The following is a 61,738-nucleotide window of genomic DNA, read 5'->3' on the forward strand; positions in this document are numbered from 1 at the left end:
GTGTATTCACTCTTGTTGCCAGCTATTTTGACAATAATGGCTGTATGTTGAGTATGTAGTTTAAATTGTTAGATTTACACAACAGGCCTAAACTGTGAGAAGACCATAAAGAAAAAGTTAAAAGCACTTGCATGTTACATCTTCCTCACAGGTTCCCACCAACACGGACAGTGTGATGTGTTTTGGACCGCTGGTTCCAGATGGCTATGCGGTCTGTTACAATCCACAGCACGATCATGTCCACTTCTCCGTAACGGCCTTCAACTGCTGTGAGGAAACCAATGCAGAGAAACTGGCTCTCACATTGCAGCGATCGCTTTCTGATCTCCAGGAGTTGTTTCAGCCCACTGTTTAGCACCGTCTAGACATTCAGAGATGATTTTAAAACTCTGATTCAGCATTGAGGCACGGCCTTTAAAATATGCTGTGAAATATAGTGCCAGGCTTCATACACAGGTGGTCTTCATGCAAATTTGCGTGAAGTACAGCGCATTTAAGCACCTGAGGTGCAGGTATACTATACATGCGTGATGGGCCATTTGCTAATAAGAAATACATTGCTATTTTTGGTATTTTAAGAACAGCCATGAAAGCTTATAACAGTAATCTAATGTAATGCCAAAGTTAAAGGCGTTTGGAATATGAAATTGTCTCATGTTGTGTATTTGGGTCTCTCTTCAGCTTTTTTTAAAGAGCACAAAGTTTCAAGTCAGTCTGATTTTGTGTGAAATGTTACATACCAGCAATTCAGTTGTATACATACTCTTCCTCATAAAATGTGCTTTGTCAGGAAGTGACCAAATATAAAAGTAATACAATTATTTTTGTGTGAAATCACTGATTATGTTACAGAATTGGTTATTGTTAATATTTAAAAGTACAGGAGATGTCTGTTGCTCATTCTGTCATTTTTTTTCTGGTAATAAATGGAGTACACTGGTAACGAATGAGTTTTTATTTAGAAACTTTTGCCAGAGTTCTCCAAATGCCCACTCATTTAAATGATCTCTGTTTGTCTACATAAAGTGGTTGTTTTGTTCTCAAGAAAGTCGCAAACATTTTCATATGGAAGCAATTAGTGTTTTCTCACGAGCTATATCTTTCTATTCATAAACATAGCTCTAACCATATCCTAATACAATTATTAAAGACTTCTGAAATTGTGTGCTAACTAGTTTTGGTTCATTTATGTCATGGTTCACATTGAAGTGGTACCTATAGTGTGATACAGTATAGTCACACCAAAGCAATGCTGTCTCACATATTTAGCTTTTTTTTTTAACTGTGCTTATTGCCATCATTTGTAAAAGTAGCAGTGGATAGACAATATTCGTATAGTTTTCTTTCAATAATTTTGCGCTCAGTGTTCAGTACAGCTTAGCTGATGCTATGGGGAAATGCCTTTCTTCCAGAAAAAAACAGAATCCTGATTTGCTTAATAGTTTCAGCTGGCTCTGGAATATTTTTTATATTCGGAGGGAGGATTGCCCTCTTCTTGTGCTAGCAATAACCCTGTTGATGTGGGCACACCAACAACTTCTATGTATTGGAGCTGTCCATCTTCCCAGTCATCTCAACTGTGGGGCAGATGAGATGTCAAGGCACAAGGTTGCTCAAGGAGAATGGAGGGTACACTCTCCGACAGTGAATATAATATGAAGCATATTTGGTGGACTTCTTTGCATCAGTAGAGAACAGTTTTTCCAGTGCTTTTCTCTCACTGCTGGCTGGAAATGCACAGCGCATAATGATAAGCCAGCTGATAAACTTCCGCTGAAACTCATTTTAGAATAATAATTGCAACATCGTAAATAATGATAGCGGCATGAATGTTTAGTCATATTATTTAACAACATATAATTTAAAGGTGGAGCCTGGTAATCCCAGGAGAGTTCCTGCTTAGTTGTACATTTAAATGCTGACAGCTATAACACTATCATAACATGTTTAGGCTAACGTTAGCTAGCTAGCTATACTTCTCTTCAATGACATCTTAATCGTATTCTTGGTAATCAATATTTGCTTTCACAGTCATGAACACATTTTTTAAAATATGTATTTTTTTTAACTCTACAGCTGTGCAATAAAATTCACTTCAAAGTTTCACTTTTCATTCATAAAGATGACATGGAAAAAAATGTCTTTTCACAGAAAACAATGACTTTTTAAGATGAAAATGAGATGAAATGACCCATATAAGCAGAAGATGGCAGCAGAGGATCAATCATGGGCTGCAGCTGCCATTTCAAGTCCCTAGTTTTTTCAAGACGTCTTGCTTTTCGATTTATTATAAAATTACTAGTATAATAAATTATAGTACTTTTACCGCACTGAAGTATATAGTATAGCAAATGCAGAAAGTCATCAAAATAAATAAGCTCAGACACAAACAGCCTATAAGGGTGAATTATTTAAATACTTATAGTTCACTACAAATTAAAAAGTTAAATACTAATGGTATGAGAATTAAATAATGCAGTCGATATGAATTTGAAATATTTGATATAATTGAATAACTACATCTTTTAAGCTTTATCTTGAATTGTGAAAGCTAAATTAAATTAATTAAATAGCCTATATTTAACTAGTCTCAGCCGTCACGCCCACGGAACGTTGGCTAAACATCTGATGCATATGGCAACTGGAAACACTTCAGGAATGTCGAAGTCGTCGTCTGATTAGTTGAATTTGACCGGATTTCCGGAAGACGCGAGTGTCGCATTTATTTTCGGTCCGCCGGGAAACAAAGCGCAGACTGATTTACTGGGCGTTTTGCTAAAATGTGCTCATGCAGACGCCATTGTTGTTATACACATTTGCGACGTTCGCGAACAAATTACTGACTTACTGCTTGTTCTCCCTCTTCTTCGTTATCTTTCAATGCTGGTTATTTCAATGACTGACTTGTTGCATGCCAGTCTGTTGTTGTGGGGGCATTTCCACGCACAGAAACTTGACGCTGAACGAAACGAACTGTGATTGGTTGTTTGACATGTTGATCAAACGGTCTTATGGGCTGGACTTGGCCAATGAAACCTGCCATGAGTTCCAGACCTTCAACCGTCAGTCTGAAGGTCTGGCTACGCGAGACTAATATTTAACCAACACAAACGTGTTCCTGCTGTAGTTTAGTCTTCATTTAATGCACAGCTCTGTTTTTGACATCAGCTTGTCAGATGTTTCGTCCAGGTATTACTGTCAATCATAGCAATGAGTTGCACATATTTAGCCCATTTACTCACATATTTTTTTTTAGCTTGCGTTTGTCATTCTTGAAACAGTATACATGGAGGTTTGGTCCTCTTAGACAAAAAAAAAATGTCTTCAGTTGTGAATGGATTATGCAGAGAAAACGAGCAAAGTACCCTCCTATTACGGCACAGTACAGTTGACCGGAAATGACCGGAGCTGGCTTGTCTAAAACAAGGAAGAAATCTGTGCATATGGTCAATTGCAAAATGAAGGAGGACAAGAAGTAAATGCTGCTAGTTGCAACGAAATGGTTTCCAGATCTATTAGAGATGCTGTCAGGTCCTCCATGGCCTACTCCGTTGAGGAAAGACCTCCTCTCTCAAGACAACTGCTCATTCTGGCATCCCAAACCAGACTTATGGAACTTGCACATACGGCAACTCAGCAGAGCTAGCCAGCTTCAGTGTCACTGCCACAGCAAGTGCTGAAAGCTAGATCTACTAAACCAGTGGTTCTCATTTCCAGTCCTTGCACATGCTGTATGTGTCTCTTTTCACCTCAGACGTTTGTTCGAAGCTAAGTGCCTTTTCCACCATGATTCCAGTTCTAAGGGAGCGTATATGTTCCATTTAAAGTGCATTAAAGTCTACGAGACGTGAAATTGTATTTATTTACAGAGGTATATTATGTTACACCTAAAGGGCACCTATTACTCTGTTTACTCTTATCTGATTGGTTTAATAAACACATTATATGCAAAGATGCCAGAATGTACACAGATTAAAAAGTAAATAAATAAATAACAATGTGTTCATATGGAATTGCCAGCTTGACAGAGATCCAGTTAACCCCTAGCTTATGTCTCTGCATATTCCGAGGACCCTTCGCTGTAACACTGCGTGAATTTACATCTTCCCCATAGTGCAGACTAAGCTGTACATAATGTCGAGAGACCATCTCAAAAAGGAACGTCTCTGAATACTGACATAACCTTAGTTCCCTGAGAGGAGTGCCACAATCAATTTTACGAGCTGGAGCATAATTTGCCATTACATCAGGCTTCAGTATTCTTGGGAGAAATGAGTTTCCTAATAGCATTAGCTAAGCTGTGCGCAACATTTAGATGTATATTGTGGCATCTTGGAATCATCATTTTGGAGCACTTTATGCTTGCATCTACTGACAAACTTTATGGAGATGCTGATTTCCTTTTCCAGCAGGACTTTAGCACCTGCCCACAGTGCCAAAACCACTTCCAAGTGGTTTGCTGACCATGTTATTACTGTGCTTGTTTGGCCAGCCAACATGCCTGACCTGGACCCCATATGGAATCTATGGGATATTTTCAAGAGAAAGATGAGAAACAGTCGATCCAACAATACAGACGAGATGAAGGCTCAATAATGCATCACTGAGGCTGTAATTCATGCTAAAGGATATATGAAAGTTTCAGTTTTTGAAATAAACATCTCCAAATAATAAGACAATCACTATGAGCAGGAAACGGGAACTACAGTGATTATTTTTTTACTGACAGTGCTCTCTGGCTGCTTGGTGCATGGTCCATTGTCTGGTATGTTACACTGTGTGATTTCAGCAACCATTAGTTATAAAGATGAAGAAATTAGGTTAAACTAAACTTAATATAAAATGAATGTAATATATCTGATTATCCAGATTACATGTAATTAGTTACTTGCCAGCTCTGTAAAATAGTCTAACAACAGAGCATTCAACATCATGCAGGCAGAGCGCCTTTAAATGGATGCAAATAACTATTATAAAATCTCTTAGAACTCCTTGGTTTTACAGAATCAGACTCAGATATTGAGAAACTCAAAGCAGCAGGGGAAGTAGAAGGCCAGTGTACACTCCTCCAGTGTACACCGATAGATGGTGAGGAGCAAGAATCCATTCCATCCACTGGCTGCTGCAAGGCTCTGAGAGCCTGGCAAATCTGTGCCATTTGGATTTTATCTACTTCATTTTCCATGTTCATTTGAAACAATAATATATTACATCATTTCTTGTGATTTTTATTCCTGCATGTAGGAAAGCTTTTAAACAAAATATTCCTTATATCCCAAAATATTTTAAACAAAATTCCTGCCACTCCATCTCTACAGCATGACTTCTCCATCCAGTTAGGTTCATCAACAATTACCCCATCAACTTCAGCCAGAAATCTGGGTGTTATCTTTGACAACCAACTGACTTTCAAAGATCACATTGCTAAGACCGCTCGATCTTGCAGGTTTGCATTGTACAACATCAGAAAGATCAGGCCCTTCCTAACAGAGCATGCTACACAACTCCTCGTCCAGGCCCTGGTCATTTCCAGGCTGGACTACTGCAATGCTCTTTTAGCTGGTCTTCCAGCATGTACAACCAAGCCTCTACAAATGATTCAGAATGCAGCAGCACGACTGGTCTTCAACGAGCCCAAAAAGGCCCATGTCACACCTCTCTTCATATCCCTGCACTGGCTACCGGTTACAGCACGCATCAAATTCAAGACACTGATGCTGGCCTATAGGACAGCCACCGGATCATCACCTGCCTACCTCCATTCACTACTACACATCTACACTCCTTCCAGAAGACTGAGATCCTCTAGTGAAAGACGCCTCATTGTACCACCACAGAGAGGTATTAAATCACTGTCCAGAACATTCTCGTTCAACGTTCCTGCCTGGTGGAATGATCTTCCCACCCCTATCCGGAATGCAGACTCCTTAACAGCTTTCAAACGACTGCTGAAAACCCATCTTTTTCGACACTATCTGACTCAATAAAAAAAAAAAAAAAATCCTCCCTTCTAGCCTGTTTTTCCTCTCTTTCTTGATCTTCTCCTTCTAGCCTGCACTCTTCTAACAACGCCTGATATATGGTATTTTTGAACACTTCCTATGTTGATCTGCCTCCTTAGGATGAATCACTTGTTGTATTCCCAATTGTAAGTCGCTTTGGATAAAAGCGTCGGCTAAATGAATAAATGTAAATGTAAAATGTAACAAAACAAGCACGTGGTTTGAAACCAACTAACAATTTTTGGTTCCCAGAACTTTCTGTGAACATTCCCTATTGGTTAGCCAGGAAAGTTTTCTACACGTAAATAGAACATTCCCATTAGATTAGGGGAATGTTCCGGGGACTTCAACAAAATATTGGGTTTTACAATTTTATTTTTACAGACATTAAAAAATGAATAACATTTATTTGGCTTTAACTAGGATAACATTACATTTGTTTCTTATCACTGAATTAACGATGATGTGCTTCTCTCTTTTGGTCAGTAAACAAAAACGCTCCGGTTACTCACGTAACCTCGGTTCCCTGAGATAAGGGAACGAGCATTGCGTCGTCATTTTTGATGACTGCTAATGGGGAAACTCCTGTTTACTCCAATACTGAAGCCTGATTTGTTAACGTTTGTGAAGTTGCACAAACCAATGGCGCTTTCACCCGCCAGAAAGGGCGGAGCTGACTGCTATATAAGTCGGTGAAAAGCGCCATATCATCAGAATTAAACGACTGAAGCGACAGTCATTGACTCATGTGCAACTTTAGCATGACAGCTTACGCAACTCTCCTTCCCTTATCTCAGGGAACCGAGGTTACGTGAGTAACCGGAGCGTTCCCCTTCGAAAGGTAACTCTCGTTGCGTCGTCATTTTTGACGACTGCTAATGGGGAACGTATCCAGTCACGCCGTGCTAAAAGCAAGAACAGAACTAGCCTGCTCAGAAGCCCAGTCTAAAGGCACTTCTTGAGGGCCCAAAAAGACCTAAAGAGCTAATAAGAGACCCAAGGCCAACCTGAGTTCTGCTTTAACCTAACTCCACCCACTAAATAAGGGGGTGAGAGAGAACTTAAGCAGATAACACCCGCATCTGCAAGGCGGGCATGTCCAGATTGTAAAATCTAATAAAGGTAGATGGCGACGCAGTAACCAATCGTCGAGGTAGTTTAAAACGCGGATTCCCATCTGTCTCAGAGGGGAAAGAGCCGCGTCCACACATTTTGTAAATGTGCGAGGGGCCAGGGACAGTCCAAAAGGAAGGACTGTGTACTGGTAAGCCACTCCATTGAAAGCGAACCTCAAGAACAGTCTGTGACGGGGAGCTACTTGGATGTGAAAGTACGTGTCTTTCAGATCCACAGACAGAAACCAGTCCTCGGGGCGAATTTGCACGAGGATCTGTTTCAAAGTTAACATTCTGAACGGCCATCGCATGAGAGCTTGATTCAGATGTCTGAGATCGAGAATTGGTCTGAGCCTGCCGTACCCTGGAAATCCAGAGGTCTCACGAGAGCACAATTTGAATTGTCTCTGCAAGACACTCTGGCATCGAGCAATGATGCACGTTACTGCATTACGTAAGCAGTTCTGGGAACCAGTCAAATCGGTGTATCTGATGTAGGCGGGCCAGATCAAGCTAAGCTGATGACGACAGAGCTGTGACGTCGGAATCATTTAGTAAACATGACTACGGAGGAACACCAGTTGTTTGAAACGGCTTTGACCGCTACAATGAACGAGTTAGACTTGGCTTTTCATATAAAAGAGGAACAGAAAACAGCGCTCGAATCGTTCCTTTGCAAGAAGGACGTTTTTGCTGTTTTGTCGACTGGATACAGCAAGAGTTTAATCTATCAGTTAGCTCCGCTGGTAGCTAAGCGAATGGGGTGTATTGTTGTGATTGGTCGTAGCGTTATCCAATTGCGTGCAGTGAGAGTTTCAAATGCACGCTTGCTGCCGCCCCTCGAGTTAGGCACTTTTCATTGCTCGATGCCAGACCCTTAATCTTAATAGATTAAGGTCTGGATTTTTTCCAGGCTAAACCCGCCATCTTTCTTTGGTACGAGGAAATACCGGCTGTAAAAACCTGACTCTCTGTTCGCTATGGGGACTGTTTCTATGGCGCCCTTCGCAAGCATTGTTTGTACTTCGGTTCAAAGAACATGCAACTCGTTGTCCGCAACCAAAGTCTGAACGACACCTCTGAATACAGGTGGCCTGCGAGCGAACTGAAGTGAGTAGCCTCGCTCCACTGTCTTTAGAACCCAATCTGACACGCCGGGGATGGGTTTCCAAGCCGACAGCCGAGCGGAAAGGGGTTCTAATTTTATTAATGCTAACTCGCCGCCTATAGAGGGAGCAGTGGCATTCTTGAGTATTTTTGATAATGTCAGCGCATCGCCGGGCGGGGGTGTACTGATGTGTGTGAGTGTAGGGAGAGGAAAATTGCTCTTTATAGTAAGTGGGTCCGCTATCACGGCGGTAGTTTGAGGCGCACACTGCCTTAGCGGGACGCAGGGAATATTTGTGAGCTTTCTTTAAGGGAATTCTGGCACCTGCGAGAATCCTCCTTTTACTCTTCCTCTCCGCATGCACATCAGGACAGCTTCTACGGTTCAGGTTCCAGCACTACGTGGGGGCGGGGACCTTGGTGCTTTGGAAACGGATATTTCCTTGCCGTTCAGGGGCGCTGCTGCAGGCCAGGCTCCGGCTTTTGCGAGAGCTGAGGCTGCACGGGCTTTGCAGACTGCGGTGTGGACACTGTCTTCGAGCGGCTTGAAACAGTCACCGATGCACTGGGGTGTTTAGGCAGGAAGTGACGCAGCGCTTGCGACGTCTTCTGCGCCTCCGTGAAACGCTCTGTGAAACCGTCCACAGCGGGGCCGAACAGACCTATCTGAGAGATTGGAGAATCCAGGAAAGCCATCTTCTCAGCGTCCCTGATCTCAGTTCAGTTCAGCCACAGGTGGCGCTCCAGCACCACTAGGTTGGGCTGGGTTGGCCTTCCCGACCGCTTGGGCTGTTGCCTTGGTTGCACACAAGACGAGGTCCGTTGCGGTGCGCAGCTCGCTGAAAGCACTCAGTTCACGGCCAGACTCGTCCATGTCACAGAGAAGTTTAGCTTGAAAAAATTGAAGTACTGACATAGTATGCAGGGCGGAGCCAACCTGGCCGGCCGCTGCATACGCTCTGTTCGCAAGCCCTGACGTCACCTGCAGGGCTTGGATGGCAGCACTGCAGCCTTCAGTCCTCTGCTCGCTGGCAGGAGGAGATGCGCCGCTACCGCTTCTTCCAGAGGGGGGAGCTTGCAATACGCTTTTTCCTTCGCGCCGTCAACAATGGTAAGAGCCGCGGCAGTGGAAGGGTTAACTCGCGCTGAATACGGCGCCCGCCAGGTTTTAGTGAGCTCTTCATGGACAGCAGGCATAAATGGAGCTGGCCGCTGACGAGCGGGAGGCTGACGTTTTTCCTGTAGGAAACATTTGTCAAGGAGGCCGGGGGCGGGCTCTTCAGGTGCCAACCAATCCAGACCGAGCTCCTCCACATCTCGTTTCAGCACTCGGATCAGCTCTGTATCGACGCTTGGCCGCGTCGGCTGAGAAGGAGGCGGGGCTTCAGGCTCTTCGCCGGAACATGCCCACTCGTCCGCATCAGAGGCCGTCAAGGACATGGAGTCGTCAACGACCATTTCTTCCACGGAAACGGCGAAGGAAATCAAGCCGCTCACATCAGGGGAGTGTGAAACACACCGGCGGGAGGAAGCGCGAAGGGGAGAGTGAAGGGTGCGGGCGCCGCGCAGACGTCACATCACTCGCGCCGTGAAGAGAAGATCCGCTGTTCCGCTGCTTCTTCCTCCGTGGAGAGAGAGGCGGGAGAACATGGCGAGGGGGATCGCCCTTTTGGAAAAAGGTGATCCGCGAGTGAAGACGGGAGAGGTTCATGTCCTCGCAATGAGAACATGAAGCCTCAATGAGCGCAGCCTCCGCATGGGAAATCCCCAGACAGGCAACGCACTCGCTGTGACCGTCCGTTTCATGTAAAGGCTCTTCATTGCAACAACGCGCTTGGAAATTTGCTCAAATTTGCTCTTTCAATCCTGGCCGGATTGCCGCAGGGGAGGCGGAGTCCATTGCAGGTGGCGAGTTCCACGGCGGGATGGCAGAGCGCTGAGCGGGGCAGCAGGTAAGCTTCTTAGCTTCTTCCTCTGCTTCGGCTTCTTGCAGCAGAGTCAGCGAAGAGATGTCTCGTCGCTGAAGGAGAAGATTCAGATGATATGGCGCTTTTCGCAGACTTATATAGCAGTCAGCTCCGCCCTTTCTGGCGGGTGAAAGCGCCATTGGTTTGTGCAACTTCACAAACGTTAACAAATCAGGCTTCAGTATCGAAGTAAACAGGAGTTTCCCCATTAGCAGTCATCAAAAATGACGACGCAACGACGCTTTCGAAGGGTAACATCTCAGTTAACATCTTGTTCTCTTCATAAGACGTGTCAAATCTCTCTAAAATCACAATATTTACTCTTGTATATATATTAATTATACGTAATTATTAATTAAAGAGATTAATAAACGAATGTTAGTCAGTCATTAAAGGTGCTTAAAAAGAAAGATACAAACAAACTTACTGTTTATGATATGCTTTTCAGACTACGCTTAACCTTGGCTTAATTTCAGATATGAAATTGGAATTATATAATTATAATGTGATTTGACCACTTTCCTGATAGCACACGTACATCTCAGAGATGTCTATTTGACGTCTGCATTTACATCTGCAATACGTAGTTTGCTCATCTGCAATATGTAGTTTGTTCACTGCAATAGGTCATTTGGACGTTTCCTGCCGAATGTCAAATAGACGTCTATTAGATGTCTTTAAGATGTTTATGAATTAGAATGTATGTAAAACTGATGTCTGCCAGATGTTTGTACACCGCAGATGCTTTCCAGATTAAGAGATCTTTAACAGACATCTTGCAGACATGCGTGTGCTATTTGGGTTTGATGTCTACACTTTATTAAAAGCTTATTCAGACATGAAATTCTGCAAAAATAGCGGTTTACGATAAAAAAAAAAAGTTAAAAATTTCAGCATTAGAATAATCAGTAACATCTGCAAAGCAGGAAACGTTTTGGGAATATTCTCTTGTTACAAAAGTGAAACGTAAAAATAACATGGGTTATGAAAATAAAGCCTGAAAATAACCTGCAGGGAACGTTCTGGGAACGTTCTCTTTAGGTTAATAAAAAAAGAACCATCAATAAATAACCATATGGGAACATTAGGGGAACGTTCTGTGTTTGCTGGTAACTTAATGACATTTTTTATTAATATTATTATGTCAATTTGTTAGTCTACAGTTAGTGCGGCTGTCGGATAACGGACATCACATGAAAACAACTTCTTCCTTTGTCGACATCATGAGAAAACAGTAAGCTTAAAGCAAAGTGTCACGGAGCACAAGAAGGAAGTGAATATTTGTCATGATAATTTGTTGATTTTCAACAAAAGTTAATCACTTTACACAAATGTTACAAAACATACAATGAGTTTTTGCACATAATAATGTCACGTGATAATGCAGCTTACTGCTGTTTTAAATGATTTTGCATATTGGATAGCGGTTTTTATGTTGATGTTTTTCTTTTCTCAAAAAATTACGAAGTAAGCCGTACTCTTATTTTCTATGGAAACAGGCAGAATTTAACTCATGTCTGGGAGGGCAGCTGAGCACGGATATGACGTAGCAAACGCTTGTGTTGATATACTAACCGGAAGCAACACAAACAGATACATATAGGCCGAAAGATGACAGAGAGAGCCGCACGCAGAGCGCAGCTGTGTTATTTACAGTAACTCAGAGACTGGCGCTTCCTATGGACTACTTCTGAGCTGATTGTTTTGATTTTATTTTAGACGTTTATTTATAAAAGACTTGTTTTATTGTTGTTTTATTGATTATTGTTATGATGATGAAGGCTGTGTGTGTGTGGTCGCTGCTTGCTGTGTGTGTGTTGTGTTTGTCTGTCGCGTATAAACCAGTGATCATTATTCATGGGCTCTTCGACAGCCCTGCTGACTTTATCAACCTACAGCGATTCATCAACCTGGTAAACCATTAATCTGATCTGTGTGTTTCCTATCGTTTACTCTACTTTACCTGTTTCGAGCTGCTGAAGAGTATCAGATCTGTGCATTTGCACAGGGTCAATATATAGACAATAACTCCAAAATATTTAGGACAAAAGCTTGCACAATGCTACAGTGAGAGTATAAAATGGTATAATTGTCTTTTTCATAGTCTTATCTAACAGAATAATTGACATATTAAACGTACAATACATGCCAAAGAACATGTGGTCTATCAATTGTCAAGTTATTTTATTATTCAAAATGATTAAATCTATAAATTTGATAATTGATAGACCACATATTCTCACATTATTTCCTACATTATTATTCAAAATGATTAAGTAAACAGGCTATTTACCGAAATAAAATAATATAGGTCATTTATTGCTATAGAAGGATGTTTTGTTGTTGTAATTCCAAACAAAAACACTTGCTGCATGTGTTTGTTACAGAAGACAGTTTGCTGATCTGTAATTGATTTGAGTGTTTGTGTGTGACAGTCGCACCCAGGCACTAATGTGACCGTCCTAGACCTGTTTGACCGCAGCGCCAGCTTGCAGCCGCTCTGGAAGCAGGTGGAGGGCTTTGCAGAGGCCATATATCCCATCATGCAGAATGCAGCCAATGGTGTCCACCTCATCTGCTACTCACAAGGTTTGTGTGAACGCAATAGTGTGTATATTCATCTCATCAATATATCAGCACGGCTGGTAGTCGTTGTTCGTCTCGATGTGCACCACGCAACATAATTACATTAAGCCATGGTTTACTGTGCAGCGATGATAAATTACTTTTTGACCTATTTTATTTGTTGCCGTGCTGGGATTTAAGCTTGGGTGGAGGAGCTGTATTTAATGCTAGGCAGGACCAAAACTGGGTCATAGATGTCAGAAAACCAAAGGTCCCTGGCTAATCCTCTATTTTGTAGAATAGGGTCAAAATGACCACTTTCACTTGAGCTTTTGTAGCCAAATTACAAATGACCTTAGAGAGATGGCAGCATCATTAATTTATTTTTACACAGAGATTGGTCTTCTAGCTTTTAGTTGAATTACAAGACAATGGTGGCAAATTAAAAAAAAAAACAGGTTTTTCGCCTTCTTGAGTCTACATGCCTGTTACTCAGGAAGTATTTAAGATATCCTAGTGTCCATTTTTATTTTAGTTTTTAACAATCTTTTCTTTTGTCGAGGCCCTTTATGCTTCATTCTCAGAGATATAGGGATTTGAATGTGTCTCCTTGAGTGAACTGTTCAGTGGTCAAAGACCAAATAACGGGTCACTTTGCATACAGCTGATATAGAACAAATAATGTGGAAAGTAGAAATCTATCTTGTTTCGCATGCATGTAACTTAAGAAGTATTAAATATATCTCGGTGTGATTTTAGATTCTGGTTCCTAAGGAACTTTTCTTTTGCAATCTTGATTTTAAATCTTGATTTTTCTAATTTTGACATCCAAGTGGATTACTCAGTAAATATACATCATATGCTTTCATTTATGTTTGTCTTTCCTCTAAAGAAATAAATACATGAATAGGATAACAAAATAAAAGAACCAGTTTTTCACCCTCAAATAGGAAGGAACAATGATGTGGCGATTACATATGCATATCAGTTTTTTCTGGCCAGATAGGGCTTTGTATTGGATTTGATAGGCCCTTTCTGTGTTTTAATCTTAAATACTGCATTAATGGGGGGAATACATATTCAAATATTGGAAGAAATAAATCACGTGTAATTATTACATGAGTGTTATTTAGTAAAATTCCCTCCAAATACAAAATGTTAATATTATTTCATTGAAAACGTTACAATTAATGTGATTGGTCGCATATGAGTATGAATGTGATCTGTAAATTAGGAGCATCAGAGGGTTAGGCAAAATCTAACTTTGCATTGGAATTTTGAGTGAAATTTAACATATTTTTGAGTTTTCTTTTTATACGAATGTTTGACTACTATACATTTTAACATCTTTTGTGTTTTATCTATAAAGTAAAAAAAATGCAGACTCAACTTCTGCTTTTTCTTTATTTTTTGATGAACACTGTGTTTGTTCTTACACTTGAGGTTTTATGCTTCACCCTGGCTTATATCAACATTAAAGTCAGGGCATGTCTGAATCTGTTGCAGGTGGACTGGTGTGTCGAGGAATCCTGTCCACTCTTTCAGACCATAATGTGCACTCTTTCATATCTCTATCTTCTCCGCAGGCAGGGCAATACGGAGGTAACAAACTTTCTTTAGTTTTGCTGAGAAACGTGTAAACATTAAATTAAAATGCTTTGACTCATTGAGGGTTGTGTGAAACAGTTACATATTTGAAATGTTTCTGGTTTTGCTTATGTCTTATAAGTTTCATATTTGCTCTTCTTTTGTAGACACAGACTATCTGAAGTACCTGTTCCCTCAGTTTGTCAAATCCAACCTGTATCATGTATGCTATACTGCAGTGGGACAGAAAATATCAATCTGTAACTACTGGAACGGTGAGTGGATGAATGGGCCAGAAAAAGAAGATATTATGAAGAATGTTAAAACCCAAACCATTAACGGGGTCTTCTGGCAAAATGCCACCAAAAAAGTCCCTGTGCAGTTAAACTAAATCGATTGCCATTTTCACGATTATTTTTAGTGAAAAGTCCTGATTGTAGCATTGCATTTAGATCTGCTCGTGTTGCATCTAAGATTTTTGATGCATAGTTTTTTTGCAGTGTTGAGCATTACGACACATGATTCATATTCATGAGTGTATGAATGCATTGAACAATCTGAGATTAGTTTCAGGTGAAAAATATGTCAGAGTTTGGTGTAATGAATTTACTGACTGAATTCTGGGGAGGTTTAAAACCAAACATTATTTGCCATTACATTAAGGAGAGACACTGCAGGTAAAAACACTTTTTTTTTCATGCACTTGTCAAATTTAAGATTTTGTTTTTTTTAGTGGAAAGAAAACACCCAAAAAACACTGTTAAGTGTCTCTTTTATAGCTCTTTATCTATTTGTGTCAATAGATTTCAATTACAATACATGGTTTTAAAGGCCATGAGTTTTTCCTCCTACACTGAGCCATAAATCTCCACTTCAGTAGCACTTACACACACCACACTTTACATTTGTATCCCTGTCTATATTCTGAATGTTTTTACAGAGGGATTTGTTCAGATAGAATTAGCTTGATTTTATACAACATTTTATTCCCCCCAAAATGGTAAAAAAAAAAAAAACTGTTTTTTTTTTCCGAATTATGGAGTGACAGAGATACCTAAAATCACCTCTGTAAAAACATTTGACTCTAATATGTCCTTTTTTAATGAACTAGGGACCAGAGGCATATTTAGAAACCAAAATATCACAGAGCCACATAGGGAGCTTTTAAACTGAACCAAGCTCAAGTTGAAATACAACTTTAATCGTTTCTGGAAGTGGAAAAGTGGCAATAGAAGCAATAGAGAGAACACCAAAAACAACGCGCTGAAACACTGATCATTGACTGAGTGGTTATATTTTGTCTTACAATAATGGTATCATTAAGATGTCAAATATTTCTGTATGGTATAATGACACATGCAGTGATGTTTCAGTGTTTTTTTTTTCTTCAGACCCTCATCACAAAGACATGTACGTCAACAGCAGTGACTATCTGGCCTTACTGAACAATGAAAGAGCAAATCCCAATTCCACTGGTGAGTTTTAAGAGGATGATGATTGTGATTTCTTTGCTTTTGAGTGCTTCCTTTTTCAGAGGGAAAGTATGTAGTACTGGTTTGTGATGTAATATCGTCTTTGCACAGCTTGGAAACAAAACTTCCTGCGCATTAAGAAGCTGGTGCTGATTGGTGGGGCTGATGATGGAGTCATCACACCGTGGCAGTCAAGGTTGGTTAAATCACTTGTCAGTTTTGTCATCTTTAATTCAGCTTCATAGAAACTTGAAACATAATGGCTGTTTTTGTACTTTTTTTTTTTTTTTTTTGCTTTTCAGTCAGTTTGGTTTCTACGATGAGAATGAGACAGTCGTTGAGATGAAAAACCAGAAAGTAAGCATCATTTTATTTAGGATTCTTTGTGTCCTCTGACTCTGACATCAAATACAATGTGTGTGTCTGAGTGTGTGAATGCGTTTAGAATTCTTGATGTTTAGTGAGCTCTTAACAACTCAAGAGTGATACTGATGTTGAGTAGGACTGTCTGATATTGTTCTGTTCCTGAATGTAGACAAGCTGCACCTCCAAACACTGTGCATACTTTTTTTTCCTCCATAAATGTTATATACAAGTCTGAAAATGCCTTTCATGATCCCTTAAATCTTAGTTAAAACCTGTAGTGCAGTCACAAAGTATTCAGATCCCTTCGTTTTTGGATCATTTTATGCTGAAATGCTTTAAGTAATTCTGTCTACATCAGTCTACACTTAGACATCATTGATGTGTCATTGTCCTGTTGGAAAGTGGACCCTGACTAGTCCTCTAGTCCATGCCAATGCACAGCATGATTCTAAGTCAAGTCGTTTTCTTTTTAATATAGCGCTTTTTGCAGTGCATTGTTTCAAAACAGCTTTACAGGAAACAAATGTTAATGTTTACAATATCTTAATATCTTAATGTCATAAGCCTCTGATATAATACTGGTGAAATTGAACAATGAACTGGTGTGTCATCATTTTGAACAAAATTATACCAAAACGAAGTTCATTGTAGAAGTTAAGGCTCATTTTTCGCTTAAGTTGACCAACAATGCCATCCATCCATCCATCCATCCATTCATCCATCCATCCTCATCCGCTTATCCAGAACCGGGTCGCGGGGGCAGCAGTCTAAGCAGAGACGCCCAGACTTCCCTCTCCCCAGACACTTCCTCCAGCTCTTCCGGCGGGACACCAAGGCGTTCCCAGGCCAGTCGAGAGACGTAGTCCCTCCAGCGTGTCCTGGGTCTTCCCCGGGGCCTCCTCCCGGTGGGACATGCCCGGAACACCTCCCCAGGGAGGCATCCAAGAGGCATCTGGAACAGATGCCCGAGCCACCTCAACTGGCCTCTCTCGATGTGAAGGAGCAGCGGGTCTACTCCGGGCTCCTCCCGAGTGACCGAGCTCCTCACCCTGTCTCTAAGGGAGCGCCCAGCCACCCTACGGAGGAAACTCATTTCGGCCGCCTGTATCCGGGATCTCATCCTTTCGGTCATGACCATAGGTGAGAGTAGGAACGTGGATCAACCGGTAAATTGAGAGCTTCGCCTTACAGCTCAGCTCTTTCTTCACCACGATAGACCGGTACATCGACCGCATCACTGCAGAAGCTGCACCGATCCGTCTGTCGATCTCCCGCTCCATCCTTCCCTCACTTGTGAACAAGACCCCCCCAGATACTTAAACTCCTCCACCTGGGGCAGGGACTCCCCAACAACCTGAAGAGGACAAGCCACCCTTTTCCGACTGAGAACCATTGCCTCAGATTTAGAGGTGCTGATTCCCATCCCAGCCGCTTCACACTGGGCTGCAAACCGCCCCAGTGCCCGCTGTAGGTCCTGGTTCGAGGAAGCCAACAGGACAACATTGTCCACAAAAAGCAGAGATGAGATCCTATGGTCCCCAAACCAGACCCCCTCCAGCCCCTGGCTGCGCCAAGAAATCCTGTCCATTAAAATAATGAACAGGACCGGTGACAAAGGGCAGCCCTGCCGGAGTCCAACACGCACCGGGAACAGGTCTGACTTACTGCCAGCAATGCGAACCAGACTCCTGCTCCGGTCATACAGGGACCGGACAGCCCTTAGCAAAGGACCCCAGACCCCATACTCCCGGAGCACCCCCCACAGGACACCGCAAGGGACACGGTCGAATGCCTTCTCCAGATCCACAAAACACATGTGGACTGGTTGAGCAAACTCCCATGAACCCTCCAGCACCCTGAAGAGGGTATAGAGCTGGTCCATTGTTCCACGACCAGAACGTAAACCGCATTGTTCCTCTTGGATCCGAGGTTCGACTATTGGACGAATTCTTCTCTCCAGTACCCTGGCATAGACCTTCCCGGGGAGGCTGAGAAGTGTGATCCCCCTATAGTTGGAACACACTCTCCGGTCCCCCTTCTTAAAAAGAGGGACCACCACCCCGGTTTGTCAGTCCAGAGGCACTGTCCCCAGCCTCCACGCGATGTCGCAAAGGCGTGTCAACCAAGACAGCCCTACAACATCCAGAGACTTTAGGTACTCAGGGCGGATCTCATCCACCCCCGGTGCCTTGCCACCGGGCAGCTTTTCAACTACCTCGGCGACTTCAGCCCGGGAGATGGCTGAGTCCACCTCTGAACCCCTGGCATCTGCTTCGTCAATGGAAGACGTATTATTGTCTTCCTCAATGGAAGACGTGTTGACGGGATTGAGGAGATCCTCGAAGTATTCCTTCCACCGCCCGACAATGTCCCCAGTTGAAGTCAGCAGATTCCCACCCCCACTGTACACAGTGTTGGCAGGGCACTGCTTCCCCCTCCCGAGGCGCCGGACAGTTTGCCAAAATCTCTTCGAGGCCGACCGATAGTCCTTCTCCATGGCCTCACCGAACTCCTCTCAGACCCGAGTTTTTGCCTCCACAACCACCCGGGCTGCCGTCTGCTTGGCCCGCCGGTACCCCTCAGCTGCTTCAGGAGTCCCACGAGCCAACCAGGCTCGATAGGACTCCTTCTTCAGCCTGACGGCATCCCTTACTTCCGATGTCCACCACCGGGTTCGGGGGTTGCCGCCATGAGAGGCACCAGAGACCCTACGGCCACAGCTCTGAACAGCCGCGTTGACAATGGAGGCCGAGAACATAGTCCACTCGGACTCAATGTCTCCAACCTCCCTTGGAATCCAGTTAAAGCTCTGCCGGAGATGAGAGTTGAAGGCCTCTCTGACGGGGCTCTGCCAAGCTTTCCCAACAGACCCTCATAATACTTTTGGGCCTGCCGAGTCTGTCCAGCTTCCTCCCCCGCCAACGGATCCAACTCACCACCAGATGGTGATCAGTTGACAGCTCCGCCCCTCTCTTCACCCGAGTGTCCCAAGACATGCGGCCCCAGGGTGTCCTGGTACCACGTGTACTGATGGACACCCTTATGCTCGAACATGGTGTTCGTCATGGACAAACTGTGACTAGCACAGAAGTCCAACAACAGAACACCACTCGGGTTCAGATCAGGGGGACCGTTCCTCCCGATCACGCCCCTCCAGGTATCACTAGAATTGCCCACGTGGTCGTTGAAGTCCCCCAGTAGAACAACAGAGTCGGAGAGCTTTCCAGCACCCCTCCCAGTGACTCCAAAAAGGCCGGGTACTCTACACTGCCATTCGGCCCGTAGGCACAAACGACCGTGAGAGACTTATCTCCAACCCGAAGGCGCAGGGAAACGACCCTCTCGTCCACCGGGGTAAACTCCAACACATGGCGGCTAAGCTGGGGGGCTATAAGCAAGCCCACACCAGCTCGCCTCCTCTCACCGCAGGCGACTCCAGAGTAGTGAAGAGTCCATCCCCTTTCGAGGAGTTGGGTTCCAGAGCCCAAGATGTGCGTGGAGGTGAGCCCAACTATCTCTAGTCGGTACCTCTCAACTTCCCGCACCAGCTCAGGCTCCTTTCCCCCCAGTGAGGTAACATTCCATGTTCCTATAGCCAGATTCTGCGTCCGAGGATTGGGTCGCCGAGGTCCCCGCCTTCGACCGCCACCCATTCCACGGGAGGGCGGCCCCACGTCGTTATCGGGCGACATCACAGACCTATGTTGTTTTTCAGCCATATGGGTTTTTTGGACCGCTCTTTGTCTGGCCTGTCACCTAGGACCTGTTTGCCTTGGGAGACCCTACCAGGGGCGTTATAGTTCCTAGGATCATGCAGACACTCAAACCCCTCCACCACGATAAGGTGGCGATCCCCGGAGGAGACCAACAATGCATTTTTCCTCAAATTTGTATCTTGTAAATGGATTGAACATCGTTCACTGCTCAATATATAGCATTAACTAAAAAAGTTAAAGATAAAAAAGTTTGGTTCCATGCCAGAAACACAAACTATATATAATGCTTACAAGAAAACATCTTAAAAGTCAAATTAGCATCATGCCACATTTGAAAAATTATATAATTATTAATGTATTTGCTTAAAACCCTCTTTAAACCATAATATTAAGAACATGTGAGAATAACTATCTGTTCTCAGATACAATGATAACAAGAATGCATCCTCTTCTCTCTCAGAATACTCTTCTTCTGTGTTTGTTTACATTGTTTTTTTGCTGTGGCCACGTAATGTAATGCTCAGATCTTATTGGATGCCCCATGTTTTCACTTTCTGAAACTGAAAAGATTTGTCAGACTGGTTGAGAAAAAAACATTTGCATTTTTCAGTGCGCGAATGTTTGCAGTCTGTTGTTGTTTTATTCCAGTGCGTCATTGCATCCGATATTTGTTTCACTTTTTCACTCTCAGTGTGGAAAGGCCCTAATTAACTGTGTTTTCATTACCCTTTAAATTGCACAAATTGAAATTGTGAATTAAAAAAAAATGCCTAATAGAAATGCATCAATTGCGCAAAAACTCCCATATAGCGCTTGACGCATGAGGTGGTTTTTTAGGCAATTCGAAAAAAGAATGTTTCGCAAAACAACATTTACAGGTCACATTCGATAAAATATAGCCAAAATTCCACAAAAATACGTTGCCATGACTTATCGCCAGAGAAAAAAATTACTTTTCAGTCGCATAACATTGGTTAATGGAAACACCGTCATTTCGCAATACTTTTTAATCGATATTTATGAATTAGCAGCAAAGTTTTGCACAAATCTGTAATGGAAACACAGCTACTGTTAGATAACAAGACGAGGCTTATTGACCAAATTTGAATTAGTCGGTTGGTCGCAGAAAAAAACAAAAAACTTTTGGAAAACTTTCTGTGATATTTTTTGGAACCTTCCTGGGATTTTTGGAAGGTTTCCGGAAATTTACCAAAAATTTTCCACCCCTTTGCAACCCTATATATAGCACATGTTGTGTTTTACAATCGGTTCAGCCTTGTCTGTATTCACAGATGACTACAAATTTCACTGATGATACTTAAAAACTGGATAACATTAGCTTTGAATCTTTCACTGAGCAGTAGCGTAAATTATTTGTCAAGCAGTCAATATTCTGCAATTATTTCACGACTTGTATTTGCATACCTCCGACAGAGGCATTCACACAGCCCTGGCGATGGTTCTTCATGTATGTATAGCTTAGGTTTACAGTTGAGTGTGCTTTGCTCATATTCATGATTCCGGCTTGTTTTCCAGGTGTTTCTGATGGACTTATTCGGGCTGAAGACGCTGTATGCGCGAGGAGATCTGTTTCTGTGTTCGATGGCAGGTGTTGCACATGTCTTCTGGCACTCCAATGAAACCGTTTATAAAACCTGCATTGAACAATGGCTTACATAGACACTGACAGAGGCCCACACTTGTCTTCAGATCTCTCTCTATTTTCTATTCATCGATACAGTTTTGCATATTTTGTTACGGTATACTAATGCATTGCATCAGAACACACATTTCCGTTACTGTGTCCACCAGATGCCTCTACAACAGAGACACTAATTCAGTCAAATATACATGTAGAAAGGTGAACACTAAATATAAGAAATAACCATCAGTGCCTGAGGGATACATTTCTCATTTTGCAGAAGGGTTTGGATCCTAACCACTATTTTCCAATGTGTGTTTTTGTGTGTATATATTTTTTTTCTAATTCCTCTTTTGGTTTATGTCATGTGTTTGACGTGGACTGTGCTGCTGCAGTAACATTCATGCCTTACGTTTGATTTGTCTGGACAAGACTTTGCACATGGTACCAGTGCAATGAGAAAGGAGAAATTGAGGGAGAAAGGAAAAAAAGGGATGAAAGAACTAGGAAAGGGAATGCATGGAATTTCATTTGTTGTATATAACATTACCTCTCACCTCTCGTCCTTCAAACCTCAGGCCGACGGTTGCATGTTCGACTTTATAGGGATTTGAGACTGAACAGCTCGTTCATATTAAATACTTGTGTTAGGGTATTTTTACTGTTATTTTATGCTTTTAGAAACCTGGTGTTTTATGCTTGAAGATCATCTTGCTCTAACAAGGTGTTCAGTTCACATAGTGTTAACTTTCATGTTTTTAGATTGATTTACAGAAGGGATTAATAAAAGCACAATTTGAAAGATTGATAAAAGGAAATCGTTTCCCCTCTCTGAGGTGAACAGATGAGTACTGTACAAAACCTATTTTGCCATATTTATTTATATCATAGCAGTGTTATGTGTTTAATGTTTTAGCTTGCTTTAACTTTTTTAATAAAATGAAATGCTTGGCATTGGGGGGTTAACGGATAGTTTGACATACTGCCTGAATATAGTGTCTGAAGTAAAAAAATCCTTCAAAACTGAAGTAAAGCTAAAACTGGTTTTGTTCAATATTTCAACATCATGAAAGGATGTAGATTTTGTAAATGACTTCAGCTGCATACCAGTGTGCATTACTGTTTTTACTTAAGCAAGCTTTCTGAATAAAATTTCCATTTTATGTTACCAGTGATGTTTTTTGTTCTTTTTATTTTTTAGGAAATGGAAACATTTTAGAAGATATTTGTGATGCTAAATCACGCAGAAGTCTAGCCAGATGTAGCGTTACAATGTAAATGTAGTATTACATAATAATCTGCTCTCTTGTTTATATACATTAAGTAGTGAGTGTGGCACATTAATATGCCTGCTTTAGTCAAGAAATGTCCAATTCAATGGAAAAGCCATCTGAATGACTTAAAGCACTCAATCACAGTTTGTCACACATGCCATTGATCTGAGCTGGTGTCACATTTAGTTTGTGTTTTCGTGAAGAAATCGGGTTATGCAACATAACGGGGAAGTTTACAGCAACCGCAGCAATGGCTTTTAACACGGACATATATAATGATGTTGTACTTTCCAAAATCATCATGAATGAGGAAATTCCATTCTCCCAGACTTTCAGTTTGTATTTTGTTCCTTTGTTGTTATTTCCTTTCCATGTGGTTTTATTTCCCTTGGTTACATATCATCAGCATCATCACCTGTTTCCAGTTTAATTGCTTATTATTTCTTGTGTATATATGATATATTTTGATATGATGTATATGTGATATTGTGTAAATAATATGATAAAGAACTAATGAACTGTGGTTTGGCCTGTTAAGCCAGTCTGGTTGCTGATAACAAGTGAACACTATCGATATCAGGACAGGAAATGGACAATACTCAGACTTTCACAGATGGATAAAAAGATCTTCAAACAGCTGCTTTTCTTGTGCCTTGTTACTGAGTGGATTTCAGAAAAAACACATCTGCTTTATAAAAACCTTGCTTACTAAATAGAGAAAAAAACATTAATGGAAATGTGAAAGCAGACAAACTTGCAAAGGAAGCAGTCAAATTATTATAGGGATGCACCGATCATGATTTTTCATGGCCGATTCCGATACCGATTTTTTTACAAGCAAGCTGGCCGATTCCGATACCGATTTCTGATTTTTTCAAAAACAAGAAGTTATGCAAGTAAACAACATAAACAACATGTTTATTTAGTATTTAACAGGCCAAACTGGCTTTGGCTATTGAATCGATAGCATCTGACATCTGAAATTAAATAAATAAAAAAATATTAAATTAAATACAGTTTAATAAGTAAAACATGCTTTTAGTAAAGTAAAACAGTAATCCAACAGGCATTTTATTGTAAAATAATAATAATCATTCTTAACAGAACAGACTTTATTTTTGGCTTTTCAAAAGTAAAGTAATGCTTGTTGTTTTGTTTTTTTTTTTTGTTTTTTTTTTACAAAAAGAAGCATCTCAGCTTTGTCACAAGCGAGTCTGTTTCTTTTTTCATCTATCATGTGAGAAGCTGGTTCCCTCCACAGAACGTCTGGACACGTCATTCAGATGTTCATTGGCCAACTTCAGACGGCTGTACATGTGCTTTCTTGAGCAGCGCTGCAGGATTTCAGTCCTTCACGGCGTAGTGTGTTACCAATTGTTTTCTTGGTGACTACGGTCCCAGCTGCCTTGAGATCATTGATGAGATCCTCTTGTGTAGTTCTGGGCTGATTCCTCACCTTTCTCATGATCATTGAAACTCCACGAGGTGAGATCTCGCATGGAGCCCCAGACCGAGGGAGACTGACAGTTATTTTGTGTTTCTTCTATTTGCGAATTATCGCACCAACCATTGTCCTCTTCTCACCAAGCTGCTTGACAATGGTCTTGTAGCCCATTCTAGCCTTGTGTAGGTCTACAATTGATAAAAAGCACAAAAGTGTTTTATTCAGCGTACTGAAATCTGACCTGAAATTGATCTATATAATGACTCTATAGTGCCTCCTTCCCAGTGTAGCCTACTTTTAAAAGTGTCAAGGTCAAGGGTGACTGAAAGTGGGTTGCTAGGTTTTTTTATTAACAGTATCAGAAATATACAGATGAACACGTGGGGGATACAATAAAAATGAAAAGGTAATTAGTAGATAAATAAGTAGAAAAAAATAAACAAATAAAACAAACAAATCTTACAGTCTATACAATTTTACAGACATTTTGCAATCATAAAACTTATTTATGATTTTTTTTATATATGAGATTGAATGTTTTTATTGCTTTTCTATTAGAGGAGAATCTTTGAAGTGATGTATAAAGTAAAAAGTTCATTAAAAATTTTACAATTAGGTTTAAAGTTAAGGCATCCTGCTTTGTGAATGTGGAATTTTCCCATCATACAAATAAAGTTCAGGGCATCTTCTAGCTCAGCTGCAGAAATGTGACAGACGGGTTGCTAGGTTAATCAAGAGAATGTACAGTCGTGGCCAAAAGTTGAGAATGACACAAATATTAGTTTTCACAAAGTTTGCTGCTAAACTGCTTTTAGATCTTTGTTTCAGTTGTTTCTGTGATGTACTGAAATATAATTACAAGCACTTCATACGTTTCAAAGGCTTTTATTCACAATAACATGACATTTATGCAAAGAGTCAGTATTTGCAGTGTTGGCCCTTCTTTTTCAGGACATCTGCAATTCGACTGGGCATGCTCTCAATCAACTTCTGGGCCAAATCCTGACTGATAGCAACCCATTCTTTCATAATCACTTCTTGGAGTTTGTCAGAATTAGTGGGTGTTTGTTTGTCCACCCACCTCTTGAGGATTGACCACAAGTTCTCAATGGGATTAAGATCTGGGGAGTTTCCAGGCCATGGACCCAAAATTTCAACGTTTTGGTCCCCGAGCCACTTAGTTATCACTTTTGCCTTATTATTGTGCCGGTGCTCCATCGTGCTGGAAAATGCATTGTTCTTCACCAAACTGTTGTTGGATTGTTGGAAGAAGTTGCTGTTGGAGGGTGTTTTGGTACCATTCTTTATTCATGGCTGTGTTTTTGGGCAAAATTGTGAGTGAGCCCACTCCCTTGGATGAGAAGCAACCCCACACATGAATGGTCTCAGGATGCTTTACTGTTGGCATGACACAGGACTGATGGTAGCGCTCACCTTTTCTTCTCCGGACAAGCCTTTTTCCAGATGCCCCAAACAATCAGAAAGAGGCTTCATCGGAGAATATGACTTTGCCCCAGTCCTCAGCGGTCCATGCGCCATACTTTTTGCAGAAGATCAATCTGTCCCTGATGTTTTTTTGGAGAGAAGTGGCTTCTTTGCTGCCCTTCTTGACACCAGGCCATCTTCCAAAAGTCTTGGCCTCACTGTGTGTTCAGATGCGCTCACACCTGCCTGCTGCCATTCCTGAGCAAGCTCTGCACTGGTGGCACTCCGATCCCGCAGCTCAATCCTCTTTAGGAGACCATCCTGGCGCTTGCTGGACTTTCTTGGACGCCCTGAAGCCTTCTTAACAAGAATTGAACCTCTTTCCTTGAAGTTCTTGATGATCCTATAAATTGTTGATTTAGGTGCTATCTTAGTAGCCACAATATCCTTGCCCGTGAAGCCATTTTTATGCAACGCAATGATGGCTGCACGCGTTTCTTTGCAGGTCACCATGGTTAAAAATGGAAGAACAATGATTTCAAGCATCACCCTCCTTTGAACATGTCAAGTCTGCCATTCTAACCCAATCAGCCTGACATAATGACCTCCAGCCTTGTGCTCATCAACATTCTCACCTGAGTTAACAAGACGATTACTGAAATGATCTCAGCAGGTCCTTTAATGACAGCAATGAAATGCAGTGGAAAGGTTTTTTTGGGGATTAAGTTAATTTTCTTGGCAAAGAAGGACTATGCAATTCATCTGATCACTCTTCATAACATTCTGGAGTATATGCAAATTGCTATTATGAAAAAAGCAGCAACTTTTCCAATTTCCAATATTTATGTAATTCTCAAAACTTTTGGCCACGACTGTAGTTAGAGTGTCAATGGTCCATTTCAGAGTAAGGTGGCGGCAAAGAGTATAGAAGCCCAACAGGTGAAACTCTAATGCTTCTAGGGTAACAGCCACTAGATGGCCGCCATTTTGGAGTGAAAATTCCAGATGGAGCATAGATAAAGAGAAACAACGCGGAATGAAGACGAAAGATAAGTCAAAGTGAAATAAAAGGACGCAATGTTCAGCAATCCACTGCAAAAACTATCAATGTGACAGGACAGATCTTGCCTTTCATCGCTTTCCCAAAGACCCTGACAGGTAATTATTCACAAAAGTGGAAGAATGTTGTGTGTTTTGAAGTGGGACCTATGCTACCCTTGGGCTGGTCTTAGCTGGTTTTAGCTGGTGGTTTCCCAGTCTGACCAGCTAAGACCAAAAGTGGCAAAACCCCTCTAAAACCAGCCTGCTGACCAGCTAAAAACAGCCAACCAGCCTAGGCTGGTTTTAGCTGGATTTTTCACCAGGGACCTTATGCACCTGCTAACATTTAACTGTTTTTAATCTAGTAGAAGACTTAATTCCTTTATGGAACTGAAGGTCCTAGCCATAGAAACCATATTGAATATTTATATAGACACTATATGTACGCTACATTAGAATGTGCCTATTAAATTAAAATAAATTAATTTGTACCTGAAACGGTCTAGCGGTAGGCTATTATAACGTTAGATGAACTTTTCGTCCTTACCTGTCATACTTCATTTAGAGAGAAATCTAACCTTATGAAATTCTTGAACTTCTGTCTTAAGTTCTGTGGGGGGAAAAACAGTTTTTTATTTGTCCTCAGTTGTTAATTTTTTTAGTGTTGAAATTGTCATGTTAACCATACAAGTTAAATGAATAATAGGGCTGTGCGATATTGAAGAAAAATGTGTCAGTTCTGTGAACTTCTATAAACATTTTGTCATTATATATATATATATATATATATATATATATATATATATATATATATATGTATATGTATACTACACTACCGTTCAAAAGTTTGGGGTCAGTAAGACTTGTAATAGTCTTTAAAGAAGTATTTTATACTCATCAAGGCTGCATTTATTTAATTAAAAATACAGGAAAAGCAGTAATATTGCAAAATGTTTTTACAATATAAAATAATTTATATATAATACATTTTATTTGAACATACTTTAAAATAGAATTTATTCCTGTGATGAAAAGCAGAATTTTTATCGGCTGTTACTCCAGTCTTAAGTGTCACATGATCCTTCAGAAATCATTCTAATATGCTGATTTATTATTAGAATTATCAATGTTGGATAATATCAACAGTTGTGCTGCCAAATATTTTTTGGAACCTGTGATTTTTTTTTTTTTTTTCAGGATTCTTTCATGAATAACAAGGTTAAAAAGTACAGTGTTTATTCAAAATATAATAGCAATGTAAATTATTTATTATTAACTTTTAATAAACTTTTAATTATTAACGTAATACATCCTTGGTGAATTACTGACCCCAAACTTTTGAACGGTAGTGTATATGGTTATTTATAGTATGTGTATCAAGAGCTCCTGTAAAACCATAACAAATGTCTTGTGTTTGCACACACTTGACGGATAAAGCTTATTCTGATTCTAATATAACTAGCGTACTTGATCAAATTAATAAAAAATACACTGCTTAGTCTTCACTCTATGAATTCAATATGTGCTGTTTTTTTATTTAAGCTACAAAAGTTTAGGCATTTAGGCAAGAGCAGTGACTAATTTTCTCTTTCCCTGCTGAAAAAAAGAAACAGCTAAAACCAGCCTTGGCCGGCCAACCAGCTGGTTTTAGCTGTTTGTTTTTTTTTTTTTTTTGTTTCAGCAGGGTTGTCTTTTGTTCATGGCCCTAAATATTGCAAGCTGATATGAATATTGCGGTACATTTGCGATATTTTGATATATTGCACAGCCCTAATAAATAAATCCAATACTGTCTTTTACAGGTGTGCCAGGTGGGTGCAGCATCTCAGGAATGCATCTTTGATGGGGATCAGCTCTCAGAGGCTCAATCACAGCTATAGGGTGTGCAGTGCGCATTTTCATGCTAGCCAGTTTAAGAGACCATCTAATGTGTATGTATATACTGAAAAAAAAATCACAATAAAAATGAAAAATCATAAAGATGCTTAACATTTGGGACAATAAAGACACGTCAGGAGTTACCACTAGTGATGGGAAGTTCGGATCATTTTACCGACTCGGATCTTTGAGTCTCGTTCAGCAAAATGAACAAATCTTTTTTCGAGTCATTTCGTTCATTTTACCAAAATATAATTAAAAAGCTACGTGTTACTTTCATAACAAACGTACTGCTTGTACAAACGTTGATTACACTACAATCAAGACAAAACTATAATACTATTAGAAAAAGAAAAGGTTCATTCATTGTTTACCTGGGTTTTCAGTCTATGATTAGCTCCCCTCACCTCTATCTGTACAGGTTTGAGTCGTTCGTTCATCACGTGACAGCCCCATACGCTTTACCTATGCTGCCTGAGCCGGAAACAGAATTGATTAGTTCATCTCTCGAGTCTTCGGGTTTGAGTCGTTCGTTCATCATGTGACAGCCCCATACGCTTTACCTATGCTGCCTGAGCCGGAAACAGAATTGATTAGTTCATCTCTCGAGTCTTCGGGTTTGAGTCGTTCGTTCATCATGTGACAGCCCCATACGCTTTACCTATGCTGCCTGAGCCGGAACAGAATTGATTAGTTCATTTCTCGAGTCATCGGATTTGAGTCGTTCGTTCATCACGTGACAGCCCCTTACACTTTACCTATGCTGCCTGAGCCGGAAACAGAATTGATTAGTTAATTTCTCGAGTCATCGGGTTTGAGTCGTTCGTTCATCACGTGACAGCCCATACGCTTTACCTATGCTGCCTGAGCCGGAAACAGAATTGATTAGTTCATCTCTCGAGTCTTCGAGTTTGAGTCGTTCGTTCATCACGTGACAGCCCCATAAGCTTTACCTATGCTGCCTGAGCCGGAAACAGAATTGATTAGTTCATTTCTCGAGTCTTCGGGTTTGAGTCGTTCGTCATCACGTGACAGCCCCATACGCTTTACCTATGCTGCCTGAGCCGGAAACAGAATTGATTAGTTAATTTCTCGAGTCATCGGGTTTGAGTCGTTCGTTCATCACGTGACAGCCCCATACGCTTTACCTATGCTGCCTGAGCCGGAAACAGAATTGATTAGTTAATTTCTCGAGTCATCGGGTTTGAGTCGTTCGTTCATCACGTGACAGCCCATACGCTTTACCTATGCTGCCTGAGCCGGAAACAGAATTGATTAGTTCATCTCTCGAGTCTTCGAGTTTGAGTCGTTCGTTCATCACGTGACAGCCCCATAAGCTTTACCTATGCTGCCTGAGCCGGAAACAGAATTGATTAGTTCATTTCTCGAGTCTTCGGGTTTGAGTCGTTCGTTCATCACGTGACAGCCCCATACGCTTTACCTATGCTGCCTGAGCCGGAAACAGAATTGATTAGTTCATCTCTCGAGTCTTCGAGTTTGAGTCGTTCGTTCATCACGTGACAGCCCCATAAGCTTTACCTATGCTGCCTGAGCCGGAAACAGAATTGATTAGTTCATTTCTCGAGTCTTCGGGTTTGAGTCGTTCGTTCATCACGTGACAGCCCATACGCTTTACCTATGCTGCCTGAGCCGGAAACAGAATTGATTAGTTCATCTCTCGAGTCTTCGAGTTTGAGTCGTTCGTTCATCACGTGACAGCCCCATACGCTTTACCTATGCTGCCTGAGCCGGAAACAGAATTGATTAGTTCATTTCTCGAGTCTTCGGGTTTGAGTCGTTCGTTCATCACGTGACAGCTCCATACGCTTTACCTATGCTGCCTGAGCCGGAAACAGAATTGATTAGTTCATCTCTCGAGTCATCGGGTTTGAGTCGTTCGTTCATCACGTGACAGCCCCATACGCTTTACCTATGCTGCCTGAGCCGGAAACAGAATTGATTAGTTCATCTCTCGAGTCATCGGGTTTGAGTCGTTCGTTCATCACGTGACAGCCCCATACGCTTTACCTATGCTGCCTGAGCCGGAAACAGAATTGATTAGTTCATTTCTCGAGTCTTCGGGTTTGATTCGTTCGTTCATCACGTGACAGCCCATACGCTTTACCTATGCTGCCTGAGCAGAAACAGAATTGATTAGTTCATTTCTCGAGTCTTCGGGTTTGAGTCGTTCGTTCATCACGTGACAGCTCCATACGCTTTACCTATGCTGCCTGAGCTGGAAACAGAATTGATTAGTTCATCTCTCGAGTCATCGGGTTTGAGTCGTTCGTTCATCACGTGACAGCCCCATACGCTTTACCTATGCTGCCTGAGCCGGAAACAGAATTGATTAGTTCATCTCTCGAGTCATCGGGTTTGAGTCGTTCGTTCATCACGTGACAGCCCCATACGCTTTACCTATGCTGCCTGAGCCGGAAACAGAATTGATTAGTTCATTTCTCGAGTCTTCGGGTTTGATTCGTTCGTTCATCACGTGACAGCCCCATACGCTTTACCTATGCTGCCTGAGCCAGGAAACAGAATTGATTAGTTCATTTCTCGAGTCTTCGGGTTTGAGTCGTTCGTTCATCACGTGACAGCTCCATACGCTTTACCTATGCTGCCTGAGCCGGAAACAGAATTGATTAGTTAATTTCTCGAGTCTTCGGGTTTGAGTCGTTCGTTTATCACGTGACAGCCCCATACGCTTTACCTATGCTGCCTGAGCCGGAAACAGAATTGATTAGTTAATTTCTTCGAGTCTTTCGGGTTTGAGTCGTTCGTTCATCACGTGACAGCCCCATACGCTTTACCTATGCTGCCTGAGCCGGAAACAGAATTGATTAGTTAATTTCTTCGAGTCTTCGGGTTTGAGTCGTTCGTTCATCACGTGACAGCCCATACGCTTTACCTATGCTGCCTGAGCCGGAAACAGAATTGATTAGTTAATTTCTTGAGTCTTCGGGTTTGAGTCGTTCGTTCATCACGTGACAGCCCCATACGCTTTACCTATGCTGCCTGAGCCGGAAACAGAATTGATTAGTTAATCTCTCGAGTCTAATTTCTTCAGTCTTCGGGTTTGAGTCGTTCGTTCATCACGTGACAGCCCCATACGCTTTACCTATGCTGCCTGAGCCGGAAACAGAATTGATTAGTTAATTTCTCGAGTCTAATTTCTTCAGTCTTCGGTTTGAGTCGTTCGTTCATCACGTGACAGCCCCATACGCTTTACCTATGCTGCCTGAGCCGGAAACAGAATAGTACTCTAGTATCAGCCTTACTAATTTCTTCAGTCTTCGGGTTTGAGTCGTTCGTTCATCACGTGACAGCCCCATACGCTTTACCTATGCTGCCTGAGCCGGAAACAGAATTGATTAGTTAATTTCTCGAGTCTTCGGGTTTGAGTCGTTCGTTCATCACGTGACAGCCCCGTACGCTTTACCTATGCTGCCTGAGCCGGAAACAGAATTGATTAGTTAATTTCTCGAGTCTTCGGGTTTGAGTCGTTCGTTCATCACGTGACAGCCCCGTACGCTTTACCTATGCTGCCTGAGCCGGAAACAGAATTGATTAGTAATTTCTCGAGTCTTCGGGTTTGAGTCGTTCGTTCATCACGTGACAGCTCCATACGCTTTACCTATGCTGCCTGAGCCGGAAACAGAATTGATTAGTTAATTTCTCGAGTCTTCGGGTTTGAGTCGTTCGTTTATCACGTGACAGCCCCATACGCTTTACCTATGCTGCCTGAGCCGGAAACAGAATTGATTAGTTAATTTCTCGAGTCTTCGGGTTTGAGTCGTTCGTTCATCACGTGACAGCTCCATACGCTTTACCTATGCTGCCTGAGCCGGAAACAGAATTGATTAGTTAATTTCTCGAGTCTTCGGGTTTGAGTCGTTCGTTTATCACGTGACAGCCCCATACGCTTTACCTATGCTGCCTGAGCCGGAAACAGAATTGATTAGTTAATTTCTCGAGTCTTCGGGTTTGAGTCGTTCGTTCATCACGTGACAGCTCCATACGCTTTACCTATGCTGCCTGAGCCGGAAACAGAATTGATTAATTAATTTCTCGAGTCTTCGGGTTTGAGTCGTTCGTTTATCACGTGACAGCCCCATACGCTTTACCTATGCTGCCTGAGCCGGAAACAGAATTGATTAGTTAATTTCTCGAGTCTTCGGGTTTGAGTCGTTCGTTCATCACGTGACAGCCCCATACGCTTTACCTATGCTGCCTGAGCCGGAAACAGAATTGATTAGTTAATTTCTCGAGTCTTCGGGTTTGAGTCGTTCGTTCATCACGTGACAGCCCCATACGCTTTACCTATGCTGCCTGAGCCGGAAACAGAATTGATTAGTTAATTTCTCGAGTCTTCGGGTTTGAGTTGTTCGTTCATCACGTGACAGCCCCATACGCTTTACCTATGCTGCCTGAGCCGGAAACAGAATTGATTAGTTCATTTCTTGAGGCTAATTTCTCGAGTCTTCGGGTTTGAGTGGTTCGTTCATCACGTGACAGCCCCATACGCTTTACCTATGCTGCCTGAGCCGGAAACAGAATTGATTAGTTAATTTCTTGAGGCTAATTTCTCGAGTCTTCGGGTTTGAGTCGTTCGTTCATCACGTGACAGCCCCATACGCTTTACCTATGCTGCCTGAGCCGGAAACAGAATTGATTAGTTCATCTTTCGAGTCTTCGGGTTTGAGTCGTTCGTTCATCACGTGACAGCCCCATACGCTTTACCTATGCTGCCTGAGCCGGAAACAGAATTGATTAGTTAATTTCTCGAGTCTAATTTCTTCAGTCTTCGGGTTTGAGTCGTTCGTTCATCACGTGACAGCCCCATACGCTTTACCTATGCTGCCTGAGCCGGAAACAGAATTGATTAGTTAATTTCTCGAGTCTTCGGGTTTGAGTCGTTCGTTCATCACGTGACAGCCCCGTACGCTTTACCTATGCTGCCTGAGCCGGAAACAGAATTGATTAGTTCATCTCTCGAGTCTTCGGGTTTGAGTCGTTCGTTCATCACGGGACAGCCCCATACGCTTTACCTATGCTGCCTGAGCCGGAAACAGAATTGATTAGTTAATTTCTCGAGTCTTCGGGTTTGAGTCATTCGTTCATCACGTGACAGCCCCATACGGTTTACCTATGCTGCCTGAGCCGGAAACAGAATTGATTAGTTCATCTCTCGAGTCTTCGGGTTCGAGTCGTTCGTTCATCACGTGACAGCCCCATACGCTTTACCTATGCTGCCTGAGCCGGAAACAGAATTGATTAGTTAATTTCTCGAGTCTAATTTCTCGAGTCTTCGGGTTTGAGTCGTTCGTTCATCACGTGACAGCCCCATACGCTTTACCTATGCTGCCTGAGCCGGAAAGAGAATTGATTAGTTCATTTCTCGAGTCTTCGAGTTTGAGTCGTTCGTTCATCACGTGACAGCCCCATACGCTTTACCTATGCTGCCTGAGCCGGAAACAGAATTGATTAGTTCATCTCTCGAGTCTTCGGGTTTGAGTCGTTCGTTCATCACGTTACAGCCCCTTACGCTTTACCTATGCTGCCTGAGCCGGAAACAGAATTGATTAGTTAATTTCTCGAGTCTAATTTCTCGAGTCTTCGGGTTTGAGTCGTTCGTTCATCATGTGACAGCTCCATACGCTTTACCTATGCTGCCTGAGCCGGAAACAGAATTGATTAGTTCATCTCTCGAGTCTTCGGGTTTGAGTCGTTCGTTCATCACGTGACAGCCCCATACGCTTTACCTATGCTGCCTGAGCCGGAAACAGAATTGATTAGTTAATTTCTCGAGTCTAATTTCTCGAGTCTTCGGGTTTGAGTCGTTCGTTCATCACGTGACAGCCCCATACGCTTTACCTATGCTGCCTGAGCCGGAAACAGAATTGAGTAGTTAATTTCTCGAGTCTTCGGGTTTGAGTCGTTCGTTCATCACGTGACAGCCCCATACGCTTTACCTATGCTGCCTGAGCCAGAAACAGAATTGATTAGTTCATCTCTCGAGTCTTCGGGTTTGAGTCGTTCGTTCATCACGTGACAGCCCCATACGCTTTACCTATGCTGCCTGAGCCGGAAACAGAATTGATTAGTTAATTTCTCGAGTCATCGGGTTTGAGTCGTTCGTTCATCACGTGACAGCCCCATACGCTTTACCTATGCTGCCTGAGCCGGAAACAGAATTGATTAGTTAATTTCTCGAGTCTTCGGGTTTGAGTCGTTGGTTCATCACGTGACAGCCCCATACGCTTTACCTATGCTGCCTGAGCCGGAAACAGAATTGATTAGTTCATTTCTCGAGTCATCGGGTTTGAGTCGTTCGTTCATCATGTGACAGCCCCATACGCTTTACCTATGCTGCCTGAGCCGGAAACAGAATTGATTAGTTCATTTCTCGAGTCTTCGGGTTTGAGTCGTTTGTTCATCACGTGACAGCCCCATACGCTTTACCTATGCTGCCTGAGCCGGAAACAGAATTGATTAGTTCATCTCTCGAGTCTTCGGGTTTGAGTCGTTCATTCATCACGTGACAGCCCCATACGCTTTACCTATGCTGCCTGAGCCGGAAACAGAATTGATTAGTTCATCTCTCGAGTCGTCGGGTTTGAGTCGTTCGTTCATCACGTGACAGCCCCATACGCTTTACCTATGCTGCCTGAGCCGGAAACAGAATTGATTAGTTCATCTCTCGAGTCTTCGGGTTTGAGTCGTTCGTTCATCACGTGACAGCCCCATACGCTTTACCTATGCTGCCTGAGCCGGAAACAGAATTGATTAGTTAATTTCTCGAGTCTTCGGGTTTGAGTCTTTCGTTCATCAAGTGACAGCCCCATACGCTTTACCTATGCTGCCTGAGCAGGAAACAGAATTGATTAGTTAATTTCTCGAGTCTTCGGGTTTGAGTCGTTCGTTCATCACGTGACAGCCCCATACGCTTTACCTATGCTGCCTGAGCCGGAAACAGAATTGATTAGTTAATTTCTCGAGTCTTCGGGTTTGAGTCGTTCGTTCATCACGTGACAGCCCCATACGCTTTACCTATGCTGCCTGAGCCGGAAACAGAATTGATTAGTTCATTTCTTGAGGCTAATTTCTCGAGTCTTCGGGTTTGAGTCGTTCGTTCATCACGTGGCAGCCCCATACGCTTTACCTATGCTGCCTGAGCCGGAAACAGAATTGATTAGTTCATCTCTCGAGTCTTCGGGTCCGAGTCGTTCGTTCATCACGTGACAGCCCCATACGCTTTACCTATGCTGCCTGAGCCGGAAACAGAATTGATTAGTTAATTTCTCGAGTCTTCGGGTTTGAGTCGTTCGTTCATCACGTGACAGCCCCATACGCTTTAGCTATGCTGCCTGAGCCGGAAACAGAATTGATTAGTTCATTTCTCGAGTCTTTGGGTTTGAGTCGTTCGTTCATCACGTGACAGCCCCATACGCTTTACCTATGCTGCCTGAGCCGGAAACAGAATTGATTAGTTCATCTCTCGAGTCTTCGGGTTTGAGTCGTTCGTTCATCACGTGACAGCCCCATACGCTTTACCTATGCTGCCTGAGCCGGAAACAGAATTGATTAGTTCATCTCTCGAGTCTTCAGGTTTGAGTCGTTCGTTCATCACGTGACAGCCCCTTACGCTTTACCTATGCTGCCTGAGCCGGAAACAGAATTGATTAGTTAATTTCTCGAGTCTTCGGGTTTGAGTCGTTCGTTCATAACGTGACAGCTCCATACGCTTTACCTATGCTGCCTGAGCCGGAAACAGAATTGATTAGTTCATCTCTCGAGTCTTTGGGTTTGAGTCGTTCGTTCATCACGTGACAGCCCCTTACACTTTACCTATGCTGCCTGAGCCGGAAACAGAATTGATTAGTTAATTTCTCGAGTCTAATTTCTCGAGTCTTCGGGTTTGAGTCGTTCGTTCATCACGTGACAGCCCCATACGCTTTACCTATGCTGCCTGAGCCGGAAACAGAATTGATTAGTTCATCTCTCGAGTCATCGGGTTTGAGTCGTTCGTTCATCACGTGACAGCCCCATACGCTTTACCTATGCTGCCTGAGCCGGAAACAGAATTGATTAGTTCATCTCTCGAGTCTTCGGGTTTGAGTCATTCGTTCATCACGTGACAGCCCCATACGCTTTACCTATGCTGCCTGAGCCGGAAACAGAATTGATTAGTTCATCTCTCGAGTCTTCGGGTTTGAGTCGTTCGTTCATCACGTGACAGCTCCATACGCTTTACCTATGCTGCCTGAGCCGGAAACAGAATTGATTAGTTAATTTCTCAAGTCTTCGGGTTTGAGTCGTTCGTTCATCACGTGACAGCCCCATACGCTTTACCTATGCTGCCTGAGCCGGAAACAGAATTGATTAGTTCATTTCTCAAGTCTTCGGGTTTGAGTCGTTTGTTCATCACGTGACAGCCCCTTACGCTTTACCTATGCTGCCTGAGCCGGAAACAATTTGATTAGTTCATTTCTCGAGTCTTCGGGTTTGAGTCGTTCGTTCATCACGTGACAGCCCCATACGCTTTACCTATGCTGCCTGAGCCGGAAACAGAATTGATTAGTTAATTTCTCGAGTCTTCGGGTTTGAGTCGTTCGTTCATCACGTGACAGCCCCATACGCTTTACCTATGCTGCCTGAGCCGGAAACAGAATTGATTAGTTCATTTCTCGAGTCATCGGGTTTGAGTCGTTCGTTCATAGTTGCGCAATTGCGCATGCGCGACTGAACAAATCACTCCCCGAGACGACTCGATCTTCCCGAGTAACTTTAAAGATTCGTTCAAAATTAACGAATCGTTCAAGAACGACCCATCACTAGTTACCACCAAAGAAACGTAAGATAAATATTAGGGGTGGCACGGTTCACAAAACCCACGGTTCGGTTCGAATCATGGTTTTAGGTCACGGTTTTCGGTTCTGTACGGTTCTTGTTTTTGTTTTTTTTCTTTTAATCTTTAACTCTCCAGAAATTTACTTTGGCATATGATATGTAGCTTAATTATCCACAATTTAGGATACATTATTAAAAAAAATTGTTATATCATGTAATCATGCTCAAACTGAATTGGACTTGACTTTAAGTACATTACTGGGACCATCTCTGAGGAAAGCTAGATTTTGATACAGCAAGAGAGAAGACATTGATGCTTTTCATTTATTTGGCTAAAACAGGGGAATGTGTATTGCTATCTCTACAGGGATTGATGTGCCTTTTTAGCACATAAAGACTGAACTGAAGAATTAACTTGCATTTATCAAACTGCCAACTTCAGTGTAGCTCTTACAAAAAAATTATCTTTTAAAAGACAAAGAGAGGAAATCTTTAAGCTCTGTCTTTTAAACAAGTGATTGTTTGTTTCATGTCACATGATCTGCGGTGCGCTTGCGGCATTCTGAAAAGTTGAGATGTTTTTATCTCGATGCGGCGCAGACGCGCCTGGAAAAAAACGAGCGCGTCGCTTCCATTATGAGCACACATACCGCGCATCTACATTTGAAATGACGAACTTGAGCACGCAAAAGATGCTACATGTGAACGGCCCTTTATACGACGCTGGCGCATCCTCCAACTCAGGGCAGCCTTCCTTATCTCTCCCACTTGCCATTTCTACACGTGACGTAACCTGCAGCACTCAACTTTTACTGTCTGTATGTCCACACACACCTCTTATTTCCTGCAAAAAGGACACTCACTACGTGCACGAGGCTACATTGCGCATGCGTTGAACCGTGTGAGGCACACACGCTCCGAACCGAGACAAGCGAACCGAACGATTCGGATGTTTTTTCATATACCGTGCCACCCCTAATAAATACTGGGATATTTGAGATGACAGTCAAATTTTAGAGCAGTCTTAGAGTGGCAGTCTTATGGTCTTAAGTGGAAGTAACACCTTGTTTTGCTGTAATGTGATTTTAGTTAATCATTTTCCCAATTTGTATTTGTTTTACAGGCAAAAAAAAGTAATATTGTTTACCTGTCAAGTGCAGGCTCATCCACTGTCAGTGTCCAACACCCCCCTGGTTTAGAGACAGATAATACCTCACCTGATGCTTCTGTAGCAGGACCTTCGGTGCTACTGACACCAGCGTTGCCACCAATGTCATTGCCAACAGCAATCGAAGCTGCTGCCAAGGAACATGCCCTAAAGATGAAGATTAGGAGTCTGGAGTTACAGGTGTGCAAACTTAAGGCGAAATTGAGGGAAGTGAACCGGCTGAAGAACACCAGGAAGGCCTGTGTTAATAAGGAGTCAGTCATGAAGCAGCTGAAGAAACTCTTACCAGCCAAAGCATATGCTTTTGTGAGTACACAGATACACATGTCTCAGCGGAAGGCTCATGGTTTTTGGTGGACCACTCAGGACAAGGCTTTCTTTTTGTCTCTGCTACATGCCAGCCCAGAGTGTTACAGGCTACTGTTTAAAGTGTTTTCTATGCCATCTGTCCGCACGCTGCAGAAACTTATGAAGGCTGTTGATTTCAAACCTGGCTTTAACCACAACATTCTTGCCACAATGAAGAAGGCTATGGAGACCGCAAAGCCCGTAGATAAGATTTGTGCCATCATCACTGATGAAATTTCTCTCAAACAGGCAGTCCACCATAATGAGTCTGCTGACAGAATTAAAGGTTTTGCGGATTTTGCTAGAGGTCAGCATACTCCATATGTTGTGTTGCCAACTATGCCTCTGCATTCATCGTAAGAGGGCTGTTCCAGAAGTGGAAGCAACTCTTTGGATATTGCTTCACTAGTGGGCCCATGCCACATACCCGGCTTCAATCACTGCTTCTAGACGCAATTTGTGAGCTGAGGAAGGCTGGGATGGAGTGTTTAGTCTTCATCTGTGACCAAGGTTCTGGAAATCATTCGATGCTCCACCACATCTGATCAAGAATATACGCAACAACTGGCGCAGCAGCGGGTTTACACTGGATGGTGATCACATCTTCTGGGCCATTCTGGAGGAGCTATATCCATACGACAGCAAACGGGACGTCCGATTGTGTTGCCGTCTTACTAAGAAGCATGTGCATCTCCCACCATCTGCTTCCATGAGAGTAAGGTTTGCTACTCAGGTATTGAGCCACTCCGTTGCTGTGGGGATAAAGGCTTTGGCACAGGTAAAGCGGCTCACAGGTCAGGCGCAAAGGAACTACATGGCAGCTGCTCAATTCTGTGAAAACTTTGATGGTATATTCAATTGCTTCAACTCTAAGCAGCTCAAGGATTCCCACAAGCTGATCCACCATCTGCTCTTGGTTTGGACTGGATCCGGGGGACTGCAGTGACCATCTGATCTGGATATGGACTGGATCTGGTGGCTATGGTGACCTGGGAATAAGAAACAAACAGACTAATATTAATGTAGATGCAAGAGTTCCAAGTTGCCACAAAATCAGATTGGAGAGGACTCATCTGGTTTTCGCTGTCTTGCATCGATGGCCGTCTAGGTGATGAGGTCTTCACTGATGATCTGTCTCTGGGGCTCATCTAGTGTGTGACATTCAGGGCTGTAGAGGATATCTCTGGGTGCTGATGGGTACGGACTGGATCCGGGAGACTGCAGTGACCGTCTGATCTGGATACAGGTGGCTACAGTGACCTCGGAATAAGAAGGAAAGATACTAATATTAGCGTAGATGCCATTCTTCTTCTGATGCAATGAGTACATCAGGTGTTATAGGAAGTGTCCCTGGTTCCGGTTGACCTAAATAATGAGGCCTAACAATACTTTAATTGTTACGGATTTGGATTATGAAATGTATTAAGTGTAGGCCAGGTTAAAGAGATGGGTCTTTAATCTAGATTTAAACTGACAGAGTGTGTCTGCCTCTCAAAAAGTGTTAGGTAGATTGTTCCAGAGTTTGGGCGCTAAATGTGAAAAAGATCTGCCGCCCGCAGTTGATTTTGATATTCTAGGTATTATCAAATTGCCAGAATTTTGAGAACCCAGCGGACGTGAGGGACTATAATGCGATAGGAGCTCGCTCAAGTACTGAGGAGCTAAACCATTTAGGGCTTTATAAGTAATTAGCAAGATTTTGAAATCTATACAATGTTTTATAGGGAGCCAATGCAGTGCTGACAGAACCGGGCTAATATGGTCATACTTTCTGGTTCTAGTAAGAACTCTAGCTGCTGCATTTTGGACCAGCTGGAGTTTGTTTATTAAGCGTGCAGAACAACCACCCAATAAAGCATTACAATAATCTATCCTTGAGGTCATGAACGCATAAAGTAATGTTTCAGCATTTGACACTGATAGCATAGGTCGTAATTTCGATATATTTTTAAGATGGTAAAATCAATGCGGTTTTGCAAATGCTAGAAATGTGGCTTTCAAAGGAGAGATTGCTATCGAATAGGACGCCTAGGTTCCTAACTGATGACGACAAATTTACAGAGCAGCCATCTAGTATTAGACTGTGTTTTAGGTCATTACTTGTGGAGGTTTTAGGTCCAATAATTAAAGGTGCAATATGTAATATTTAAGATGACCTCTAGACAGAAATGCAATATAGTATACATAACTATGTTTTCAGGGGTGTATAAAGACCTTACTTAATGAACCATTATGTTTTTATTACCTTAGAATTATCAGTTTTTATCTACATACACCGCGGGTCCCCTCACATGGAAGTCGCCATATTGTTTCTACAGTAGCCCTAAACGGACAAACTGCTCTACAGATCGCGTTTCATCACTGTTGTTCTAGCGGAAAAACACTGACACAATGATGAACATGTAACTGTAATATTCACAATAAGATCGTTTTATTGAATTATTAAGTAAATATAATTTCTTAATTTACGTTTTAAAAGAAACCTAATTACTCTTTGCTGTCTAAAACGACGACATCTTAATCCCGTGTGGGCCACCGTAGCTTCTGTAAAGGGAGGGTGAGCGGTGGACGGGAGCCGTTGGTTGCAATTCACAATCTCACCGCTAGATGACGCAAAAATCTACACACTACACTGCAAAACCTGACTGGAAATCCTCACAGATATCATTTTTCTCTAAGAAGGAGCATAATTGTGAGGATACTACTTTTCTAGTATCTTTGACAGAAAAGGGAGATTCGAAATTGGTCTGTAGTTAATTAAATCAGTGGGGTCAAGTTGTGGTTTTTTAATGAGTGGCTTAATAACAGCCAGTTTGAAGGTTTTGGGGACATATCCTAATGATAATGACGAATTAATAATATTTATAAGAGGATCTATGACTTCTGGAAGTACCTCCTTTAGTAGCTTAGATGGAATAGGGTCTAACATACATGTTGTAGGTTTAGATGATTTAACAAGTTTATACAATTCTTCCTCTCCTATAATAGAGAATGAGTGGAATTGTTCCTTAGGAGATCTACAACGCATTATCTGATGCGATACTGTAGCGGGCGGCTGTATGGTTACAATTTTATCTCTAATAGTGTCTATCTTGGAGGTAAAGTAGTTCATAAAGTCATTACTGCTGTGCTGTTGGGAAATGTCTGCACCTGTTTCTGCTATATTTTTCGTTAATTTAACCACAGTATTGAACAAATACCTAGGGTTATGTTTGTTTTCTTCTAAGAGAGACAAAAAAAATCCGATCTGGCAGTTTTTAATGCTTTTCTATAAGATAAGTTACATTCACGCCAAGCAGTACGAAAAACCTCTAGTTTTGTTTTCCTCCAGCTGCGTTCCATTTTTCGTGCTTTTCTCTTTAGGGCGCGAGTGTGATCGTTATACCACAGTGTTACACTGTTTTTCTTAATCTTTTTTAAGCGCACAGGAGCAACTGTATCTAAAGTGCTAGAAAAGAGAGAGTCCATAGTTTCTATTACATCAAGTTTTTCTGAGCAATTGGATATGCTGAGGAATTCAGATAAGTCAGGAAGATTACTTACAAAGCAGTCTTTTGTAGTAGAAGTGATGGTTCTACCGTACTTGTAGCAAGGAGTTGAATTAACAGTTTTAGCTATCTGGAGTATACAAGAGACTAGATAATGATCTGAGATATCATCGCTTTGCGGCAGAATTTCAACACCATTAACATCAATTCCATGTGACAATATTAAATCTAAAGTATGATTTCGGCAATGAGTAGGACCTGACACGTGTTGTCTAACCCCAATAGAGTTCAAAATATCTATAAATGCTGTTCCTAATGCATCTTTTTCATTATCAACATGGATGTTAAAATCACCCACTATTAAGACTTTATCTGCGGCCAACACTAACTCGGATAGAAAATCAGCAAATTCTTTAATAAAGTCTGTATGGTGCCCTGGTGGCCTGTAAACAGTAGCTAGTACAAACGTCACGGCGGATTTATCATTAGCACTTGTTTCTCTGGATAATGCTATATGAAGCACCATTACTTCAAACGAGTTATATTTGAAGCCCGTTCTCAGAGACATTGAGAATATTGCTATAAATAGTAGAAACACCTCCCCCTTTACCTTTTAGATGCGGTTCATGTTTATAAAAGTAATCTTGGGGGTGGACTCGTTTAAAATAATGTAATCGTCTGGTTTTAGCCAGGTTTCTGTCAAACAGAGCACATCTAGGTTATGATCAGTGATCATATCATTTACAAAAAGTGCTTTCGTAGAAAGGGACCTGGTATTCAATAAGCCAAGCTTTATCAATTGTTTCTCTGTATTATATATATATTTTATTTGTTGAACATCAATTAAATTGTTAGTCTTGATTTGATTCAGACGTTTTTTGTATTTTCTAGCTCGGGGAACAGACACAGTCTCTATAGTGTGATATCTAGGTGAAAGGGTCTCTATGTGCTGAGAATTAACTGATTTCTGTGATGTGAGGCGGCTAGCAGACGGTCGGTTTAGCCAGTCTGTCTGCTTCCTGACCTGGGCCCCAGTTAGTCAAGTGCAAACTCTAAGACTATGTGCCATATTTGTAGATAGGAGAGATGCTCCACATCCGGAGGGATGAAGACCATCTCTTTTGAACAGGTCAGGTCTGCCCCAGAAACTCGTCCAATTGTCTATGAAACCTATGTTATTTCGTGGGCACCACTTTGACATCCAGCCATTGAGTGACCACAGTCTACTGTGTATCTCGTCACCACGGTAAGCAGGGAGGGAACCAGAGCATATTACAGTGTCTGACATCGTACTTGCAAGTTCACACACCTCTTTAACATTATTTTTAGTGATCTCCGACTGGTGAAGTCGAACTGCACGGGCGCTGTAACTACCGGAACCGAACAATGTACAGGGCTTTCTGAGCTAGTCGCATCCAAAACCGTATCTAAGGCCCTCACATTCTTACTATCCTCTATTAAAGTTTGGATGCGTGACTCTAGTTCTGAAATCTTCTCTGTCAGCCTGACTATATTCCTGCATTTATCACATATATAAGGCTCACTGCTGACAGAGATAGATAAGCTATACATGTGGCAAGCAGTGCAGACAACAATTGTAGGAGAAGAAGCCATTACTCACCGTGATTGTAGAATGATTCAAACTTACCACTGTTGTTTGATAAATTCCTGAAGAACAGAACAGGGGGAGAAAAAACGGAATGGAACCGGCTAAAGGAGTAGGGGTGAGCGGGGCACAAACTAACGCGGGGTTAATTGTAACACGCGTGATTTAAATATTTCCACACACGCTAGCATAACCAAATTTATGGTGTTTACTAGTTGCCATAGCAACACTATGCAGAGAAAAAAGAGCGCCAGAATTCAAAAGCCTTTTGAAGATATCGCTGAATATTTATTTTACCATAGTAAAAGTACATTTCTGGCTGAAGTAAACTTTTCATTTCAGTTTTAAATATTCATTTAAAATTAGACAAATCTGCTATTATTTTAATCTCCAATTTGTTATTTATCAGTTTAGATAGTTTATTAATGCTTGACAAACCGGCAGAAGACACTAACCTGTTTTAAACTCCAATCGCGCAGATGGGGAAAGATGTAACACTGTGTTACAATATTCCCCGCTGTTATTAAACTATGCTATTCTATGACATTAGCGGTGCAGTTTACACGATTTACTTCTAAGGATTTCGATAAGATACCTCAAGAAACAGGTGAATAAAGGCTGACAATCAATGTTTAATGTTCAGAAGTTATTATTTCAAGTAATGTAAAGCATTTTGGCTCGTTTATGTGTGTCGTGTTCTATGAGAGCTGTGTGTGGAGGAGTGGAGTGTTCTTCTGAATGTCTAAATGTGTTTCATCTATCTGTCCACATTGTTTTGAACTACTGTACAGCTGTGTGTTGCGATCAGGGCCGTTCAAAGCATTGTTGCAATGTGTTCATTTTCAAACTCCAAAATTAGATCATTTTTATTTTTTTAAAAAACGTCATTACTTCATTTGAAAAAGTTAACTCATGTATTTTACTGACAAAATATTTTAGTTTGTTGTGTATATTTTTTTCATTCGATCAGATAACATTTTAAGCTGTCATATGGTCGTGTTACAACGTGCCCCTCAGATGTTACAATGTACCCCACCTACGGGGCATGTTGTCACGTTTCACTTCCTTTCTTTTGAGGCAAATAACGAAAAACATATACACTGTAAATATGAAACAAAGCGATATATTTGTACTAGACAAGTGTGAAAATAACGTGGATAAAAAAATTGTACTCTGAACCCCACGTGGATTTACATAAACCGCGAAATTCAAAAAGTGTTAGGTTGTGCCCCGCTCTCCCCTACTAATGATATTAAACACGAGAGAAAAAACGTGAATGGAACGCAGATGGCAAGCTAACCGGCTAACGCAATGCTAAAAATAGTAAACAAGTGTTAAAAGCATGAATGGAGTGCGAGCGGCAAATTAAACGGCTAATGGAATGCTAACGCGCTGCACTCGTGATTATAGAATAAGGCGAACAATCAAATTAGTCAGATTAGTTTGATGGATAAGATCAGAAATTAAGTTAAGATATATCTATCAATTTAAAACGGCAGAATTAATAATAAGATAGAGAATCCAACAGAAAAACGAAGCTGCAGGGAGCAACAAACACAGACCACTCTGCAGCAAGGCAAACAGGAAGCAGGTATTTATTGTATAACATTACCTGTTTTTTACTTTTCTGTTGCATGTCCTTAATTTAATTTCATATGCTGATATTAATTCAGTGTTTATAATGCTAATATTTGAACTTGGTTGACTGAGATGGTTTCTAGAGAGCAAAGGTTTTTTTCAGCAGGGCTGGAATGAAGGGTTTAATTACAAATATAGTGAATAAAAGATGGCAATAGCTATGGACACAGGAAGAAAAGGGAAGACATCTGTCTGAAATAAATAATGAGGTAGGAAGTGTGAGAGAGGTTTGTGGCAAAAGAAGGGATTGATGACAATAATTTGACGACTCCGTATTGGGCACACGGCATTGAATCAATTAGTTTTTAAAATTGGCAAACATGGTACAGGTATGTGAGGAAATCCAGAAACAGTTGAAGATGTTCTTCTCAAATGTAGTACTGGTTATAATGAAGAAAGATCTCAGTTTATGGAAGAGATCAAGAATGCAGGAATTAAAAAGTTAACACTAAAGAGCTTGCTAGAAGGTCATTTAACAGTAACTAAATCGCTATTAGAGTATCTAAAGAAAACGAATTTAATTAGACAACTTTATTTATTTATTTTTGGTTTATTTTTATATTTTCTTCTACAGTGATGCCTCACACTCCACCCCAGTAGAAGGCGGAAATGCACGAAAGCTGGTTTGCCAACCGCCATTAAGTCCAAAGAAGAAGAAGAAGGCGGGCTCTGTCTGGTGGCACTTCCGGCTAAAAGAAGACATCAAGGAGACGCGCAGGATGTCCGGTCTTTTTCTGTTCGGAGTGACGAAGCGTGTAGCAGCCAGGAGATGTGAGTGAGAAATAACGCTTGGTTTTTACGGAAAATCTTGATTTGATGTATCATTCAATGCTTCATAAACGTCTCTAACAACATTTGGCGAACATTAATCGAACACAGATTTCTGTTTGATGCTTGTAAATGATCGCGCTTCGGTCCACGTGCATTAGTTTGATCAACTAAGGCCATAAAGTATCTCAAACGGCAGAACAAAAGCCTTAATGATCATTTAGTGACTGAAAAAGACGAATCGTGGTACGGACTGCTGTGATTATTATACTTCAAAGGGCAATGTGTCTTCTTTAATTTGGCAATCCGGATTTGGTTTTGTCGCTTGTAGTTAAATAACTAACATTTTGCTCCGTGTCTTGTGCTGGTATCTAAAAAAAAACTATCTATCTATCTATCTATCTATCTATCTATCTATCTATCTATCTATCTATCTATCTATCTATCTATCTATCTCTATCTAATATTCATATTCATGTCTCATATTCTGCGTGGTAAGTTCACAGCAGAGATGGAAGTAAATCTTTTTTTAATTTACCTTTTATTAAGCCAGTTTTTCTAAACGTGTGCATATTTTGAGTCAAATTTTTAACCAGTCAGTTATAAGAAGACATTTAGGCTATTACCAAGCAAATGAAATCAGCATCAACAAAATTCATCTTTGCCTAAAACGTGGAATACTGATGTTTGAAATCTTTTCATTCTTTCTGAGTGGGTTTTACCTGCTGACCTCTTAAGGAATCATGCCATTTAGAACTCTTTTAAGAAAGATATTTTAATGTTTCAGCTGTTTTTGTTCGTGTTATAAATATTTCTCTCTTCTTTTTACAGCATGACAGTTGTGGCCCCAGAGATCCAGCCCTTTAGAGGTTGCTCTGTCAGTGTTCAGATGGACTCTCTCTCTCTCTCTCTCTCTCTCTCTCTCTCTCCAGTTCAGGAGACATTTGTCAGGTGTGGTGTCCACTCGTTGCTTGTCTCTACAAATATTGTGGCCTTCTGTTTCTCTCATCTAGGCGTGATGCTACAAATTTGTAATCGCAAATCGCTTGCTTTTTGGAGCTTCAGCTGGTTAGGGTTAAAATTCTTTGATTACCAGAAGAGATGTGAGTTTTGTAATTAACATTTATGTCACAGTTGTTTATTTCTCAGACTTAAATTATTCCTGGTTTTCTAAAAGTAATGTCTGAAGAGCGAGGCTTAGAGTCACATCTTGACGTTTCTGGTTGTCCTGGTGTGCTATAGTTCTCGCAGAATAACGTCTCTGCTTATTCATTGGCTGCTGCTTTCCATTGCCCAGCCAATCACCCCATGCTCAGAAACATGACGAATATTGTGGCCTTCTGATTTTCTTAACCAACAAATTTGTAATGGCAAATTACTTGCTGCTTGTTGGAGTTTCAGCTGATTAGGGTCAATTCTTTGATTACCAGAAGAGATGTGATTTTTGTCATCAACATTTATGTTGCACCTAGTTGGAACACTTGAGTTTCTCTGTATTGTTCTAAACACTGCTTCATTTTTTGTTTGTGCAGACTCTTGTTTTTTCCTTTGGATTAAATAGTTCTTTCTTTAACAGTGGCGTAATGCTGAACGAGAAGCATGTCCGCCTGACAAACTCTGAAGCGCTGCTCTAATAACTGCAGCTGGTGACTGACGCTCGTGTGATTCCAGGAGGAGAGGTGGGTGACGTGCTGAAGTTGTTCATTTTTCAAACATAAATTATTCCTGGTTTGACTGAAGAGCGAGGCTTAGAGTCACATCTGGATGTTTCTGGTTGTCCTGGTGTGCTATAGCTCTCGCAGAATAACGTCTCTGCTTATTCATTGGCTGCTGCTTTCCATTGCCCAGCCAATCACCCCATGCTCAGAAACATGACAAATATTGTGGCCTTTGTTTCTATTAACCAGGTGTGACACTACAAATTCTGCTTTTTGGTGTTTCAGCTGATTAGTGTTAAACAGGGTTCGTACAAGGTGCTTGAATTTGACCGTTTGAAACGTAACGCCTGGAGAACCCTTGAAAATATCAATATTCCTGAAGAGGTAATTGGAAAAGGATATCTGAGCAGGTTCGCGGATCATTTGACTTGGATCAGAACTTCTAGTCGCGTATCGCGAATCATTTTGATATAAATCGGGACTTCAGAGCGAATTCTTGAATCATTCCGCGAATTAAATGGTTCACTAGCCTGACAAGCCAGACCCACATAAATGTAGGGTCTGGGCACTCTCCATAGACAGAGCTCAACCAGAGGGGTGGGATAAACGGTTGTCTTTCAAACTCCCTCTCCACGCAATAGGATAGCGCTACAACCAATCAGAGCAACGAAGAAGGTGATGTACTACGTAGTCAGAGCGACGGAAAAGCGAGTTCCTTGCATGTGTGTTGTGGAAAAGCTTAACTTCAAGTCTTTCAGAGTGGCGGCCAATGTCGATTCGAAAGAAAGTTGTTCGCTAGCGGCAGCCATCGCTCTATCTCTCACGCGTAATTCACGGAACCAGAGAATGTCTGACGCCTGTTTCACACATACTCCGTCTACAGTGCGTCTGCAGTCCGTGTGCGTTATGTATGCGGTGCAAAAGCAGCACGGACTCGTTTTGCTTTCACACAGCGTCCGTAACTGATCCGCGGCTCTTTACCACAAACACAACATTTATCCGTTATTTTGATTTAAAATCCAAACATGCTTTTTCAGCATTGTGATCCTTTTTAATCACAGTACACTAATACAATAATGCTAGACATATTCACGTTTAAACTCAGTAAATATAAACAACGTATTATTCATCCATTCATCCTCAATAGAGCCATCGCTCTATTTCTCACACATAATTCACAGAACCAGAGAATGTCTGACGGAACTTATGGTCGCACGTCAGTCGTCATCATGTTAAACCCGCCCACCGACTCGTGATTGGCCCGGTCGATTTTGGATTTTTAGAAATCTCAAGTGAACGGAGAGTAACTAGACTGCCCTTAGAAGCAAATGTAATTTGCTGCCGCTAGGGGCGCGTCTAGATTCTAGGCTAATGGTTCACGGTCTGTGCTCTGAATCCTGATGTGAAATGATGGTTCACAAAGTAGTATACAAGTCTGAAATTCGGAGCATGGATCACGGATAATTTTATTTATATTGGAACCTAAGAGTGTGAATTAGGAATCATTTGATTCAGTTTGGACTACTTTTGTTTCTGATTTCAGTTTAGCGAATCTTATGTTTCAGAGATTTTATTTTTTATTATTATTTTTTTTTTTCTCCTTGAACAGTAGAAAACATCAAACCATAAGTGAGATCTCTGATTTTAAGTCCTTGAAAATCCAAAAAAATAGTCCTGGATAAAATTCTTTCTTTACCAGAAGAGATGTGATTTTTGTCTTCAACATTTGTCGCACCTGGTTAAACAGTCGAATTTCTGTGTGTTTTACAGAACTCTGGTTCATTTTTTGTTTGTACAAACTTTATTTTTTTCCTTTTTCTTCAGTGTTGTAATGCTAAACCTGACAAACTCTGAAGCGCGGCTCTAATAACTGCAGCTGGTGACTGACGCTCGTGTGATTCCAGGAGGAGAGGTGGGTGACGTGCCGAAGTTGTTCATTTTTCAGACATAAATTATTCCTGGTTTGTCTGAAGAGCGAGGCTTAGAGTCACATCTGGATGTTTCTGGTTGTCCTGGTGTGCTATAGTTCTCGCAGAATAACGTCTCTGCTTATTCATTGGCTGCTGCTTTCCATTGCCCAGCCAATCACCCCATGCTCAGAAACATGACAAATATTGTGGCCTTTGTTTCTATTAACCAGGTGTGACACTACAAATTCTGCTTTTTGGTGTTTCAGCTGATTAGGGTTAAACGGGGTTCGTACAAGGTGCTTAAAGTGCTTGAATTTGGCTGTTTGAAATTTAAGGCTTGGAAAACCTCTGGAAATATCAGTATTCCTGAAGAGGTACTTGAATTGTCTTTCAATAATTCCAGCACTTCTCATCTATGAAATGGATTAAAAAAAAAAAAAAAAATATATATATATATATATATATTTTATTTTTAATAAGCACGTCTTTTTTCACAATTCAGAATTTAAACTTTTTTTGATTGTCAGTCAAGTTTTATGACATTTAGCAATGTTTACATGACAATTTCAGTTAAAGACGCAAAAAGAGAAACGGATGAAACCAATCATCTTTTAATTTCAAGCGATTCACTAGCAAAAACCAGATCAAATTAAAAGAGCCATTCATTTTCTTGCGATATCATTGTTTGTAATGATTTTAAAAATGCTTAACCATTGCGTCACAACATGACTCACTGTTTCGAAGCGCTCCAATCGGATGACATATCGTGAATCATTTGATTTAGATCAGGACTTGAGAGCGGGTTTGTGGATCATTTGACTTGGATCAGAACCTCTAGTAGTGTATCGCAAATCATTCGATTCAGAGCGGGTTCTTGAATCATTTCGCTAATTAAATGGTTCACAGTCTGCACTCCGAATCCTGATCTGAAATGGTTCACAAAGTATTATTCAGATCTCAAATATAGAGCATGAATCGCGTATCATTTGATTCGGTTTGGGACTACTTTTGTTTCAGATTTTCAGTTTTGCAAATCTTTAAGTTTAAGAGATCTCAAACCATAAGTGAGATCTCTGATTGAAGTCCTTGAAAATCCAAAAAGTAGTGCTTAAGTCCTGGATTTCTTTACAGTATCCATACGAACCCTGGTTAAAAATTGTTGGGTTACCAAAGAGAGATGTGGATTTGTCTTCAACATTTGTTGCACCTGGTTGGAACACTTGAGTTTCTCTGTATTTTCCTGAACTCTGCTTCATTTTTCATTTGTACAAACTCGTGTGGTTTTTTTTTTTTTTTTTCTTTTTTTTTTCTTCTTCACCAGTGCCGTAATGCTGAATGAGAAGTATGGCCGCTGCTTTCTCCATTCTGCTGGTTGCTCCGCTGCTGGATGTTTCCGTAAGGCTCTGTGTGTCATTGTGTGGCTCCTGAATAACTCTAATAACTGCAGCTGGTGACTGACGCTCGTGTGATTCCAGGAGGAGGTGGGTGACCTGCTGAAGTTGTTTATTTCTCAGACTTAAATTATTCCTGGTTTTCTAAAAGTAATGTCTGAAGAGCGAGGCTTAGAGTCACATCTTGACGTTTCTGGTTGTCCTGGTGTGCTATAGTCCTCGCAGAATAACGTCTCTGCTTATTCATTGGCTGCTGCTTTCCATTGCCCAGCCAATCACCCCATGCTCAGAAACATGCATTATCAGCTTGTGTTTGTCTTGAGATAATACAGCTTCAGGTGATGTCTAACATCTGTTCTGTTGTTGTCTTAGGGATCATCAGAGTTCTACAGCAGCACCAAAGATGAGCTGGAGACTGTGAAGCACAACTGTAAATAATAAATGTATTTTATATACCTAGCATTTGTAATGGAGTTTACACTTAATGTGTGCCGTGCAGTTGTGGTCTGAAAAGCGGTACCCAACTTTTATATATTAGCATCAACAGCATAACTGGCCAATCATGATGAGTTTTTTTTTTTTTTTTAATATTCAATGCAACAAGTGCTAGCACTGTTGAGTGTTGAAATAAACCTTATAAATGTAATTGCTTTCATAGACTAAAAATGAAACAACCTTTAGAATCTGACATGTTTGCAGTGTAATGTAAATCGTCACTTTTTTTTTTTTTTTTAAATGTATACGAAGAGCCCGCTTGTTTGGTATTTTCCAATTACAATAAAAAAATTTTTACATGTTTTTTTCAAAAATGCCATTCTAAAAATAAAGCACATTAGGTACACGTCTGGTGCACTGCAATCTTTTTTTTTTTTTTTTTTTCCAAATCTATGAATCTCTAATAATGGTTTCAACTCTCTACCTTGCAAACAGCACCTAATTAATGCCGTTAACATATAAAATATCAGTCATCATCCAAATCCTTTAATTTACAACAGCAAGTACTCCAAGAAAGTGTGTACGTCTGATTGGACCCTGATGTGACGCTAAGCACTTTTCCAAGTCGAAGGCCATTTTTACAAATATGGGTTTAAACGCGCACACACTCTTAAGATCAAATCACTTCCTAAATTAGGTCCCTGGTGGAGCATTGTTCAGGTCTTTCTTTGACTGGATAATTAAGACAGAACAGCAGAGATAAGAGTGAAGGACAGAACCTACAAAAGAAATAGTGTAGGTTTCTCTTTTTTTTTTTTTTAACAATTGCTAGAACACATTTCTCAATACTTGGGTCACTTCACAGCAAGCACAACATCAGTCAATGTGGGCTATGTGTGTGGTTCAGTTATTGCTTTGGCACAAAATGCATTCATTGATGACGTCTGTCAAATTACATGAATTCTTTTATCACGTCAACACAGACACCACCAAAACTATGTACTAAACAAGCTAATTTGCACATTGTTTTCAAAACTGTTCAACTTAAGTTCAAAACCTAGTACACTACAAAAATGAATAACAGAAATTTGTAACATTTCTACAGTAATATCACAGAAAAATATTCTGAATGTAAATAATCAAATACTATCAAAACAGGTGTTACAGTTTTTCACTTTCATTACCATCTGCACAAAAGGGGAAAACTTGGGGATAATTTGGTACTGTAATGTAAACATGGACCATGGAAAATATACTGCAATGATTTATAAACAGTAGAGATTATCATTCCTGTTGTGTAAAGAAATTTAACAAAAGAAAATGTATAATACTACAAGTTGTTAGTGTTGTCTGTGCTCGAGTTTTGTTACATTTTGTAAATTATTGTGAAAAAAAAAAACTGTATACAGGGAGATGGCTTTTCTTACTTCTGTGAAACATACATGAAATAAAACATGAAAGACCACCTTTTGTGTGGAAACAAAATAAAAACGCTTTTCTTTTGACAGCCTGTCAACAACATATTGCCATTAAACATTTTGGTGTGAGCTGTATTCAGAGTTTTTGTTTTATTATTTAACTAAATTCTAAATACAGCTCAATGAGTTGTTGACAGGCTGTAAAAACAAGCGCGTTTTTGTTTTGTTTTCTCATAAAAGGTGGTAGACGTGGCCATCTGCCTCACACGCTCACTGCCTGTGGGCAATTTATTGAAACTAATTCCTTATAATACTCAAATATTTAGGAAAACTGCAAGTCTTTTATTTTATTAACAATGTTCTCCAAACAGGTGCTGTAGACCTTCTCCTGAAGGAAATGAATGACATTTGTCATGGACCCTGACCCTTCTTGGGCATGAGGAATTTTCCTAAAATAATGAAACTGAAAACTGAACTTATAATTTTTATTGGCATAATACATGTAAAAATGATTTATCTTACAACTGAGCCTTTTTGGAGATGAAGGCTTTCATGTTTTCGTTTCTTCTGTTGTAACAGTAAACTGCCTATTTTCACCCACTGTACTGCTTTAATAGAAATTGTGTTGATTTAATTATTTATAAAAGGTATAACTTTTTAATAGTACCACAATACAACTGCAAAAAAGGTACTTTTCATGTTACCATTATAACATCAGTAATGGAACATTTGAAAAACACATTGCAGTGAAACAAGGATGCCGTTACCTTGACAAAATAATCTTGTGGCCCCACCGTACTTCACATTCCTACGAGTTAATATACATTGTGGCTATTTTGGTTAGGGTTAGATGAAGCGGTTCTGTGCTTGACTTTGACTGCCACAACTACAGCTATCCATATCATTTGATTTATCCATTAACATGCCCATCTTAATAGAAGAAAAGCAATTATTCAGTTTGTAACAACTTTTAATAGCAGAATATAACTAGTAGCCATAATGCTTGTAAGACATTAGAACAGGGGTTCTCAGCTCTGGCCCTGGAGGTCCACAACCCCGATCAAACACACCTAAACAAGATCTGTGAGTTTGGTCAAGGTTGGAGCTTGAGGTCCAGAATGACAAAAAACACCCCCTGGAGTAAATAACAACAGAACTTAACCCCTCAGTCTCACTGTGAGTTGTTTATTTCAAGGCCATTTATTACAATACTCTCATGTGTCTCTCATGTGTCCATTCTAAAAATCTAAACAAACCTGCATATAACAGAGCTAAGGAGTTAAAGCCTACGAGAAACATAAGGATAGTTGCAGACGATAGCAAACCAGGTCTAACTGGACCATTTCTGCCCTTAAAACCTCAGACTGAAGTGAATGCATAAGGTAAGTTGTAAACGGAGTAAACATGATTATGCAGTGATTGTACTTGAGTGTCTTAATAGTTGGGTTTCTTATTGATAAGCAGGCAAAGGGAGGACAGCGCCGCCCCGAGTTTGGAGACTTCGCTGCAGGCGGTGGGCAGCAGGGTGTAGTCGGTCAAACGCTGGAAAGCCTGAAACAGACAAAAAGGAAATATTACAAACACAGCGTCTGCTGTACTATCATATAATCAGTTATGAGAAAAGCAGGTTTGTTTCCTCTATTACCTGCCAGCAGACAGCTGCCAGATGAATTTACTCAGCTTTTCCTGATATTAGCATCTAGTTTAACGGACATCACATTAACTAAAAGTAACTTTGCAACTACATGTCAACTAACTCTCATTAGTAGAATAAGTTGTCATGTACTTTCAAGTCAGTAGAAGGTCAATCAAAATAAAGGTGATTGACTTCACATCTGCTAACACTTTATTTATACAGCGCTTTTAACAATACTGGTTGTGTCAAAGCAACTTTTACTAATACTGTAATACCTAATAAAGTCATGTTCTTAATCGCAATACTGATTTGTCCACCGAGTTCACAGGAAACAACTGTAATTCGGCTTTTGCATAAGCGCCACCTGCTGTCATACAGTGGATTTACAGAGACTTACATTTACATTCAGCCTGTGTGCAGTTTTTGTGTGGTCAAAATTGTGTCTGCAAATTTTGACTGGTTGATGAAAAACAAGCTTCTACACATTTAAACAATTCAGATAAGGTATTTAGAATTATTTATGGAGCAGATAAAATACATAAAATGATTTATTAATCAGTTATCCTTTTGACATAACCATTTACTTCATTTAAAGGTTGAAATGTGAGGTTACCAATTTATGAAACCTTTTTAAACTTTTATTTGAACATTTTGTACATGGTATTAGATAAACTGTTGACAGTCATTTTGATATTTAAAATCCGGACATCACTGGTAATGTTGTTTTAGTCAAAAAGTCATTTTATTTGTTGTTTGCTGATTTTAAATGTAAAACTTGGTGAAACAATTTATGCAATTTATTGCAATTTTTGCAAATTTTAACAATACCGTGATAATAATGATTACCGTGATCATTTTGGTCACTATATATCGTTACATCTCTAATATGAAGCAGGGAATCTAATATTACTCAAACGACTGCTAGTTGACATGGACTTGCAAAGTTGCTATTAGCCGGACACAAAGGAACTCTCCGCTGAAGGCCCCTGATGGCTGTAGGGTTTCGCAATTTATCGGAATAACACCACAATAGGCTTAGTCCAACTATGAATTTGCAAAGGCTGTGATTTTTGATTAAATAAAAATATGTGACCCTGGACCACAAAATCAGTCTTAAGTAGCACAGGTATATTTGTAACAATAGCCAAAAATACATTGTATGGTTCAAAATTATCGATTTTTCTTTTATGCCAAAAATCATTGGGATATTAAGTAAAGATCATGTTCCATGAAGATATTTTGTAAATTTTCTACCATAAATATATAAACACTTGATTTTTGATTAGTAATATGCATTGCTAAGAACTTCATTTGGACAACTTTTAAGGCGATTTTCTCAATATTTAGATTTTTTTGCACCCTCAGATTCCAGGTTTTCAAATAGTTGTATCTCAGACAAACATTGTCCATATATCAATGGAAAGCTTATTTACTCAGCTTTCAGGTGGCGCAAGAATCTCAATTTCGACAAATTTACACTTATTATTATTATTATTATTATACATTTTATTTATAGGCGCCTTTCTTGACACTCAAGGTCACCTTACATCATCATCAACAACAATAACAATATTTAAAAACAATGAGATACAAAACAATTAGAAGAAAATGCAGTTGTGATCAAAGGGAGTAAGCTATTCTAAACAAATAAGTTTTGAGTTTGGATTTAAAAAGTGTGAGAGAATCAATATTACGAAGGTCCGGTGGAAGCGAGTTCCAGAGCTGAGGAGCAGAGAAACTAAAAGCTCTACTCCCCATAGTAGCAAGACGGACATGGGGAACGATGAAACAAATAGATGAAGAAGATCTAAGAGTACGAGTGTGTGTAGGTATATGAAGGAGATCAAAGAGATACGAAGGGGCTAAATTATGAATGACTTTAAAAGTAAGGAGAAGTATTTTATAATTGATACGATAAATGATAGGGAGCCAATGAAGCTGTTGTAAAATAGGAGTGATGTGATGAATTGAAGGGGTACGAGTAATAATACGAGCAGCTGAGTTTTGAACCAGTTGAAGTTTATGAAGAGTTTTATGTGGAAGGCCAAACAAAAGAGAATTACAATAATCTAAACGAGAGGTGACTAAACTGTGAACCAGAATGGCAGTAGAGTGAGGCGTAAGAAAAGGGCGCAAACGGTTGATATTACGAAGATGATAATAAGCAGACCGGGTAACATTATTAACATGCGATGTAAAGGAGAGGGTGCTATCAAAGATGACACCCAGACTCTTAACCTGAGGGGAAGGAAGGATAAAGGAGCTATCAATAGGAATCGAAAAATTATGAAGTTTGTTTAATGTTGATTTTGTACCTATAAGAAGTAATTGTGTTTTATTGGCATTTAATTTAAGGAAGTTTGAAGTGAACCAGGATTTTATGTCAAGAAGACAGTTAGTAAGGGAAGATGGTGGAAGTGTGGAATTAGGTTTGGTTGAAAGGTAGAGCTGGGTGTCATCTGCGTAGCAATGGAAATTGATCTGATGTTTACGGAAAATATATCCAAGGGGAAGAAGATAAATAATAAACAGTAGGGGCCCCAGAACGGAGCCCTGGGGCACACCTGTAGTGACAGGAACAGAATAAGAAGTGAATGATTTTAACTGAATAAACTGAGTGCGGCCTGAAAGATATGAATGAAACCAGTTAAGAGGTGTGTTAGTAATTCCAATAGAAGAAAGTCTGTTCAAAAGGATGGTGTGTGAAATAGTATCAAAGGCCGCACTCAAATCAAGCAAAAGAAAAATGGATAATAAACCAGAGTCAGCCGCTAGGAGAAGATTATTAGTAATTTCAAGTAGAGCTGTTTCTGTACTATGAAACGGACGGAAACCAGACTGGAATTGTTCATATAAATTATTGTAGGAAAGATGAATATGAAGTTGAGCAGCAACTATTCTTTCCAGAATTTTGGAGATGAATGGAAGATTTGAGATAGGACGGAAATTATTGTAATCGTTGGGATCTGAACCAGGTTTCTTAAGAATGGGAGTTACAGCAGCTGTTTTAAGAGAAGAAGGAACAATTCCAGTGGTAAGTGAAGAGTGAATAATGTTAGTAATGAGAGGGGACAGAAAAGAAACAGTGGCTTTCACGAGCACAGTTGGAAGGGGGTCTAATCTGCAGGTTGAAGATTTGGATTTTTGAATGAGTTCATTAATTTCATTTGCTGAGGGTAAGGTAAATGCTGAGAGTAAACAAGTAGGAGCAAATAAAACTGGGACAGGTGAGTTCGGAGCAGAAGTAGACATAAGGTGCTTGTGGATATGTTCAATTTTTAAAGAAAAAAATGATAATATAGAATTACAAAAATCAGAGGAATACAAGTGAGGAGGAAGTGGATCCCGAGGTTTTATGAAGTTTGTAATGAGAGAAAAAAGGGCTTTTGAATTTCCTTCACTTGAACTTATTAAACCCGAATAATAGGTGGTTTTAGCTGTAGAGAGCGAATCTTTGTAGAAAAGAATGTGATTTAAATACATATCCTTGTGCACAGTGAGATTCGTTTTCCTGTAAAGTCTTTCAAGTTGTCTTCCTTTTGTTTTTAATTTTCTAAGAGTGGGAGTAAACCAAGGTGCAGAAAGAGTAAATGAAACAGTCCTGGTTTTAAGTGGAGCAAGATTATCAAAGAGGTTATGAAGGTTGTAGTTATAGTGAAAGAGCAGTTCATCCGGAGTAGAGAAACTGTCAATACTGGGAAAACTAGTAATGCTAGAGGATAAAATGTCCAAGTTAATATCCTTAATATTTCGGAATGTTATAGTACGTGGGAGATTAGATTTGGAGAGTGAGAGATTAACAGTGAATGAAAGCAACATGTGATCGGAAAAAGGAAAAGAATCTGCTTTACAGTTAACAGGTGTAACACCTGAACAGCAGATTAGATCTAAAATATGTCCTTTATTATGTGTAGGAAAGTTTATGTATTGCAGAAGTCCAAAACTATCCAAACAGGATGTAAAGTCTTTAGTGAGAGTATTGTCAACATTATCCATATGTATATTAAAATCCCCCAGGAGTAATATATTTGATGAAAGTGTGGATAGGTGAGTCAGAAAGGCAGCAAGGTCATTAATAAAATCCTTGTTCGGCTTTGGAGGGTGGTACAAAGTAGCAACAATGGTGGGAATAGGTCCAGAAAGCTGACAAACAGTAGCCTCAAATGACTGACAGACAGGAACATTGACAGGCGCTATCCTCCACTTCTCACGATAAATTATAGCGAGACCTCCCCCACGGCCAGAGTCACGTGATTGAGAGATGTAAACAAATCCCGGAGGAGAAGCATCGTTGAGTGAAATATAGTCATTTGGTTGCTGCCAAGTTTCTGTCAAACACAAAAAGTCAAACTTACGGTCAACGAGGAGATCCTTCACTAGATGATCCTTACCCGTAAGTGAGCGGATATTAAGGAGACCGAAGTTGACAGTAGTGTTACTGGTTTTGACAGCCGTGTTAGCCGACCTAGCTAAGCGGGCCAACACACTATGATCAGCGCAGCGACCGGTATTCCTCAATGGACGTCGAGTAGTGGACCAGAAGGACTTTATGGAGTTGGATTTATCATAATGAAAGTTCCGACGAGAGCCACGGTGAATGTATTTCCGACGAGGCAGGTATAGAATATCCGGGTGTGAGAGCAGAGCTGGTGGTGGTGGATCATCATGTAGATATAAACGGAACCTCAGTAGCTCAGATGTAGAATACTGGAACAGTGCAGTCGATGAATGAAAAACCAAGGACAGGACAGTCCAGGTGAGCACAAGCCACACATAGTTAATCCACATTGTTAAAGGAAAGGAAAACCGGAGAACCGGAGAGCAGCGGCAGCAAAGACGCGCCAGCGTTCACTCGACCGGAAATGACTGGTTTTGTGGTCCAGGGTCACATATATGATCAGAACGTGCCCCTATTATGGATTTTTTTATTTTATTATGGATTTTTTATGTTGACGTCAACATGAAACATTAGCATATTGCCCGCCCACTTGTTGCACACACAGACCTGGGAAAATTTCAGCGTGTAAAAGAGCAGTTACGGGTGGACGTTTTTATAAACGTCAAACATACCCGTGGCACTTCTGGATGCTGTCGTTACCTTGCGCCGGGTGATGGTCATGATTGTTGCCTCACATGTCTGGGCATTAAGCACGCTGAGGCAGCTTTCCTGGATGAGTCATGCTCTTATTGCAGGAGTATGAACGCTGCAGAGTTGCAGACCAGGCTCTGTTTCCTCCAAGGGCTCCTCCTTCCATAATCACATTGCAGCCAGTGCAGCTGCCCAAGGAATGTGTTGGACCTCCCCGAGGACTACCACTCATATCCTTTGGGGCTCCCCCTGACAATGGGATGTCGATTGCTACATCGGAGGGTGAACTTACCTGGAGAGGATAATCCGGCAGCGTGGCCGCCTTCGGGGGAATCAGCAGTGCCGGATACGGATCCAGATATGATGGCAATATTTGCTCAGGCCGCCGAGAGGGTAGGGCTAGATTGGAAAACCCCAGTGTGTCCCGATCCCTCCCGGCTGTCGTTTGGTTCTCAGGGCCTCACCCCAGTACCTTTCTTCCTGGAAGTGCATGATGAGCTTACTGGGACATGGACGGCACCTTTCACTGCCAGAAACCATTCTGGTGGCTCGTCCTCCCTCACCACCCTCAACAGTGGGGCAGCTCAGGGTTACACAGGGATCCCACCGGTAGAGCGGTCGGTTGCGAGGCAATGTGTCCGAATGCCGCTTTAACTTGGTGCAGTGACCCGTTGCTCCCCTCCCCTGCCTGTAGGCACTCATTGGCTCTGATCAGCAGTGCCTATGCGGCCTGCAGGGAAGCAGTCTCCGCACTGAAGCACCTGCATTGGGGTGGTCATGACCCAGGAGTTCTTAGAGAACTTCGCATCACCACGGACCTTGAGCTACGAGCGAAGAAGGTGACTGCATGGTCTCTGGGTCGTGCAATGTCCACCATGGTGGTCCAGGAGCGCCACCTCTGGGTGAGTCTGGCCGACATGGGGGAAACCGACAAACACAGGTTTCTAAATGCTCCAGTGTCCCAGTCTGGCCTCTTCGTGACATGGTGGAGAGCTTTGCCCAGCAGTTATCTACCACACAAAAGCAGACTGTGGCCACCAGACATGTCCTGCCCTGGCGTGCAGCTGTTGTGTTCACCCGGGCCACCAGCGGCAGCAACTCAGCGTGCTCATCGCAGACCCCCTGCCTCCACCACTGACCTCAAGATCTGTGGTTCCAAAAATCTCCACAACAGGCGAGAAGGCTAAATCTTCCCCGTCCCTCCTCTGTACCCTCTTGGACCTGTCCCCAGTACTCACAGCGCTAAGACAGGCCCCATTTGAGCCTTTGCAGTCAGTCAAGCTGAAGTTTCTTTCAATGAAAACACTGCCCCTGCTTGCATTGGCCTCCATCAAGAGGGTAGGGGACCTGCACGCATTTTCGGTTAATGAATCGTGCCTAGAGTTCGGGCTGGCGAAATCCCAGGTAACCCTGAGGCCCTGTCCTGGCTAAGTGCCCAAGGGTCCCCCTACTCCCTTCAGGAACCAGGTGGTGAGCCTGCAAGCGCCTCCCCGGGAGGAGGCAGACCCAACCCTAGCTTTGCTTTGTCCCATCCGAGCCCTAAGATGATAGGTAGACAGGACACAAAGCTTCAGGACCTCAGACCAGCTCTTTGTCACGAAGGCCGGCAGAAGGGGAACGCCGTCTCCAAGCAAAGGATGGCCCACTGGATAGTGGATACTTACCAGGCACAGGGTGTGCCCTGCCAACTCAGGTTGCAAGCTCACTCAACTACAAGTGTTGCGGGCTGGG

At 41.3% G+C, this 61,738-nt stretch overlaps 2 protein-coding genes, 1 long non-coding RNA gene and 4 other non-coding genes across 7 annotated transcripts in view; all 7 read left to right on the forward strand.

Annotated features, from left to right (window-relative positions):
- The window catches only part of cratb (carnitine O-acetyltransferase b), a 20,823-nt gene extending 19,652 nt beyond the window's left edge, over positions 1 to 1,171 (forward strand). Inside the window, exon 15 of the mRNA XM_073844581.1 lies at positions 152 to 1,171. Coding sequence (XP_073700682.1) covers positions 152 to 355 — 204 coding nt within the window. The 3' untranslated portion in view covers positions 356 to 1,171. The remainder of the gene's footprint in view (positions 1 to 151) is intronic.
- A 10,612-nt stretch (positions 1,172 to 11,783) lies between these two features.
- Positions 11,784 to 22,707, forward strand: ppt2b (palmitoyl-protein thioesterase 2b). Its single transcript, XM_073844146.1, has 8 exons — positions 11,784 to 12,104; positions 12,627 to 12,780; positions 14,263 to 14,358; positions 14,511 to 14,618; positions 15,735 to 15,818; positions 15,927 to 16,011; positions 16,118 to 16,172; positions 21,434 to 22,707. The coding sequence occupies exons 1-8, from the start codon at positions 11,961 to 11,963 to the stop codon at positions 21,575 to 21,577; spliced, it is 870 nt and encodes a 289-aa protein (XP_073700247.1). The 5' UTR covers positions 11,784 to 11,960; the 3' UTR covers positions 21,578 to 22,707.
- Positions 22,708 to 46,398: 23,691 nt separating this feature from the next.
- Positions 46,399 to 51,888, forward strand: LOC141339233 (uncharacterized). The gene is made up of 6 exons (XR_012355911.1): positions 46,399 to 46,473; positions 47,302 to 47,421; positions 48,047 to 48,149; positions 49,953 to 50,040; positions 51,360 to 51,519; positions 51,802 to 51,888. It is a non-coding gene; the product is annotated as an uncharacterized lncRNA (long non-coding RNA).
- On the forward strand, positions 47,660 to 47,794 carry LOC141339446 (small nucleolar RNA SNORA3/SNORA45 family). Its single transcript, XR_012356036.1, has one exon. It is a non-coding gene; the product is annotated as a small nucleolar RNA SNORA3/SNORA45 family (small nucleolar RNA).
- On the forward strand, positions 48,211 to 48,345 carry LOC141339447 (small nucleolar RNA SNORA3/SNORA45 family). The gene has a single exon (XR_012356037.1). It is a non-coding gene; the product is annotated as a small nucleolar RNA SNORA3/SNORA45 family (small nucleolar RNA).
- On the forward strand, positions 50,102 to 50,236 carry LOC141339449 (small nucleolar RNA SNORA3/SNORA45 family). The gene has a single exon (XR_012356038.1). It is a non-coding gene; the product is annotated as a small nucleolar RNA SNORA3/SNORA45 family (small nucleolar RNA).
- Positions 51,593 to 51,727, forward strand: LOC141339445 (small nucleolar RNA SNORA3/SNORA45 family). Its single transcript, XR_012356035.1, has one exon. It is a non-coding gene; the product is annotated as a small nucleolar RNA SNORA3/SNORA45 family (small nucleolar RNA).
- Positions 51,889 to 61,738: the final 9,850 nt, after the last annotated feature.

This window comes from Garra rufa, chromosome 7 (assembly GCF_049309525.1).
Source record: "Garra rufa chromosome 7, GarRuf1.0, whole genome shotgun sequence".
Classification (NCBI taxonomy): domain Eukaryota; kingdom Metazoa; phylum Chordata; class Actinopteri; order Cypriniformes; family Cyprinidae; genus Garra; species Garra rufa.

What these genes read in the sequence shown, in the direction of transcription:
- ppt2b (XM_073844146.1), top strand. Translation starts at nt 11,961, where the DNA reads ATGATGATGAAGGCTGTGTGTGTGTGGTCGCTGCTTGCTGTGTGTGTG. An exon ending in GCAGGCAGGGCAATACGGAG is followed by an intron (nt 14,359 to 14,510) that starts GTAACAAACTTT and finishes CTTCTTTTGTAG; the next exon opens with ACACAGACTATCTGAAGTAC. An exon ending in AATCTGTAACTACTGGAACG is followed by an intron (nt 14,619 to 15,734) that starts GTGAGTGGATGA and finishes TTTTTTCTTCAG; the next exon opens with ACCCTCATCACAAAGACATG.